Here is a 72,089-nt window from a genome sequence, read left to right on the forward strand (position 1 = left end):
AAAAATTGGGTTTAGATAGGCTATATGCTAATTATGCCGTTTATTTACTAAAAAGCCTCTTAATTACGCTAATGAGCATAACTCCTAATCTAAACCTCAAACTGATGTGAAATTTTGTGGACATGTTTATGAATTAGTAATAAAGGTTTTTGTCCTTTCACATCTTCAAGAGTCTCGTTTTAACATCAAAGGGCATTATGGTCAACATTTCGGCATTATGGAACACGTAATGATCTTTAATTCTAAAGAATCAAGTAGTATAACTTTGGGAGGTTATACTAACATATAACATGGTCACAAGAGACCCTAAGACATAACTAAATTCAAACTAATTCGGGTCAGAACTGAAAGTCAAAGCAAAGGTCAAACTTTGCGACTTTCGGTTGTGAACCGAGCCTATACTTAGAATTGTCGGGTTGAACATGCTTAGACATGTTCAACTAATATTTACCAAGTTTTAAAGTGGCAAAACTGATTTTATAACTTCTTCATTATTAGTTATTAATTTTATTTAAAACAAACCCGTTTGACTTTAATTTGACCCGACAATTAAGCTAAGTAAACGTGGTAATTAGGAGATGCCCTTTTAGAGGGTTTAACACCTATCTAACTACGGGCACGTAGCCATGTTTGCTTCGAACCATGGCTTAATCGTATACAAGTCAAAGCGTTTATCGATAACGCTTGACTTTTCGGTTTAAAACGTTAAGCAAATAAACGAAGCATGAAAGAATCACTTACAATAGTCCAAAGGACTGAGAGAGGTTCTCAAGAAGCTCAAGACCCTCAAGAATTGCAGAGAATTCAGAAAAGGAAGGAATGGTGCAATAAAACCCAAATCAAAGGGGGGTATTTATAGGATTTTGAGAGCCGTTAGGATCATTCCTCGGTAAACGGGATTCGATCTCAGCCGTACAAGTATACCCACTGATTTAGAAAACCATAGGTGTCCCTAATTCAGCCCATAGAATCAAGAATTGTGAGAGGGAAGCAAAACCACAGCTGGTTTTCAAAAATCTGGAACTGGGCAAGCCATACGGACCGTAAGGTCCTTCATACGGTCCGTAAGGACTTTCACAGCATATGCCTAATTTCAGAACTTGTCACATTTGGCCCCTGTACTTGCTAATTGTCATTCCCGACACATTTGAGGCCCGTTAAACCATTTTTAAGGCTCTACAATGATTCCTAAGCATAGGGAACATGAAACATGCTCAAAAATATGCCGGATGTCGGTTCGTTTGGTCGTACGGTCCCGTTGTTCGGCTAATTACGACGAAACACGGACGGACGCTAAAAACGATCCAAATTACGCGACGAATGGGATTTTATCAAGCAAAACCCTAAAATAAAATGTTTTAGTGCTTGCATAAATTTTTGGGTGTCCGGGGATATTCAGAATGCAAGATATGTGCGGAAATGCAAACTTGTGCACTTTTTGACACTTTTAGTCCCTGTATGACCTAAAAGTTTATTTTAGCGCACCAAACACCTCTAAGCCTATATCTAAGCTATACAAAGGTTAAATAGAGTATAATTAACTCATGGTCATATTCCGGAAGGTTCGATACCCTACGAATTGACATACTTTTGCAGTTTGACGCTTTTAACCCCTTGTATACAAATATGGTCATAACTTTCTCATACTTAATCGAAACCTTGTGAAATTTTTATCACATATTCTTGTGAGTATAATTTATTATTACAAAGCTTCGGGCCTTCTAAAAGATCACTCAGAGGTATACTTTAAACATGTTGACACATTTAGCCCCTGTAGTTTGTAATTCCTCACTTTTTTTCACAATTAGCTTCGTATGATCCATGATTTATTCGTTTAAGGATATAAACATCATGTAGGATTATTGAAAGACATATTTATTCATTGTTGACATTTTGAACCCTTACATTCACATACTTTTCTTGTTTGTCAACGTTAGTCCTTCATACGTAATCTTTCACACTTTCAAAACTTATGACACGTGTCAATACATTATTGGACATAAATTTTCGAGGTGTTACAATACCTGTGTCTATTATCTCTGACCGGGATACTAGATACACGTCTCATTTCTGGAAAAGCTTCCAGCAATCTTTGGGCACACGTTTGAATTTTAGTATAGCTTACCATCATCAGACGGACGGTCAGAGTGAGCGTACTATTCAAACGTTGGAAGATATGCTACGTGCATGTGCTATTGATTTGGGTGGTAGTTGGGATAAGAACCTACCACTAATCGAATTCTCCTACAACAATAGCTACCATACCAGCATTAAGGTATGAACAGTTCGCAGATTTGAAGGCCATGACGTTTCAGGAAGCGATCGGTAGACTGAAGACGTTCGAAGACAGGATTAAGGGTATCGAGTCTTTAGCAGAAAATCAAGGTAATCTAATGTTTGCCAATGGTGAGTCATCCTCTGTAACACCTCGAAATTTTGTGTCCAATAATGTGTTAACACGTGTCATGAGTTTACACGTGGCATTAATTTTTAAATAAAGGACTAAAGTTGACAAACCTTGAAAGTATGTAAATTCGAGGGTTATAAATGTCAACAAAGGATAAATATACTGTATAGTAACCCTAAACGATGCTCGTACCTTCAAACGAATAAATCATGGATCGTACGGAGCAAAACGCGGGAGAAAGTGAGGAATTACAAGCTGCAGGGGTTGATTGTGTCAACATGTTTAATTTATACCTCTGAGTGACCCTTTGACGAACCCGAGGCTTTATAACAGTAAAATACGCTCACTAGAATATATTATATAAATTTCGCGAAGTTCCGTTTTAAAACGAGAAAGTTATGATCAAATTCGTATGCGAGGGGTTAAAAGCGTCAACAATAAAAGTTAAGGATTTTCGGATAGTAATTAAACTAACCGGGGGCTTAACAATGCGGGTAAAAGTTACGAGGCCCTTAACCATAAATAATCGAGGGCCAAATCGCAAAGTTACCCCTTCAAAACCGAAAGGTTAGGTTAATGATTACAAAAGATTTGGTTAATGATTACAAAAGATTTAGAAATCTTGAAAATCAAGTCTAATGCGGGCCACGTTAAGGTTATGCATGAGTTGATGCGGGCCGCGAGCCACCTGCAGATACGCGTTCTGACTTAAGGATTCAGGCGGCCCGCGTACAAGTTGCCTGATCTCTCATGCGGGCCGCGTGACAGTCCCAGATGCAGAATTCTTGGACAGACTTGCTGTTTGAAGTTGTGAACGATCATTTGAGCAATAAATGAAGCATGGGCGCCCTCTACATGACCCCTAGCACCCAGGGCCACCTGCTGATCATCCATGATGCCTTGTAGGTTGATGTGTAATGATCTTAAGTCCATTTTTTCACTATAAAAGGCACCACATTGTGCATAAGTGAAACACACCTCAAACCTGCATTCTAAACCATCTCTGGAGCTCTCAAGCACTCTTCTAACATTCTAAGTCGTGCACCAAGTTTCTGTAAGTGTGTCTACCCTTTTATGGCTTAGTTTTTGCTTAGTTTAGCTCAAAAGTCAATCCGTCGTAATTAACGATTGACTTTGCGATAAATCACGAATGGTCCAGTGGTTTGTCGAATCAAAGATAGTTATATGATGGTAATCATGTGGGCATTAAACCCCTAAAAGGGCACCCTCTGATTCCCACTCTAACTAGTTCAAATATCGAGTCAAACGTGCTTAACAGAAATGTCATTTTTGCGATTTCTTGCGTAATCTTTAATGTAGATGATATGTAACCTGTTTGAACACTCATATAACATGGTAATAAGTATATAAACTAGTCTAAGCTTGTTTGATCCGACCATTTATTGTTTTGACCCGGTTCGGAGCCGAATATCGCAAAAGTTTGACTTTTGCTTTGACTTCAGTTCTGACCCGCTAAAGTAAGATTTAGATATGCCTTAGGACTCTCTTAGGACCAGGTTACATGATGGTATAACCCTCTGTTACCGGTTCGTTTGTTGTCCGAGTCTTTTACACATTTCCGTTAAGTGCTTAAAAGTTGACCGTAACGCCCTTTTTAAATTAAAACAAGAATTTCAGACATATGAAAGAATCATAACCTTGGTTACTGATTTCTAAGCATGTCCCTAAAATTTCATGTCAATCCGAGGTCCAGAATAGGAGTTATGCTAAATAGCGCAAATTGCGAAACTTTAGTAATTAAATAGCGCAATTAGCATAACGCCTATCTAAACCCGGATTTCGACACCAAACCTTTTACTCACTGATGTAAAATAATATTTTTGGATTTTTAAAGATTTTTAATTATTTTTAACCTGCTCATAACCTGCGGTTATGGCAACGGTTCGGTAAATACCGAATATACCCTTTTCGGCCATAACTTGAGTTCTACAAGGTCTTTTGACCCGATTCCAGTTGCCACTGATTTTAAATAATAAATAAAGTATTTTAGACTTTATAAACTGTTCGGGAAACTCAGATTTCCTGTAGAACTCAGAAACCTCTTTTATAATCTTTAAAAAGACTGAAATACCCCTACGGGGCATAATATGAACTTAAACTCGTTACGGGCATTATGGAAGGTATCCTACTGATAACACAACCTCTTTAAAGCATATTGACTTAGGAAAACAGTGTAGGACTCCTACGGTTACCCGTTGCGCCTTTTGCGCGCACGGTTCGGCTATGTAGCTAGTTTACATAAATTAGCCGAAACGGGTCAAACCATATTGTTTTGACCCCAAAATCCAGAGTATGATTATTATGCCCATATAAAACAAGTCTTCAAACTTGTTGGGTCAAAATCACATCCCATTCCCGGTTTCCGCCTTTCCCGCGATTAAACAGTAACTATCCATTGAAACTGACCGGTCTAAGCTACGGCTAAATATAAAGACCCGTTAGGATTCTAATAGGTTATTTTTAAACCTTCGTTCCAGAATAGGAGACCAGTAAAAGCTATCTGTGATTTATTCAATTAAGGATTAATACTTGCAAAGGTAAATACTTTTAACTTATTTTCCGTTATACGGGCTTGGGTTACGGTATCTAAAATACCGCTTGGTCGGGCAATTGACCTCAACTCATTAGTAGTTGGGTATTATCAATGTGACCCGTTTAAAAACTTGTTTTGTTGGCTTTACGCCTTTGGGGGCTTAATAACCATGTCCCGGATATCCTTGGCAGCATTTACGAATGGCCACGACCTTGACATCCGGGTGTAGGCGTACACCCGGCATTATGTCCATGACTATAAAAGTGTAGCCGTTGGTTTACCCTCCACGGTTTTATGCTATGTGGCGTGTCTATTAAACTTTAACCCGGCACGACCCGGGCGACCGAACGCATAGTAACATGTAATTCTTTACAAGATTTGATTATAAATTATCCCAAGTTATAAAGTGTTTGTGCCTTGAGCATTTAAACCAATTTTATCAAACATTTTACAAAAGTGTCAGTTGAATGTATTTACCAGTGTAAACTGACGTATTTTCCCCAAAAAGACTAAATGCAGGTACTATGCGAAATTGGCTGGGATTTCTCCTTAGCATCATTAGAAGTCTCGCAAGCTTAAGATGCCTGAAGTCTGTTGAACAATACTTTTATTATTATTATTAGATCCCCTGTGGATTTTTATTTCAACAATGGTGATACATTGATATTACACTTAAAGTTGAAATATATTTATTTTTATGCTTCCGCTGTGCATTCATATACATTGTGTGGTTTGACTATAATGTTGCCAACTACGTCACGATAATCCTCACCGGGCCCACCGGTGAGACACGTGGAAAATCGGGGTGTGACATCCTCGAAATCCAAATCCTATGAAAATACGCGAGGGCGTGGGCGAGGCGGTTCAAGTTACCGAGGTAGACGTCTAGACTGGGATGATGAGGACCAAGATGGAAGTCAAAGCCGAGACGGTCAAGATCATGGGTCAAAGCAAACGGGTCAAAGAAGAACCAATGATCGCCAAAAAGGAAGAAAAGATAGATCACAGGTTCAGTGTTACCGTTGTGATAAATTTGGTCACTTCGCGTCAGGATGTCCCGATCGTATGAAGAAACAAGATGAAGCACTTAGCTAAAAACGACGATTTTGATCCATCATTATTCATGATGAGATTTGATCAAGAGATGGTTTTTCTAAATGAAGAATGGGTGAATCCATAGCGTTTCGAGACTGAGCCAATGGAGAAAGACACTTGGTATCTCGACAACGGAGCATCGAATCACATGACGGGTAATCGAGCTTATTTCTTTGAACTTAATGAACGAGTCACAGGAAAGGTGAAGTTTGGAGATGGATCTTGTATTGATATACGGGGAAAGGGATCGGTATTACTTGAAGGGAAAACGGGGGAGAAGCACCTGTTAACCGATGTTTACTACATACCAAGTTTGCAAAGCAATATCATAAGTCTTGGTCAAGCAACAGAAGGTGGATGCGACATTCACATGAAACGTGATTTTCTAACCATTCATGATGATATAGGAAAACTTATGATGAAGGTGACAAGGACCAAGAACCGTTTGCACAAGATGAACCTCAAGATAGCAAGTTCCGGTACACAAGATAACATGACTGGAATAAAGAATTTTGCAGGTAGGGATCTACAAAGAGGTGAACTGAAAGATGATACGACAAGTACGAGTCAGAATCTTCTCAAAGATCCAAGTTTAATGAAGAAACCCAAAATTCAAAGTCCAAAGAAAAATGTTCAAGAATTCAAAGAAAAGGTTAAGTAAGAGATTCAAACCCAAGGAGGTACATTTAATGATCCAATAAAGCGGGTGTTTGCTCAAGATCGCAGCCGAGTCAATGGTGGTGCGAGTTCTTATGATCAAAGGATGAGTCGTGGAGAAAGGACTAGTCGAGTACAAGGTCGCAAGAATGTTCGAGCTAGGAAGGAGCCGAAAAACACAGCTAGAGATCAAGATGTGTTCTATAAGAATCAAGACAAAGAAGACATGTTAGAGCCTACCTATTTCGAGTCGGAAATTAAGGGGGTGATTGTTGGCGGTAATTCCCGACTCATCACAAGTCGGTGATGTGAAAGGGTGGCAAAGGATTTCAAGTCACAAGTCGGTGAACTTGAGGGATCAATGTTGACAAGTTGGTTATAATTGCTTAAGTTTCCTAATTACATTATAATTATATTTGGTATTGTCTTGGTCACCAAGTTAGGGTTATATGGTAATGTCTTGGTCACCAAGTTAGGGTTAGCCTATATAAACCATGTGAGGGTTAGACATTATTAAGAGAGAAGAGACTAGAGAAACCGAGTTATGGTTTGAGAGTCTGTAATCAGTTTTGAGTTATTTTCTGATTAATAAGATTGAGAGTTATTCGATCTAAATTCTTTTCTTCATCTTTTCTATTCGGTTTGATTGTCGATTGGAACTTGACTATTATATAGTGATGGTAATATTTCATTCGTAAATGAGTTGATATGGGTGACGCGTCTACTCGAAAATCATATTCCATGTTTATTCGACATAAAATTTGACATATGAAGTTATGAACTAGTTTAGATATGTTATACTATTTAGTAGAAGTGTCATGAGTCATGTTTACATTAAACGAGAGACAAGAATGTCGGTCCTGCAATACAAAAGTATGATATCCTAGACAATTTTTCTTTAAGAAGCATTCCAACAAGCAATCTTTTTTATCAAAGCAATAATCTTATATAATTTCATGAATATTAAGTTGACCTGTCAACGCCAATTCGTAAATGGAGTTGATATGGGTGTCCGCAAATGAATATGATGATAACGAAGACTATGAAACTACAATCCAATATAGGAGCGACAAACTATTCTTGCAATATTGGGGAATCAAGATAATATGACATGCCTAAGAAGAGATGATCATATGAATGTATGGAATGAAATCGGTGTAGATATCCATTTTAAATCCAAAGATTAAGCGATGTATGTCGTTTGAAGATGGAATCATAACCCACATGCTTCAATCCACACATCTTATCTTCAATCGACATTGAACCCTTCCCTACTTCATCGATTCATCTTAAACCGTTGTTTCCCTACATCATAAAATCATATGAATCGCCACTTCTCTACATCAACGATTTATCTTCAAACGGTTAGGGCTTCAATCGTGTATCCTACTTCAAACGGTTACGGCTTCAAACGATTCATCGAATCATGTAAACTTTTGTTTATCATGTGTTCCCGTACTATTTGCGAACAACTGAATTTCCTTGACGAATGGGTTCGTTTACAAACTAATGAAACTGAAAAAAATAACAAACTTTTAAGTATTCACATTAACGATAACTTTCTACTTTTATAACTAGTTAGCGGGTCTGTTTTTTATTTTACTTTATTTAAATAACTAAAACTTACTATTATATCAACATATGTTGTCAAAAGCGCAAAAAGCGCGCGCCTAGGCGCACCTGGTGGTAGCCTAGGCGCAAAAATGGGTTTTTTTTGGAAAAAAACGCTACTGAGGTGCAAGCCTAGGCGCAGTGGATAATAAAAAAATGAAACCTCATGCGTGAGGCCCGGGTTTTCGGAGCTACATTCGGGTCCGCAGGACGTGCGGGCACGCACGAGTTCAACCAAATTCCAGCTCAGAAACTCATTTTTGCACCCCCCCTGCGCGGGTAGGACTTGTGGTAAAACATATCATAAAGCTATAATGGAGTAGTAAAGGCTTTACCTTATAAACAACCACTCACTTTGTTCCCACACCAATGTGGGACAAAGTATTTACCACCTTTTGAGACTTTTATTCACACACCCAAAACTTACAACATATAAGTCCTAAACTTTTGCTACTAACTATTAGCTACATGATCTTAAATGGCATATATAATAGTTTTTTTAATTTTATATGTGGAATCTTATTTATTTTCAAAGCATAACATATCTTTTATATTTTTTTTCTCTATCTGCGCTTTTCTTAAAAAAGCCCACGTTTTTTTGCGCCTTGCGCCTAGGCTCCGAGTGAGGCCGATGCGCCTCGCCTGCGCCTTGCGTCTTTGACAACATAGATATCAACAACATTTGTGAAGTTGCATGAATGGTAGTAGTCGTTGGATTTTTTTGTCCTTTCTATTTTATGTAGATATTATAGTTATTATTGTTTTCAACTCTTAAGAAAAAGTCTCGCAGCCCTTTATGGCAAAGAATTTTTTATATTACCTACTACCAAATAAAAGTTTGAATAAATTGTTTCATTTATTTTTTTATCTTTGTCGCTTATTCTTAATAATATTTTTTTTGTGATTTATTCCTTTTTTTTCACTTTTATGTTTTTTCGAACGGCAAATCACTTTATATATATATATATAGGACAAAGATCCATTAGGAACCACCCTTTATTGCGAGAACCGCGAGAACCAGTGTGAACACAAACAGTAATACCTAAAAAAAATCTAAAAAAGACCCAAAAATTTTTTTTTTATTTTTTTACTATTTTTTATATAAAAATCGCTACTTTTAGTATTCAAAAAAAAATTTAAAAAAAAAAATTTTCTTGGCTACTAAAAGTAGCGATTTGAACATAAAAAATAGTAAAAAAATAAAAAAAAAATTTAGATTTTTTTTTGATTTTTTTAGATTTTTTAGGTTTTTTGGGGGGTTTAGTTTTTAGTATTTTAGCTTGGGGGTGGGGGGGGGGGGTTAGGTTTTTGGGGGGTGGGGGAGGGGGGTTTAGGTTTTGGGGGGGGGGGGGGGGGGGTTAGGTTTTTTTAGGTTTTTTGAGGGTTTTAGTTTTTAGCATTTAGCTTGGGGGGGGGGTTAGGTTTTTTTTTTTTTTGGGGGGGGGGGGGGGTTTAGGTTTTTGGGGGGTAGGGGTTAGGTTTTTTTTAGAGTTTTTTTAGGTTTTTTTAGCTATTTTAGCTTGTGTTCACATTGGTTCTCGCGGTTCTCGCAATAAAGGTGGTTCTCGCATGAACCTTACCCTATATATATATATATATAAAGAGCCAGCAAGAAACTGGGAGAAACAAACAAACAAACAAGAAACAAAAATGGAAACAAACGAACTACAAAATGTCTACAACATCAAAAGATACCCATTTCTCCCAAGCAGGATTTTTAAGATGCGCCCTGTTGTAAATCCAAAGGAAGGAATCTTCCTTAATAAGATCTACCGTCTTCATAACAGGAATAAGATCTTTTTTCACTTTTAAGTTGTTTTCTCTGCATTCAAATTTGTAATTTTTTATAACCAAATCTTTTAAAACAAATACCTTTTTAACATACCTTCTTCTTCTTCCAGTAGTATAGCGTAGATTGAACCTTACTAGATGTAATGTATTTTTTTATTTGTGGATATCATTTTTGTCATGGCATGACATTTTTTTTGTTTTATCTTTCGATTATTATACCGAGTATTGGTACCGTATTAATGTTGTCACAAAACAAAACAACAAACTATAACTTAAAAACAAATTTCTCCAAAACGACAAAGCATAAATTATTGACTAGTACTAAAGCAAAAAAAAATCATTATTGTTTATATAAAAAACAGTTTATACTATCATGTATGTTAAAAAATCATTATTTTTATCAAAAGTTTAGTTATTTCGTCGGATTGCGCCTGTTGAAGGCCATTATGAGCAATATATATATTTGGGACGAAAAAGGGACTAGGAAAAGCAAATCTGAATAATTGATTTCAATAATTGAATATATATTTTTAGGATTTCAACTTTCAACTTTTAATAACCATTTTATTTGGTCTCGTAAGCTTTTCTTACAAGTACAAGTAGAATTGTTTACAAATATAAATTCAAGTAAAACCGATATATTGATGGTTTTGTTCTTTTTATGATATATAATAGTAGAAAATCTTAGATTGATACACACACATTAAGGCATAAACTAATGTTGTAAGTGCCAAGTTTAACTCACATATTAGAGTATCCGTAGGCGTCAAATTTTGGGCGTTTTTGTTGAATTCCACGCCCCAAAACTCCCTCAAGCCCGCCCCCTGGGCTTTTTTCAAAAAAAATCGTTTTGACGTTTTTTCCACGCCGTTTTCAAAAGATTTGGGCAATCACTACTGTTCTACTTTTTCTTTGTCCAATAAAGGTTTTTGATTTTTTTTATTTAATTTTATTTACACCCCTTTTTTTAACAAAATGCCCACATCCTAGTACACCTATTTTAGAAAAACGACCCATAATGCCCCATTGCTGACTGGACTGCCACATGGCGTAGAACGCCCATGCGTAGGGCATTATTCATGTGTACCACTACACATGGTCTTATATTAGGGTGAAAGAGGTAGTCACCTCATGGGAAGGGGTAAACTTTCCACCCAACCATTTTTTGGAGGTAAACTATTTTTTTTAATTTAAATTATGTATTTAAACAAAATAAATAAAACATAATCAATTAAATAAAGTCATTACATTAAACTAAATTGAAAAAAGACAATACATAAATTAAAACTAGTAAAATAAATTAAAACCATAAAAAATAGAAATTACATGGCCAATTATATTTTTTTTTGCGATCTCGCGTTTTCGGGATAGTGTGATTTCCAACATCTCCGGTGGAACATTGTCGTGTGGCATGTTAAACGTCTCCAAATTCTTATCAAACCTAAGTGATCTCAACGTCTTTCGATGTAGAAACCCGGTTGTGTAGTTTGGGCATAAAAATATGGAGGTTGAGAGTATGGGGAATACCGAGTTGTGATTGAAATGGCACACTTGAACCACTTGATCTGCCTCGTCTACTTTGCGAGCCGCGCCCCCTCGCTTTCAAACCGGAACCCGAAACCTTTTTCTTGCCATCACCCTTGTTTTGTCTATCCATTGTATGAGAATTTTGAGATTAAAAGTGAGAGTATGTGAATTGGGTGAAAAATGAGATGCAAAATGGTATTATTTATAAATGTATTTATTTGTTTTTTTTAATAAAACGACTATATAGCCGTTAATTAACCTTTCCAACGATCCAAAACTTCAATACGTTCAAATGTTTCAAGCGGTGACAAGTCCCCGATTTCAAGCTTGCTGCATGGTGAGGGAATGGCGTTGTTGCCGCGCGGTGAAAGCCCACCCCGTTCACCCTTAAATATAAATAAATAAATAAATGTATATCAAATACACATAATATGACTGTATAATAGACCAAAAACTGCATATCTAAATATTGAATTTAATTTAAATTATGCATGATAATTATTTACAATGTTTATTCGTTTAGCTATTTAATTAAACATAAATTTAGATAAGATATAAACATATAATATATACATATTAAAGATCCTGTACAAAACGCCCAAAGTATGAGAAGTGTGAGAAATATTATGAAAATGACATGTGTACTCAGTCTAAATTAATTCAAAAGAGTAAACAAGTAATTTTCTCATTGATTCAATTAATTGATAACCTTCCATAACCGTCACCCTTTATTATAGGAATACGAATTTGTATTTTTTTTAAGATCCATTAAGATTATGTGAGTTATCGTTCATCAATTATAATTTCTGAAGATTGCAGAGTGAAGGTTTTATAGAGTGTTATATAGTGATGGTTGCAGAATGAAGGTTTTTATAGAGTGTTATAGTGTTATACTATTATATTTTCTGGTAGCAGGTCTATGATGGATGTATAGTGTTATAATGTTATATTTTCTGGTAGTAGGTCTATGATGGATGTATAGTGTTATATAGTATTACATAGTGTTATATGGTGTTATATGGTGTTATATAGTGTTATATTTTCTTGTAGCAGTTACATGTTTCCGGATTCGTAGAATAAGGATGAACAAGGATCGCTGGAATTTAGGAGAAGGATCGTTGGAATTTAGGAGAGGTTACCTTATTTGAAACATATAAAAAGACATTATTACCCCTACAATTTTCGAATCGGCCCAAATAATTAAAACACAATTTACAATTTGGTCCCTATTGATCTCAACCATTAGATCAAAGATCTAGTTGTTTAAACACTTCTTACACTTCTCACACTTTAGACCCTTTTTACACTATCCTATCCCAATATATACATATGTTTGATATAAACGAATTGTATGTAATCGCACTTAAACAATACACTGACGAATAGATTATCCGAAAAAATTAGAAACGTAAATGCAATAAACAAAACATATGTTCATTCTACTTATATTCGTTTATTTAACAACAAAATTAAACAGAGATATTTTAAACTATCTAACAATTCACTCAAACTCACTCAGTTTCATGGTTGTTAATTATTGGAAGATGATGCGATAACTTCTTCCACTAAATTGTTTTCGATTATTTGTAAATGGAAGTGTGAAAAGACACACATAATTAGGTTAATTTTGGAAGTCAATATGGTGATAGAGAAACACAAAAAGAAGCCAACAATGGCTTGGTAGGAATATAAAGCAACAATCACTATACAATAACTTAGCATATACTTCTTGCCCCACATTATCCTTTACTTATATTAATTTTTAACTAGCTCTAATGGGGTTGATGGGAAATTGGTAAAGATAAAGCCTTCGTAAACACTTAAGTTTAGAGGTATTGAGTTCAAGTAGGGGTGTTCAAAACCGGATATCCGAATATTTCGGATAGTAAATTTTGCTATCCGAATTCGGATATTAAAACGGATATCCAAAATTCTAAAAAATAAAATATTTTTTCCATAAACACCTAAATCCGAGAATTTTTTGCATTATTAGGTGATTTGAACATCAAAAGACTACTTCTAGGTGGTGTGCAAAATATTAATTACTTATAGGTAATTCGCTGTTTGAATCAGCGACATTTAACCAAAATTTCGGCCAAACCTGCTAGTCCTGCCACCATTCTGCAAAGATTCTTTTTGTAGCTGAAGTTCGTTGTTTTAAACCCATACATTCAGAAGTTCCTTGTTTTAAATCCATACATCTTTTAAAGTCGCTGAATGGAACAAATACATTAATGAAGTCGCTGTTTGATACTATAAGTTAATGAAAGTCGTTGTTTGATACACATAAGTTCAGAAAGTTGCTGTTTGATATGTATACATTCAGAAAGTTGCTGTTTTGAATTACAACATCACATAAAGTCGTTGTTTTTAATAAGAACTTCAATAAAGTTGCTGCCATGTTGACGTGATTCTTCAGCATAGAACTGTGTTTCCAATCTATATAATATTTAGTAGGTTAGCTGGGAAAGGTAAATGACACATGAAGTAGGCTAGCTTTTTTACTATACTTATCGTTCAGAACCATAATGCAGAAATGATTAGTATAATTTGCAGGATCAATACTCTTCTCCTTCAATGCTTTGTATCAGTTTGATTCAGCGACATTAATGAACATATGGGTTCAGTTCAGTAACATTTATGAACATATAGAAATAAAACAGCGAAGTTTATATACGTATCAGTTTGATTCAGCGACATTTATGACATATGGGTTCAATTCAGCGACATTTATGAACATATTAGTTTGATTCAACGACTTTAAAAGATGTATGGGTTTAAAACAACGAACTTCTGAATGTACGGGTTTAAAACAACGAACTTCAGCTAGAAAAAGAATCTTTGCAGAATGGTGGCAGGACTTACAGGTTTGGCAGAAATTTTGGTTAAATGTCGCTGAATCAAATAGAGAATTACCTATAAGTAATTAATTTTTTGCACACCACCTAGAACTATTCTTTTGATGTTCAAAGCACCTAAAATTCCAAATCTGATGAGATTCAAAATTTTATCAACATCAAGACTTTCTCTAATGCATTCTTTTCTTCTTCAAATTTTACCAACACCTTCTTTTGGGTGCAAATAAAAATATAAACCAGATGGTTGTGTATAGAAATAGAAATAGAAGTCCAAAAGGTGGAGAAACTAAAAGTTGCAAGAACTTGTTCTTGGTCGTCAACATCAACATCATCCATATCTTTCACTTTTCAAGGCCGATGCCACCACCATCACGGCTTCTAGACCTACCACCACCACCGCCGATTACCGGTAACGGATTCTTTGTAGGTAGCTATTCAAATGAGCCAACTCTCACAAGCAGAGAATACAGTTAAGAGGGAGGAATCACTAGCGAAGAACTAGAGTTTGTGGAATGAGGTGCGATGTGTGGTTGAAATTTTGAATGATGAGGCTGCGATGTCAAAAGGATAAGGAAAAGAAAGACATATCTAGGGTTTTCACTTTAATACTTTATATATATTTAAAAATAAAAAATAGAATTTATTTCGGATATCGGATATCCGATTTTTCGGATATCCGAAAATTCAGATAATTCGGATTCGGAATTTCGGATATTTCGGGTTCGATTTCGGATTCGGATTTTTTTGAACACCCCTAGGTTCAAGTCACATACACGATGGGATTAAAAAGAAATCTGTCTTCAAAAATTTCAGGTTTAGCTACGCATTACATTGGTGCTTTCCTGAGCACGGTGCGACAAGAATTATATGTATAACGTACAAATAAAACTATTCACATATCAATAATATTTTCAAAATAATCATGGTGCGACAGAGATTATATGTATAACGTACAAATAAAACTACTCACATATTGATAATATTTTCAAAATATTAAAATGAAAAACAAAAGGCTAACATTATAAATCTTGTTACCATATATACTAAAAATCAAAGTCGGTGATGAAAGCACCTCCAGACGATGGCCCTTCCGCTTTGTAATTCTCCATTTTTGGTCCCTCTAAGCTTGCATTATCGGTTCTTCCTTTTTTTAATTTTGCATGTTAGGTCCATGTAGGTTTTAGCTGCCACTTATGTATGTTTTTTTATTACACGTGTCTGTTTTCTTTATTTATTTCTTTAACTTCTTTTTAAGCGTCTTTCTTCTTTGTTTTCCTCTGTCAGTTTTCTATCTGCAATTTTAACAATATCTGCGGTAATGTCTTCCTCTTCAATCGTTTGCTTTAGTGGAATCGTTGTTTATGTCTTCTTATGCGATCGTTTTCTTAGTGATGATCGTTGTTTTTTATTTATTGTATCACCGTTTCTTTAGTAATGATTCTTCGTTTTTGCTATGTATGTTGCGATCATTTGCTTTAGTGTTGATCACTGTTGTTTTATTTATTGTACCGATGTTTCCTTAGTGATGATTCTCCGTTTTAAAATGGGCATGCAATTGTTGTTTACATATTTTAGTACCAACTTTGAATGTTCATAGTAAGTAATACTTTATTTCTACATAATTTTTTTTTAATTGAAAGTAAACCATAAAATATGGAAACTTGAGGGATATTTGCATGTGATCCTTATGCATAATTGTTTATGTTACAGATGATAAATGTTCACAACAAACATAACTTAATTGAGAGAAAATTAATATCACTTATAACCCATATGTGACTCATGTAGTTGTTGGGAACATGATGCATTTTGCTTTATATTTTTTTAGTCTTTTTAATTACCTAAGTTTATATGTATTTTGTTCCTACTAAGTAACATCTAATGTTAATATATTTTATAGGATATTGAACTTGCAATATTAAATGTTGAAATTTGGTTTATCTAGAGGCCGTTTTAAGAATAGAACTTTCTCCCAACTCTTTTTTCAAATGTTAGGTATGAAACGATTTTTCTGATTACATCAGTATCAATGTACTATTACATATGTTAATCTAATACAAAGCGTTTATTTGGCGTTTTATGTAACAACATGATGTTACATACGTAACAAAACGCTAATATATATGTAACACTATGATGTTACATTACATAGGTTTTGTCAATTAATATTTCCCTTTTTATGTACCACATTCATGCTTATTATATACAATGTATGTTTAAGCATGATGTAACAACATAAACACCTAAATTTCAATGGACCAAAAAATATATACTAAAACCTAAGAATCCAACACTTCTTACATGTAACAACTCTCACTAAAAATAATACTTAGAATAATAATTATCTATTAAGGGAACCCTAATTGAGAGACACAAGTAATTCTGCATTAGCCCTAAAATTTTCAGAACAAACAGAATCAAGATCAGGGCCCCTAAAACTCAAGGGGGGGCAAACCCTAGCTAAACGTTTATCTAAATAAAACGTTGGTCAAAGCTGATTGGTTAATTTTATTGATTCAGCCAAGCTAGTCCCGAGCCTAGGCAGCCTATAATTAGACTGCTTAGCTTACAGACCGCAAGGGTAACGGCTTACGGTCCGTAAGCGAGTCCCAAAAATTGCTATAAATAGCCGACCTTGGGACTTGAAATTAAAACTGAAAACGACGTAAAAAGCTTATGTGTACGTCGAGTTATAAGTAAAACAGTTCACAACACACACTAATTCACGAAGTGCTGCCGCAATCAGGGTAATAACTCGATCGTTATTACGATTCAACGTCCGATCGATTATAACTATCCAACGATTGTCCGAGTGCTGCTCAAATTGAGCTTATACTTTGATTATTCGTCGTGATTTCGACTTGAATATTTGAGTACTGTTCGAATTCGGACTATGCTCTGTTATTCGTTGTGAATCCGATTGAATTGTTAAGTATTGCACTTGTTAATCGTTGTGAGGGTTTAATCTCATGAATTGACGTAACTGCTGTATTAGTTACTAACCCGTTTGTGTGTGCATTATGTTAAATTAGGTTTAATCAAGGCTAATCAGTAGGCTTATATCTTGCTCGTTAAATCTGCAATGTGAGTCATTCTCTTTTTATCAACTATTTTACAAAACTCCAAGTATTTCCAAAGTTATAATTACAGGGATTAAGTCTTTGTAATCACCATATTACAGCCGGTATGTGGGGTTTTGTATACATTACTTGATAACCGTCACTATTGGACAACGAGTTAGCCAATGAGTGATATGACCATAGTCACAGACACCATCGGGCAAAGAGGCTACCGATGGATGCTCGAGTGACAAGTACTGTGGGTAGTTGGTTTGATATCAGAAACATTGTAATCGCTCTTAAGGGGTGTTTGGGGTTGAGTTTTGAAAATAGATTATGCGTTTTGAATAATCAGAATCAGATAATTAGCTGTAACAAAACGTGCTGTAGAAAGATAGTGTTTGGATTTGATTATGTTGTTTGATATCACAATAATCAGATAATCAACATTGTTTGGATTTGATTATGTTGTTTGATATCACAATAATCAGATAATCAACTATTTGAGTGTTTGGCAAGTATATATATTTTAAAAAAATAAATAAGTGAAAACGTAAAAAATCAATTTTTGGATTATCACGTTTTCCTGCAGCAAGGGGTGACCTACTTATGGATTATCACGTTTTGAACTCTACAAAACTTAAAAAATCACTTTTTATTAATTTTTTACCAAACACTCAAAATAGATTTTTTTTGCGATTTCAAAACACAATAATCAAATAATCAAGTTGAAAACGCAATCCCAAACACCCCCTTAATACTGTAAATTATAACAAAAGTAATGTTTTCAGTAAAACTGAATGATTCACTCAGTATTTCCCCGCTGACAAAACCTTTTCCAAACATGTTTCAGGTGATCTGATGTGATCCAAGGAAAGTGCCGTGAAGCACTACAAGCTCAGAGAAGTGGCTCAATGTGAATAAATAAAGAAACATGTTTTGAAAAATAAAGATTTCCTTGTGAAATCATCTTATTGTAAATTATGGGATTTTATCCCTAAAACTTTATGTAATATATTAAACGGGCAATTTTTTTGTATTAAAAGATCCTGTGTTAAAAGACTTCCGCTGTCGCCTAAATTAAATACCACGGGATTCCTGTCCCGCGGCTCCTGAAACGGGTCAAACCGGGTCGGGGGCCGTGACATTACACATATTTCTTCTCTTCGTTTAAGTGCTTCATGTAGGAATCTGTTAGCTCCTTAACAGATTTACACATTTCTTCATTAGACGTGAGATTTCCCATAAAACAAGTTTGCCACATAACGACCCCTTAAGGCCGAAGTCGGTAACACCTTTTCCAGCATATAGTTCCATTATGTTCCATTGTGTTCCACTAATTTAACTAATCAATAATGAAAGGTGTAACAGATAAAACAAACCATGTGAATCCATTTTTATCCATTCAGATCGGTTTCTTTTGTTAATTTTAGAGGAATTGGCCTGTAATAATTCCAATTAGATGTCTTTGGCCATTGATAGTCCCATCCTTAAATATTCCACCCACCAGTCCCATCTTGCATCTATTTTTCCTACAACGGTCCCCCGTTAAAAAAACTTAACGGAGTTATGTTTTTTTCCAAATTACAAACAATTTTTTATGGCTTTTGATCAGAACGACAAGACGAGTCCATTCATGTAAAACTTACCGCGAAACGGTACTCCAAACGATGAAAACAACGTTTCAAGTCGGGTGTTTAAATTTCCAATTAACAAAAATCAACTCATTTGGAGCACCATGTCGAGGTAAGTTTTACATCAATGGACTTGTATCGTCGTTCTGATCAAAATTCCTAAAAATCTGTTTGTAATTTGTAAAAAGGCTTAACTCTGTTAAGTTTTTTTTAACGGGAGACTGGTGTAGGAAAAATAGATGAAAAGTGGGACTAGTGGGGGGAATATTCAAATGTGAGACTGTTTCGGACCAATGACCTCTAGTTGGGATTATTACAGGCCAATTCCCTTTAATTTTATGGTATGTAGTTTGGTGTGTAATGTAATGGTATACACTTGGATTTGTAGTGAACATTTCAAAGGGCTAAATATTTTTGCTTGATGATTTAGCTGTCTAATTTCCTCGCCCCCTTGAGAAGCGTGTGTACATTTACCAAAAGCCTGTACCTTTGGTTGTTTTAATGATTTTTAGGGTATAGAGGATGCAAGAAACTTAAATTAAGGACTACGCTTTTGCTTTAAAAGCTACTGATTCAAATTAACAGTTGTTGTGCAAGTTTGATTGTTATTGTCGTTGGTTCTTCTCTAAATTATACTTTTACTTTTTATGGGTGTTTTTCTTTCTCCTTATTTGTCAATAATAGATTGAATGTTGTGACAGGGTTGTTATAACTTATAACACACGGGTTCACATATATAATATGCTATGGACTTAACCGCCTCTTTGAATTACTTAAAAAAGGCACTACATCATCGCAACGCGCGACAGATAAATTACTAATTTATCACAGTTATATGTGTTCTAGGTATCAAAATATCAAATCATCGTCAATTTCGCAAACACTCAAAACTAATTATCATGATGTCCCCTAAACTATACCCTTTGAAAAGATTGTCCCATTTCGATCACCCAAAGACACAAGTCTTCATTCGACAATTCAACATATGCCTTATTTGTGTTAGATTTTTGTATCGGTTGATCGAATGAGTAAATTTTCTATTTTAGTTGAAACTAAAACGCACTTAAAATCATATGATGTGATGTATGATATCTGATCCGTTTTAACTCAAACTTAACTCAAATTAAACGATTACATATTTTAACTTGTTACAAAACTCAGTTTAAATTACTAGCAATCTTTTTGTGTATTTAAATATAAGAATTCTAAAGTAAGACACCATTTGAAAATAATAATAAAATATTAGTATATAATAATACAAAAGGAGAATGACCAAAATCAACATCTTTTCCATGCTTATTAATTATTATTCTAGTATACTCATGTACAAATTATTCATATTCAATTCCCTACACATCTTTTCACAAAACATATATACCAACCACAATAATACCAAAATCCAAATATATCTATAAATATACATGCACAAATATTCAAACAAAGCAAAGGGTGTTCCATATACATCTTGTGCTACTTGTTGTTCTAAGAAGCTTCACCTAAACCATGAGTTCTCCGACGAAATCGCCGGAGAAGAAGCAGTCGATAAGGATAATATTCCGGTATGCCGATTGGTTCGACAAATTGCTCATACTATTGGGCACACTTGGAGCCATTGGTGATGGAGCTTCTACAAACGTTTTACTACTTTTTGTTAGTCGTTTGTTTAATCATTTGGGTTATGGTAGAGGTGTTCAACACAACCCGAAAAACTTCATGAACGAAATCGGAGAGGTTAGCTAGCATGCATTTTTATTCTAGCTATGCGACGATTTATTTCGTTGCAAATGAGCTTTGTAGCACGAAAATAGTCTGGTTTTGGGTTGTGATCATATCTAATCCTTTTAACAAATATGTATTGTTTTTGTGTTCACTTATTTAACTCGTTTAATTAAAGGGTGGTGTTCTGGTTGATCTGTTTAACCCGTTTAACTTTGTTTTTGTTTTTGTTTTTGTTTTGTACAGTGTAGTTTAGCTTTTGTGTACATTGGATTAGGAGTTATGTTGATGGCTTTTATGGGTAAATTTTTCTTTTCTTTTTGTTTGATCTTGTTCTATAAACATACAAAACCGAAAAACCCATAACTAGATTCGGTTTTTCTTCTTTGTGGGGGTTTACAGAAGGGTATTGCTGGAGTAAAATAAGCGAACGACAGGTTTTGAAGATTCGATACAAGTATCTGGAGGCTATTTTGAGACAAGAAGTTGGTTTTTTTGATTCACAAGAAGCAACAACTTCAGAAATCATCAATAGCATTTCTAAAGACACCTCACTCCTACAAGAAGTCCTTAGTGAAAAGGTAATAACATTAAACACTCGGTTATCATCGTATAAATTACTTGATTTATACGTTATGTTCGTCACAAATCCGTCGAATCATATAAAGGTAAGTGCCAAATGAGTCAAACATGATAAAGTCACCAAAAATCTATTTACAATATGTTTCTTAATCTTAATTATTGCATAAATTATGTATTAGTTTTGATATAAAAAAGTGTTTTCCAACCAACCCGTTTACACTCGGGCCTATTTTGATCCATTACCAGTGTCGGAATCATAATCTCTTGATCTAAGGGCGAATGCATAAATTTTTTTCATATTCCAAAAACTATTTGCGTTTTTCTCACCGAAAAAAAGGTATCAAAAAAGAATTTTACTATATAGTGGAAAATTTCATGTTTTTGTCAAAAAGCATAAACTTTCCTCCGTAAAAACGTTTTTCTTAAGGAATCATGACAACGACAATTAAAAGGTCAAACTCACAATTTCGTTACAGAAGAACCCGCTTTTTTATATAGCGAGTACCTGTAAACTGACGCACCAGTGGACCCTCTTTACCCCCCCCCCCCATACGCATCATACTAATGTTTTGTTTGGCTATGTCGTAGGTGCCAAAATTCTTGATGCACACATCAGTGTTCTTATCAGGACTAGCATTTTGCACATACTTCTCATGGAGACTGTCACTAGTCGCTTTTCCGACGCTAATATTCTTAATAATCCCGGGCCTTATTTATGGAAAATACCTCTTATTTTTGTCTAAAAAATCGTTCCAAGAGTACGCTAAGGCGAACAGTATCGTGGAACAAGCTCTTGCTTCTATAAAAACCGTCTATTCATTCACTGCTGAAAAGACGATTGTCAATAAGTACTCAACGATCTTGGACCGCACAACGGAAATGGGATTGAAGCAAGGCATTGCTAAAGGTCTCGCGGTTGGGAGTACCGGGCTTTCTTTCGCGATATGGGCTTTGGTCGCTTGGTATGGAAGCCGTTTGGTTATGTATAAAGGCGAAAGTGGCGGGCGGGTTTATGCATCCGGGCTTTCTTTCATTTTGGGTGGATTGTAAGCAATTTGACCCATTAACCTAACTGACCGGCCCGTTTTATCTATTTGACCCATTAACGCAACTGACTGGCCCGTTTTGCAGATCACTTGGGATGGCATTACCAGAACTGAACCACTTCACAGAAGCATCAGTAGCAGCATCAAGAATATTCCATAGGATCGACCGAATCCCAGAAATCGACGGTCACGACAACAATGGGCTTGTACCCGACACGATTAACGGTCAGATCGAATTCGAAAACATCGAATTCACATACCCTTCAAGGCCAAACTGCATTATTCTCAAAGAGTTTAACTTGAAAATCGAAGCGGGAAGCACCGTTGCTCTTGTGGGTGCAAGCGGGAGTGGTAAATCGACCGCCATTGCTTTAGTTCAACGGTTTTATGATGCAGATCGCGGTGTTGTTCGGGTTGATGGGTTGGATATAAAGAAACTGCAGTTGAAATGGTTGAGAGCACAAATGGGGTTGGTTAGTCAAGAACACGCGCTGTTTGGAACGTCGATTAAGGAAAATATAATGTTCGGAAAGATTGATGCAACCATGGAGGAGGTTATCGCGGCTGCAACGGCTGCTAACGCTCATAATTTCATCCGCCAGCTTCCCGAAGGATACGAAACAAAGGTAAGCTTCAAAATTCGAACACAAACATCCCACGAAAAAAAATCTGGTTTTGGGTTGTTATATCTAACATTCTAACCTGGGTCATGTTGGGGTTGACATGTTCAACCCATTTAATTAAACAAGTCAACCCAGCAACCCATTTACAACGGGTTTAACCCCATTTATTACAACCCACCAACCTGTTTAACACATTTATCACAACCCAACCTTTTTAGAAAAAAGTATTAACGAGTTTGTTGATTTTAAAGGTTGGCGAAAGAGGGGCGCTTTTATCCGGTGGACAAAAGCAAAGGATCGCTATAGCTCGAGCGATCATCAAGAACCCGGTGATTCTTCTTCTAGATGAAGCTACAAGTGCACTTGATTCAGAATCAGAAAAGCTTGTTCAAACAGCTCTTGATCAAGCTGCCATGGGAAGAACAACAATGGTAAAAATAAATATAACTTTTAGACTTCAAAATCTTCATAAATAAACGTTCGTAGAAGCACACGCTAAATCTTGATTGTTGATATTAACAGGTTGTCGCACATAAGCTCGCGACGATACGAAATGCAGATGTGATTGCCGTTATGAGCGAAGGCAGTGTAATCGAACAAGGTTCACATAACGATTTGATCAATAGCAACACGGGTCATTACGCTCGATTAGTCAAACTTCAAAGGCAATTCAGTTCATTTAACGAACACGAGAATAGCACCCCGGTGGCGGTAAGAAGCAGTGCTTCAAGGTTAAGCACTTCTAAATCGAGCCCGGCCCTGTTCGATTCACCAATGCCTTGTAATGATCCGCAGTCGTTATCATCATCGAACTACCCTCCACCGTCGTTTTCTCGGCTCCTTTTGTTAAACTCGCCAGAATGGAAACAAGGGTTGATCGGTAGCCTTGCTGCCGCCGTGTTTGGGGCGGTGCAACCGGTTTACGCGTTGACAATCGGAGGAATGATTTCGGCGTTTTTTGTACAGAATCACGAAGAGATGAACGCGCGAATCAGAACTTATTCGGTTATTTTCTGTTCGCTTGCGGTCATTTCGATTCTAGTTAATCTTTTACAACATTATAACTTCGCTTACATGGGTGAACAATTAACAAAAAGAATCAGATCAAAAATGCTAGAGAAAATTCTAACGTTTGAACCGGCTTGGTTCGACGATGAATATAATGCTAGCGGTGCGTTATGTTCTAGACTAAGTAACGAAGCGTCAATGGTTAAATCGCTTGTGGCTGACCGGATGTCATTACTAATCCAAACGGGCTCGGGTGTCTTAATCGCGATGATTATGGGTCTAGTCGTGGCGTGGAAGCTCGCACTTGTGATGATCGCGGTTCAACCACTCACGATTCTTTGTTTCTACGCAAGAAAAGTATTGTTGTCTACAATGTCGGCTAACTTTATCAAGTACCAAAATCAAAGTACTCAGATCGCTGTTGAGGCTGTTTACAATCACAGAATCGTGACTTCGTTCGGGAGTTTAGGGATCGTTCTTCAGATATTCGATAAGGCTCAAGATGGGCCGAGAAAGGAAGCGAGAAAAAAGGCATGGTTAGCTGGAATAGGGATCGGTCTGGCGCAAGGGTTAACGTTTATTTGTTGGGCTTTGGATTTTTGGTATGGTGGGAAGCTGGTTGATGCTGGGGAGATATCGGCTGGGGATGTTTTCAAGACGTTCTTTATATTGATCAGCACCGGAAAGGTTATAGCTGATGCTGGAAGTATGACTTCTGATATCGCTAAAGGCTCCACAGCTGTTGCTTCCGTTTTCTCCATTTTCGATCGCCAGTCACTCATCTCCAGCAATGCTAATGTAAGTAATTAAGTAAATCTTTCTTTCCTTTCATGTTCACATCTTCATTGAGACATTTTAATCTAACAAATCGCCTGCTAAACTATATATCAAACACCTTGCACGCATCCATTTTATCGAAAACCTTGCATGCAGCGCATTTTATCGAACACCTTGCGTGCAGCATATTTTATCGAACACCTTGCGTGCAGCGCATTTTATCAAACACCTTGCGTGCAACATTTTTATCAAACACCTAGCGTGCAACGCATTTTATCAAACACCTTGTGAGCAGTATTTTTATCAGACACATAGTGTGCAGCCGACAACCTTTTGTGCACCCCTTTATTTTTTTGAAACATTTTATCAAACACCTTGTGCGCACACATTTTATCGAACACCTTGTGTGCACACACATTTTATCAAACACGCAGTATTTTTATCGAACACCTTGCGTGCAGCATTTTTATCGAACACCTTGCGTGCAGCATTTTTATCGAACACCTTGCGTGCAGCACATTTTAACGAACACCTTGCGTGAAGCACATTTTATCGAACACCTTGCGTGCAGCACATTTTATCGAACACCTTTGCAGTATTTTATCAAACACATAGTGTGCAGCCGAAAACCTTGTGTGCACCCCTTTTATCAAATACCTTGTGTCACACACCTTTTATCAATCACCCTGTGTGCACCCCTTTATTTTTTTGAAACATTTTATCAAACACCTTGTGCGCACACATTTTATCGAACACCCTGTGTGCGCACACATTTTATCGAACACCTTGTGTGCGCACACATTTTATCAAACACAGCAGTATTTTTATCGAACACCTTGTGTGCACCCATTTATTTCTATCAAACATTCCATCAAACACCTTATGTGCAGCATTCACAGGACGAAACCGAATCCACCGGGGTAAAACTAGAAAAACTCATCGGCGGAATCGAGATAAAGAAGGTAGATTTCTCCTACCCAGGAAGACCCGAGACCCCAATCTTGCGAGACTTTTGTTTAGAAGTAAAACCCGGAACAAGCATCGGATTGGTGGGTAAAAGCGGGTGCGGAAAGTCCACTGTAATCGCATTGATCCAACGATTCTACGATGCAGATAGAGGTACAGTGAAAGTTGATCGAGTTGACATACGAATGCTGAATATTGAGTGGTACAGAAAGCATATGGCACTCGTTAGTCAAGAGCCTGTGCTGTATTCTGGTACGATTCGGGATAATATTATGTTTGGGAAGATGGATGCATCGGAACAGGAGTTGATTGAGGCTGCTAAAGCTGCAAATGCTCATACTTTCATCTCGTAAGTTCGTTAATAAATGTTTTGAAAACCGGACCGGACTACCTGGTTTGATTGAAACTGACCGATAATTGGTTGAGTTGTTAATAAATGTTTTGAAAACCGGACCGGACTACCTAGTCTGATTGAAACCGACCGATAATTTGTTGAGTTGTTAATAAACGTTTTGAAAACCGGACGCCGGGACGGGCTAGCTGGTCTGACCGAAACCGACCGATGTACCGGTTTGATTACTAGCAAATGTACCTGGACCGAGCGTTTTTTATTGAATTAGACAAACACTTTGGATCTTACCTCTTTACGTCAGTGGACCGTTTTGTGAGACATGGCGGTTGGTCTGGTTTTTAAAATGTTATACACGATTAACGCTTATTTAAAAGTTTGAGTAAATTGCCAAAATCGTCCCTAAGGTTTGGGCATGTTTGTCATTTTATACAAAACATTTTTTTATACCATACAGTCCTTCACTTTTGGGATTTTTTGCCATTTTCATCCAAACATCTGACTTTTTTGCCAAAATCGTCCATGAGATTTAGGATTTTTTGCCATTTTCATTCAAATGTTTGATAGAAAAAATAAAGCAAATTAGACGTTTAGATGAAAATGACAAAAAATTTCAAAAGTGGAGACTATAAGGTACAAAAAAAATTGTTTTGGATGAAAATGACAAAATGTCCAAACCTCAGGGATGATTTTGACAATTTACTCTAAAAATTTATTATACGAAAATCAAAAATTAATTTTAAAAACCGGACCGAATTGAGCAGTCGGATCGAAACGGACCATTATGCCGGTTTGATTACTATCTAATGTACTTGGCACAAACAAACCAATTTTATTTTATCGAATCTGATAAAATCGATGAAAAATTTGTGAAATACTTCGGGTCTTGTTTCTTTATGTTGGTCGACCTTTTTATTGGACTGGACTGTTGAATTTTGGTTGGTCTAGTTTTTAAAACATTTTATGTGAAAATAAAATTTATTTACATTATTTTCATCTCTATACAAGAAAATATAAATATTTTATCCATTGTGTGCAAAATTTAGTTTTAATTTAATTTATTTTTTTTATCATTTAATAGAAGTAACTTTATGCAAACTGATAAAATACATGGTGTTTGGTCACTATTTTATGTGTCACACATGATATAACGATTAAAAAACATTTTAAACCATTTTACTTACAAAATGAAAGCTATATTTTGATGTCATTATTTAACCTCTATCTATTATAGATCACTTAAAGATGGATACGACACCGAGTGTGGTGAAAGAGGTGTTCAACTATCAGGAGGACAAAAACAAAGGATCTCGATTGCTAGAGCGATTATTCGAAACCCAACAATATTACTATTGGACGAGGCTACAAGCGCCCTGGATGTCCAATCGGAGCATGTTGTTCAAGAGGCATTGGATCAGATTATGGTGGGAAGGACAACGGTCGTGGTGGCGCATAGGTTAAACACAATTCGAAACCTTGATTCCATTGCTTTCGTTTCTGAAGGAAAGGTTGTCGAGCAAGGAACTTTTAATCAACTCAAGAATAAGAAAGGGGCGTTCTTCGAACTAGCTAATATTCAAAAAGCTTGAGTATTATCTTGATTATATATGTAAATTTTTAGTAACGAGTGTCGTGATAACTAGAGGCACGCACTTGTAATTGTGTAACCGTTAGGTAGTGTGGTTTTACGCTGATAATTAAGATGCAAGATCTAGAAGATAGGGGCTTGAATCTGAACTATTTTTAAGTAAAATTTTAGTATTTGTGCTATGGATGTTGGAATCTTTTCTTTTTAGACATTTTATCAAGCACGTTGCGTTTTAAAATGTTTAAAACACTCGCGTGTAAAGGCAAAAGGCAACCACAAGTTATGCTTTGTGCTGATTGTTATTATATTATATATAATGGTTATATTCCACAACTCTTCAATGGTGATAACTTTTAGGATCAAAGGAAAGTGAATCTACACACAAACATAATAAACACGCAGACATGATACAACGACGATAAACAATAGACTACACAAGTATTTTAAATGGTTCGGCATCAGTCAGAAACCTACATCCACGGGCTGTAACTAGGTGAACAACTTAGAAACAAGAAAACCGAAACAAGCCTTCCAACTCAAAGCCAAAATAGGCCCAAAAGGCCTTCACCCCTTAACAATAACTTCCATGCAAAGATATGTTTCTAAGTTTAAGTTTGCAAGCCAACGTGGACCAACAAATAAAAGCACAAATAAGGTGACACTGATGAGAAATATGATAGATAACTCGATACCACCAAGACTAAGTGATTATCATAATATCTTGCATTGGGACAATACCGTAAGCAGGTATGGTTTGACCTAATTTTCATTTGAAGTTTTTTGTTGGTTTATTTAGTTTAGTCCCTCTTAGCTCAAATGAGGTGTCGGGTGCTACTTAATTTACTGTGTCGTTGAATACGGGCCGTATGGGATGTGGTGGCACAGAATTAAATGTAATGGAATGTTTTGTTTTGACTTGTTGTATATGGGCCGTATAACATTATAATACGGCCCGTATAATGTTATACGGCCAAAGTTGACTAATTTGAAGGGTTTTTGAAGTTTTAGGGTTTTAACACACGTATACGGCTGTATATTCGGCAAGATATTACAAACTCTTCATATAATAAAGTCGAAAATTATATACGGTCCGTATATAATTTTTTTTTTTAAACCAAAAGAACATATAATAAGTTTTTGGATATACGAGTATATTAGCAATAAACGTATACGTACGGGTGTTGAATAATTTTCGACTTTATTATATTAAGAGTTTGTAATATCTTGCCGATTATGTTATGCTAGTATTTTTAGGTTAATAATCAATATATACAAACAACAAAACATGTGCATACGACAAACAATTCGATAACAATCATCAACAAACAAAATACAATATAAACAAAAGATAAATATTTACAATGTTTCAAATCTAAAACAACAAACAATAAGCAGCTACAGTTGCGCCGGTGGTGCAGCGCCAGCTCGTGGAGGTAGGGGCGCGCTCGCATGCGTAGTAGTGATGGCCTCCACCATCCATTATATGTCGCTTCGTACGACAGCTACATCCGACCGTACAGCAGCTACATCCGACTCGACCAGAGTCAGTCTCTCCTCCAACCCCGGTGGAGGCATCACACGTTGCCTCACGCTCTGTCGCTCGTACGGGCGCTCAACCGATACATCCTCCGCCCCTATCAGCGAGATCGACCACAGGCTCGCCGCCCCTTACCCTCACCACCTTTACCCCCTCTCCCCCCCCTCGGCCTCACCCTCGCCGCCCTCGCCCGGGAGTGGCTGCCCCGGGTTCCACTTCGTCTGACCTTCGTCTAGCAACCATATAACCTTGATCTTGTCCGTCAACACCAGGTGAGCAATCTTCATCGAGACTGTTGTATCCCTGCCTGCTGGGACAAGAGGCGCCAGTGCTTCGCCAGGTGGGTGACGAAGCCGCCACAGGAGATGTGGCTAGAAACGTGTTTAAACACGTACTCGGTAAAGTATGTGGCCAACTTGTATGCCAAGTTGCCCCCCACCACCGGTAAGTAAGCCATGTAAACACAATAGGTCATTCTAGGTGACCCACTCCCTGCTATCATGCCAACCCGTAATCATCACGGTAATACATCGATAGAGGTATCAGTGCAACGGGTCGTAAATGCGCGACATCCGCACCATCGGGGATCACGAACGCATGTCGCGAACTCCCCAACCCCTATAGTGCGCCACCATGTCCACAACACGTCAGATGTCGTGGCGACCGGTGCATCTAAAAAAACGTGTGACTGGGACTCCTCATGTGTGTATTGTCCCGTCGCCACCGCAAACTGGAGGAGCGTCAACCGGTGAGGCTCCCCACAAAGAGTAAAGGTAATAGTGGTTGTCCTCAAAAAATGCTCCAACTCTCGACCCCTTGTATCCACAAAAGTAAACGTACACAAAAACTCTAAAGTAATCTCCCTGTGGGCCCGCTGTCGGGCAGACTCAAATAAACGAGCCCACGGGGAGGTGGCTGGTATGATCGCCCGGACCCGATCCATCAATCCAATGTCGGTAAAAAAGGTAGTATCAATGGTCCGGGGAGCATCCAAAACCATCTCACGAAGTCTACACTTTATTCTATACGGGCCATATAACCTTATACGACCGTATACAGCATGTGAAAATAAGATTTTGGGGTGTGGGATAATTAGGTCCCTTAATTTATTTTAGAATAAAACAACATTGCAATTGATAAACAAAGAAAAACAACAATACATTATTCAAACACAAATAGTAAACCCACCGAGTAAAAACCAAGATACATTCAAGGATACACTTCAATAACAGATTGTGGTGCTTGAATATGTTTTATAGTGTAGCGAGTGAATCCAGCCTCATGAAACACATACGACCATTCTGCTAACGTCCGCTCTTTTCCTTTGTTAGTATAAGTCATCATAGTCAAATCAGACACCAATCGCACCCCTTTGAACCTGTGATCTTCTTCGCGTTCTAATACAATATCAACAATAATCACCTTCCCGTTATCTTGTGGAATAGCCTCTCGACATTTTCTTAGTATCGCAATGCATTCCTCGTCCGCCCAATCATGCAGATTTTCTACAACATCCAAAAACTTAGTCATTACTTAAAATATGATTACTAAGACTTTACATTCAATCTCATAGAGTACTATTAAGTCCTTATCAATTTATAGCGTTCGTTTCATGGATTGTAATGGAAATGGAATGAGAATTCACGCAGAAATTGAAATTTGATTTGTAATTTAGGTGTGTTTGTTTTGTAAAATGGAATGAAATTTGGTTGGAATTAGAATATAGATTCCCTTCCTTATAATGTTCTTCGGTTCCAATTAATTTTCTTGTTGAAACCAACAAAATAAGGAGTGAAATTAACATTCCAATTCTCTTAAGATTCCATTACATTATGTGAAACGAACACTACCTAAAAATAACTAATAATTATGACAAGTCAACCTAAGATATATGTATTTTGAGAAAAAAAAATATATCACACAACAAAACAAAAAGAAAGGAGAAGGCATGTAGATATAAAACTTATAGCACAAGTATAGAAAATTAACTAGACTAGACATATCTCTATGTTACTACTTTATTAAGCATCTATATTATCATCCTTTTAGTTATTCAATATCATTTTGTTAATTCTATGTATCAATCAATTTTATGGACTAACCATCATATAAACTGCATCAGCTTTGGGAATATGATCAAACATATTGCCTCCAAGATGTTCAACACCTCTACAAGCCGGAGCCGAAGACACCACATGAGGGAGGTCGAAATTAACCCCGTTGATCCACGGACATGCCTCGACAATCAACCCTATAGCCGTCCCAATGTTGCCACCAACATCCACCAATGTCCCCAGCCCCTCAAACACCTGTGGACAACCCTCCAACACCGCTGCCATAGTAAGTCGAGCATCACACGCCAATCCATCGTTGAACAACTTACTTTGATCAGGATTCGCAGCAATAAATTCCCATAAATCTTTTCCGTAAGCGGCCTTAAATGGTAATTCTTTGTTATCCAACACCCAACCACTTAACTTGCCCCATGGAGCCAACATTTCTGGATTGCTTACCAAAAGCACCAAGTCAGCCATGCTATGCTTTCCATGTCTAGTTAGGAGTCTAGATACCGGGCTTTGAATGTATCCGACAAATGTTTCGGATATTGGCTTTTCTTGAAACACTTTATAGTGGATCAAGAACCTCATGACCCGATGCAATGAAGAGCGTGAACACCCTATCTCCGACGCTAGGTCAGCAAGTGTTATCGGGGATTCATGCTTTTCGAGAATATCGGGTATGCCTAGCTCAATGGCACATCTGAGAAGAGCAAGGGGAGGGAAACCACAAATATGGTTCCATATTACTTCTTGTGGTGTCACTTCTGTTTCTTCTGATGTAAGTGTCTCTCTTGTTTTTGTAGCCATTATTTTTTTTCTCAAATTGGTACAAAGGATGTGAGATTCTGCATACTATAAATAGCAAGAAAGCTTGCATGGTTAGATTTTGTTTAATATTTATTTCATCCAATTGTAGAAATTGAAATTGTTTTATTATTTTCATTAATAATTGACACCGGCCCACCTTCACTATATCATCTTGTATTTAATCACTTGAATAATCCATATGGCTTTTTAAATAACATTATAATTACAAGGTGATAACACTGGAAGAAAGAGCACATCGATGTAGAAATTTTACAATTTTTTGAAATCTTTGTTTGATATATGTCTTTAAAATTTTTTTTTTTCAATTTGTATAAGTTTTATGCTTGATTTGCAAATTAATTTTTGTTTGATATCTATTTTTATATATTTCTAAAACCTTTTCTAGTAAAGTAATTTTTGTTTGATATCTATTTTTATAAATTTCTAAAACGTTTTCTAGTAAAGTTGTGTGTAAATTTGGTAGTAAAGAGTCCGGTCGCAATTTTTATGGTCACAAAAGGTGGAGTGGAAAAACTTTTTTCTGATAGCTTATAAACCTTGTTCCATTCTCCAACTTTAGTGAATCCCTTACGAGGGAATAGGATGGACGAGGTAATGTAGTGGACAAACGTAGTAGTGGCGGTGGTCGGCGGCAATGGCGGTGGCGGTGGCGACATGGGACTTTCATAGTTGTATGAAGACAAACCGCTCTTCCAATTGGTAATTTTATTTTATATAATTGACTGATTGAAGATGGGACTTTCATAATCAACTTGTTGCTTTTATCGTACATCCACAAGTGACGTGCTGCATGAGGATTTTGCACACGACTAAATTGCTTAACCCCAAGCTCAAGATGTTGCAACAAAGGCTAGAAATATAAAAGACGTTTGTGAGTAACCTTTGTTCATCGTTCTTGAAGTATAGCTTAAACGACCCCTTTCCTTTAGTTTCAACATGTGACCCATCTCAAAACCATATCTAGTGCAAATATGTGAATGGGGTATGACTTTCGACCTTTGCTAAGGCATGGTAGGGGCGGTTGGAGTATTTGTTCTTGTTTGCCATAGTGTTTCAAACGGATTTGCTTGACGGCAAGCAAAAGTCAAGTGTAGGGATGTGATGAGTTGGTAATAGAATGTGTGTTATTAAGCTTAAACGTTAAACTTTATGAGTTTATATGTATTTATTTATGTGGAATTGTGTGATTACGAGATATTAGTGTCCTTATAGAATTAACACGTATTCGGAAGCGTATAAAAAGGAGGAACGATTGAGTGAACACGAGAAGAAGGAAACAAGGGATAAAAGTGAGGTTTATAAGCTGCTAGTCGTAAGCTACTAAGGAGTCGTATCTTACGGTCATAAGGAAGGAATCATGTCAAAGTATGCTTTTCAAGTGTAGGCTACGCCAACGAACAAAACAAGTTTTCACAGCACACGCTAGGCGTAGGCCACGACTCAGCCATAGCCTACGACCCTAGACTTTCGGAAAACGTGATTAAAGTCTTAAAATTAGGGTTTGGACTTAACTTTTGATTCTATTCGACTTGGGAAGCAAAGAGGCGACTTTGGGGAGCATTGTTAAGAGATTTTTGAAGATTCCAAGCACGTTCATCATCATTCTATCATCAAACATGTAATTAGCAATCAATTTTGAAGATCCAATCCACATTATGAGCGACTAATTTCCTGGTGGTTTCCACCGGTTGGAGGGTTCTTGTAAGTAGATAATTAAACTTAGTTTTTCTTTGTATTTGGGATATGCAATCTAAGCATTCGATGCTAGTTGCTTAATGGTTTGTTTTGATAGATTGTAAACGATTATCTTTTATTTGCAATCGTATTCTTCAACAACTCTCAAACAATCAATATTCCTTTCCGTATAATTTCATAATTACTAAAGAAACAAATAAACAATAACGCTTTCCACGGTACTCCTTGTGGTTTGACATCCGACTTGCCCTATCTAATAAGGTACTAGATGTAAAGCACGTGTAAAAACACGGGTGGTTTTTAGAAAATTTACATACCACATTTTATTAAACGATGAATGACTATACATTTTTTAATGTTTAATTAAAAATAGACTATAAAAGGTAACATCTTTTAAATAACAAACATGTTTAATCGTTTAAAACAATAAACCGAAACCTAAATACAATCGAGCACACATTGTTCTATATTCCATGATCGTAAATCTTGACACATCTCTTGATGCAAGATCCTTCATTGTTGGGGTATAGCGTTCTATAAATCTTTCATCTTCATTTCTTAAAATATAACCTTCACCACATGATCCTACACACGGAATAAGATGAAACTGGTTATGATATGCTTCAACTTATCTTTAATTGACACTAGCCACCCAAACCACACCAACCTTCAATACTAAGGCACCAAACACCATATATACCAGTTGAAAGAAATTGTAGTACAAACTCAAGATCCTAAGTCACAACCAAGAACAATATCTATAACAAATTATCAACAACAATATATGAGAATGAAAGAAAAAAGAAACTTTAATATACCGCAAGAGGAAGGACTGCGCGTGCAACCAAATCATTCCCATCTCTTATGCAAGTATAAGTAGAGGTTGCTTAGAAATAGGCTCAGCAATATCCCTAAGAACAAAATAAAGTTGGTTAAAAGATTGTAACATATAACCAATATTTGGTTATTTTCTTAGTTGATTCTTAATATCAACAAAATCAAACGTTGATGAGTCTTTTTTTACATAGCACATTTTATTAAACACGGGTAGCATTAGCTCTAGGTGTTGTACTTGATCTACCACCATCTGGATTATAGTAAAGCTACCAAATTAGCACATTGTATATTAGCAACATTAAGCTCAATTAGATCAAGTTCAACTCATCTAAATCTCTACTTACACAGCTTAATTTAACAAAGCTAATTAGCAGTCTAAGGAACAATGTTTAGGCACACAGCTTGCAAAAAAATTGTCCTAAAAAGGCAATATAGTTCAATAAGTTTGGTAAGGAAACCAAGATCTGTTTAAACTATAATCAGGTTAACAAACCTCGTAGATTGTTGCCCCAAATACAGCAGTATACAAACTACAACATACCAAGAAATGAACTTTCACTTCAAAACGCAAAACAGGTAGTAGGAAATGAACAAATCTAAGCTAGATTTAGAAGTATAGAAATGGAATGGTAAATCGAGTAACTTACGAGATATCTACATAGCTCCTCATACTTGTGATAATGATTTGTTCATTTCCATGAAAGAATTGACTGCTGCAGGATTATTCCTTCCACTTTACATACTGCAAGTTTAATCAAGGTACTACATCATTATTTATGACCCATGTATTATTTATAAGGCAGCAAACCTGAATATACGGAAAGTAAACATCTTTTAATTTGCATTTAAGCCGCCTTATGTTAATGCTTCTCATTTCCGGCTGAAAAATCTCAACCTGTTCAGATTGAGATTTTTGAGCTGCAGATGAGAAGCACTAACATAAGGCGGCTTAAATGCATATTAAAGGATGTTTACCTCTCATATATTTAGGTGTGATGGCTTATATATAATGCAGAAGTGTTAATAATGATGTAGTACCTTGAATCAACCTACGATATTAAACTGCCACCGGGGGATAACTCAAGCTCGTTATTAGTGGGGTCTCGAAGACCAACACAAGTCTACAATGCAAGAAAGAATAATGGGTAAAATTTAAATCAGGTTAATGTAATATATATTTTTTTCTACCAAATTTCATCTAACTATATATAAGAAAGGAGATCAAAACGATAAGAAAGGAGATCAAAACGATAAGAAAGGAGATTAAAACGATCTTTAAACTAACCATATACATCAAAGTGGAGAGAGAAGATCAATATATATATATACACACACACCCCTGAACTTCAACTGAATTTGAATATGTCAACATGTTCGGTATCATCTGCAAATCGTTTGTCATTTTTTTCCAAAGTAGAATCTTTCCTCCAGCATAGAGTATGTTAGGTCTTATCCAATAAAGATCAAGAAACGGATGAAAGAAGAACTTACCATCACCCACAGGTCCTCCATATGAACATAACATCGAAAGCTACCAAAATCGAGTACGGTTAACTATTTACTGAACACTACAAAATCCGAGCAAAGTCAAAAATGTAATTTCAACATTTTGGATCTTGCGAGTTATTTTAGATTTTGGTCTGTCATGGATACGTATGTATTACTGCTTGAAATCGATGTACATAGCATAAAACGAATAATAATTTGAAAAAATAAATATTTAAACTCATAAAAATAAGTAAAACTAAAATGTGACAAGAAAGATTAAGATGTTTAAAATTTAAAATATTAAAATAGTAACCATTACATATGAAAATGAAAACTAATCAAACATTTAAAATCTAATAGCAAGAATTAAGAAATTTTAACTTTAACTCCATTGAGTACTGAACTTCTCGGTGTATATCGTTGAGCTTTGTCATGAACTACAAGTCTCAATCACCATATTCTATATTACTCGCAACACACAAGTCACGAACGGAAATCGTTGACATCGCCCTCAAGTTTCTAGAAACCTGGTCTCTTGTGAGTAGACCAAGTTACAATTCATCAAAACACCTCTTCAACTCTTGAAGAGTAGCCTTATCTGCATAGACTTGTTCTTCAATTAGTTTAATAAATCGTTGCTTCGAATCATCAGATTATACAGAAGTTGATGTCAATGTTATTATTGAACTGATAAAGTAAATGAATTAGTGTATGATGCAAAACCTTTGCATTGACAATGATATTATATAGAGAAATAAAAATTAAATATCTAATAGCCCAATGGTCCGAAATAAATGCAAGTATTAAATAAAAATGTATATTTAAAATCCATGTACATTAAATGATTTAGGAGGGAAATACATGTACATTTAATATGAATGTGTACATTTATATTTAAAATCCGTGTGCCTTTGAAGCAAAACCTTTCAAAAATGAGTTTTCATAGGAAGCAAATAAAATTAAATATCTAAAAACCCAAATGCCGAAATTTAAAGCTTCAAAAACAGGTTATCATAAGTAGGAAACGTCTCTTCATTTACCATATCACCCATTGTAAACACTATAAAAGGGGAATGATTAGTTTAATTGAAAACATCAACAATTTACTTTTAAAAAACTGTTCATCCAAAAACAAACCATCCAAAAAACACCACCAATATTCTAAATGGCAAACAAAAGTTTTTACCACTACGCAGATACTAACGTTGTTAAAACGCAATTTTCAAGATGGTCACTTGAAGAACAGAGAACAGATGAAGAACTCAACAGAAAAGTTGGTATCGTGAGTGAAAATTATTATAAGCAAACCTGGAGTAGTATTGCACTGCTTGATGAAGTTGTCCATTCTAGTCCATCAGAGTTCAAGGATAAGGCATAAGAATTCAACACACAACTGTTGAAAGAGGATCAGAAGATTTGTGACATGTTAGTTGATCTGCAAAATAAAGAAAAGATGAAGTTGCATGGAAGAAGGGGAGAGTCTTAGAAATCCTAGGAAGTGTTCAATGCAGCGTGTAATGTTTTGATATTTTTCAAAATCTAAGTTTTGTAATACTATTTAATATCAAATGAACAAAATTCGAACTTTCTTTTTTGTTGTTTATTATCTTTATCAGTGATCAAAAGGCAAAAAAACAGTAAGTACATCACCATACTCCAGTAAATCATTGTATGCACATTCATAAGACATTGGATGTTCACCTGCCACTTGTATAGATTCATAGGCTCAGAGGGTGTAAATGAAGGGGATAATCATGGTTGCGTGTGAGGTTGCAGGTGAATATTTATTGTCTCTCAAACACGCCATGCCACGATTACATCCTCAACTTGGTTTTCACTTTACACCCACAAAACCATCATCGCCTGACTTAGTAACCCAAACACCAAACAATGGTTGCATAGCTTCGATTTCATTAAACAGTTCAACTAAGACAAAAAGAGTAAGTACATCAACTTACTCCACTAAATCATTGTATGCACATTTATAAGAAATAGGAGTTTCACCTGGCACTTACATAGATTCACAGGCTCAGGGGATGTAAATGGAGGGGATAACCATGGCTGCGTTGGAGGTTGGAGGTGAACATCCACCGTCTCTCAAACTCGCCACGCCACGATTACATCCTCGACTTAGTTTACACTTTACACCCATAAAATCATCATTGCCTGACTTAGTAACCCAAACACCAAACAATGGTTGCATAGCTCCGGTTTCATTAAACTATTCAACCAACAACAAAAAAATAGTAAGTACATTACCATACTCCACTAAATCATTGTATGCACATTTATAAGAAATAGGATTTTCACCTGCCACTTGCATAGATTCATAGGCTCAGAGGGTGTAAATGAAGAGGATAAACATGGCTGCGTTGGAGGTTGCAGGTGAACATCCACCGTGAACATCATCACAGTACAGAACATTAATTGAGCCCCCTTCTAATAACCTACATTTGAATTTTAAAATTCAAATCAAAAGGTTAATTTAATTTATGTATTTGTATTTTATATAAATGGGATGGTTTTTTAAACAAATAAAAGTGATATTTATGAAGTAATAATAAAGTAATGAAAGCTGAGTTGACATAGCTCATTGCTCGCCTCGTAAGCTTTTGCGAAGTCGGCGCCAAGTCTCCTTTAATAGTAGGTAAAGATAGGGGTCAAATTTTGTCCCATGCTATTCTATTTGTATACGTTATTGTAATTTGATATTAACTGTTTGGCATCTACACATCATGTGCATCATAATTGACATGTCCTTTTTTTGTTTATACGATTTCTCAAACACTCCACGCCACGATTAAATCCTCAATTTGGTTTACACTTTAACCCCACAAAATCATCATCATCGCCTAACTTAGTAACCCAAACACCAAACAATGGTTGCATAGCTTCGATTTCATTAAACAGTTCAACTAAGACCAAAACAAACAGTAAGTACATCACCATACTCTACTAAATCATTGTATGCACATTTATAAGAAATAAGATTTTCACCTGCAACTTGCATAGATTCATAAGCTCAGAAGGGTGTAAATGAAGGGGATAACCATGGCTGCGTTGGAGGTTGCAGGTGAACATCTACCGTCTCTCAAACACGCCATTCCACGATTACATCCTCAACTTGGTTTACACTTTACACCCACAAAATCATCATCGCCTGACTTAGTAACCCAAACACCAAACAATGGTTGCATAGCTTCGATTTCATTAAACAGTTCAACTAAGATAAAAAAAAAACAGTATGTACATCACCATACTCCACTAAATCATTGTATGCACATTTATAAGAAATAGGATTTTCACCTGGTCTTACTTTTTGAAAAGTGCTTCAGCGGTTCTTGTAGGGCTGCCAAAGACATACATGGTGTTACTTCTTATAGGGTTGCCAAAGACATACATTGTACATGTTCTTGTAGGGTTGCCAAAGACTTAGTTAGACATAAGAGTTAGATATGCTAGCATTCACCTAAAAACTCAGGTTAGATATAAGAGTTAGTTCTGAGAAATGGATTAACAAATGCAATGGACATTATAGTCGGTTTCTACAGACACATTGACTTTGATACTTCTGATGATTATGTGTTATTTTTAAAAACAGCCAGAGTTCAAATTTGTACATCATAGGATGTGACATAGGCCCATTCAGATAGTTTAATATTCTTTTACACTATATGTGGAGAGCGAGATTTACACAGAATTATCTTAAATCCACCAATTTTGTAGCCAAATGCAAACTCTAATCAGAATTGATTGAGATAAGAAGTGCAAAATCGATCAAATAACAAAGTAAATGGCAGTACAAATAACAAAATAAAAAGTATTACCAGGTCAATGAGGTAAAATTTCAAGACTCAGCTTCCGCATTTAGCGTTCTTGACAAAAAGAACAAGCGTATGATAAAATATCCCAATCAACCATGACCCTAATTCCTCTAAGTTTGATGCATTACTAATACAAAGAAGAAAAGAGAAAATAACCCGAAGACCACAAAAAAATGAACGCAACATGTACATAAAGAGTAAACGTAAATGTTATGCCAAACATAAATGAAACTCAACATGTGCCTTACTGAGCCGACGGGTACGTTCTCCTACCCAAACCATGTGATCAGGGATCCGGGTTGATTCCAACTGCTAATAGCCGCCATCGTCACTGAGCATGAAGCCCATCAGAAATCCAGTGTAGCATTCCTCTTTAATGCACTGTTTCCAAAACTTTGAAGTATGAATCCATAATGTAGCCAACTTTATACGACTAAACGCAATCATTATATAATAAAACGTAGAAAGCCATGACTTTTAAGAGAATAAGATGCATAAAGATGTTATTTTTTGAACAATAAGAAGGATATAGAGAACATGGTAAAGGTAAAAAAGACTACGAAATGGCAATATTTACATGAGAACCATTCCATTGAGCCACTTGTGTAATCAAAGAAGAACCGAATTGATCTCCTTAAGCCGACATCGATAAAGCAAGGGGCTAAGAAACATAATTCCTTTAGCCTCCAAAGAGCATCTGGTAGTTCAGAGATTTCAGATGCATGACCCCGGTCAAGCCAAACAGCATCCGCATGTGTAATCTCAGCAATCTAAAATTACTAACATAAACTCATAATTATAATGATTATTTATGATGGTTTCGATCTCTCGAACGCTAAAGACAACCATGTCAAAAACATCCCCACTGTGGCTTAAGGACCATATAATCATGCATTAAATTAAAACTGATGAAACATACCTTTGAAGGTGGGGTAGATGAAAAAGAAAAAATCCCAACGCACGCAGTAGTAAATCTGGAATCCTAAACGATAAAATTATAATATCATGCAGTAGTAAATCAGATTTGAATTCAAGAGTTCTACTTCCTATGTGTCCCTTGATTTTCCTTAACTTACTAACCTCTAAATCGCACCAATATATTTAATTTAACGCCTATATATACCTACATAAACTAGTTTTTAGCAAAACTAGTTTTAAAATATAACTTCTTTTTGTAGTTGCGCATATTTGTGATCGATCGATCGATAATGAAGGCTGATCATCAAGAATTTCCACTTAGTTTCATAGAATCAGAGATACTACCAAGGCTCCCGGCTAAATCCGTAGACAGTTGCATGGGCGTCTGCAAATAATTGAAACTGTTTCTTTCAACGCCTACATTTGCCAGAATGCACCTCCACCGCGTAACCATCAGCGACTTTAAACTTCTCCTAGACCGCCCTGATCATCCTAGTGATGCAAATTTTTTAGCAAGTTTGGATGGCTTGGTATGTTTAGCCTCATGGGAGCGGCCTACTCAGCTAATGTTTTGGAATCCACTTACCGGTGCCTCCAAGAATTTTTCATCGCACCCTAGTTTTCGCTTTTCCACGGGTATCTATAACGATGTAATCGGTTTCTATAAAGACTCGTCGAATGATTACAAGCTTTTGTATTTAATTAATGGGGGCGATTTTGGGGCTTATATCTATTCCAACAGATTGGATTCTTGGAAAGAGATTGAGTTTTCAGTTAAATCTAATGACCCATGCACTTGGTCTGTGCCTACCTGGTCCCCGGCTACTTTCTGGGGCCAATGCCTTTATTTCGTCGTGACATCTAGGACTTTTGAATGGATTGTATGTTTTGATGTGAAGACGGAAACTACAATTTCCTCATATTCCACGTGATGTAGGAGAATACTGTGGAAGCTTAGTGGTTCTAAACGGATGCCTTCACTTGCATGTATGTACCGCGAGTGGTGGCGATTGGCTTGTGGTTTTAGATCAGGAAAAGAGTTCGGTTAGAAAACTGAAGGCGGAGGACTTTAGAAGATATCGAAATTTGTGTTCTTAGAGTTGGGAGTATGGATATGTTGAGACTCTCATATCACCAAATCCGTGATTGGTGAATTTTTTTGCTTTTTTGGGGCGTTCGATTCGATCTAAAATATGATAAACTTGAATAGTTTCAGTGTTTCACTAAACACTAACGGTTGATAATACTTGTAGCCAAACAGTTTGGTGCATTTATTTTTACTTTTTTTTTTTTGGAAAAGCTTGTTAACTATTCAGTGATTATGATTATTAAGAAAAAATTGTTAACAAATAACAAAAGTTTCTTAGTTATAAACCTGTTTATATATTAAAATTAACTAGTTTTTTTTACCCCCGGCGTGTTGTGCCTTGGACTTCCGTTTGCCTTGCAATGAATTTATCTCAGGCATTATGTCTTTGTAGCTGTTGATATAGTTTTCAACTTACTACAGTAGTTTTTTTCCCAATATGTTTCCCATCGTGCATTGATTGTTATAAGGTTTTTACTTGTTCCTACTTAACAATGTCATATTTAAAAAATGCGATATGCACAGTTGAAAGCCATTTGGTGATTTGTGTATGTGTTTTTGCTTAAGTGGTTGTTTCCATGCCCTTTTAGTGACAAAATTTGTAAATGGGCTTTCATAGTTCCACCTATTGGAGATTACAAAAGGCTGACCATTAGGTTTACAAAAGCTTGACTTTTTGAATATCTTTTGAATTCTGGGGTCATATTTAAAATTTTAGGATAAATAATGAAAATGATATAAATCTTAAAGCTGTATACCATTTTAATACATAAACATATAAAAAACACAACGAATTTGTGATGTATATATATGAAAACGATATAATAGTATAATAAAAATACTTAATGTTATATAATCGTGTATACATGGGGTTGTATAATAAAGCAATGGTTTAAGAAACAGACATAAATGGGTTTTGAGTTAAGAGTTGGAACGAGTGAAGTTCATTTACCGAATCCTCTTTATTACTCTTTATAAAATTCATATAAAAACTTTAATGAGTTATTCAAAACAACATTCTTAAAACATGATATTCAATTAGCTTGACACATCTAACTCTTTTTTTTTTCATTATGAGATAAAATATATACCCAAATCGACCCATATCATGAGTTAATGCACTTAAACCTTTTGATCAAAATGACCAAGTAGAAGTTGCAGAGATTAACTTGTTCTGATTTGATAATTGAAATCACAATAATCACTTTAAAAGGCTTAAATTTATAAGGTCAAACATGACACAATTGAGTTATTACTTATTGATAAATTATAAAAAACTGAAATGGTAGAACTTAACACAATCATGTTCACATGTAGTTATAATTTTGTTGTGTGGCTGTTCCAACGTTTTTGTAGATCCTAAGCGGACTACGAAATGGAGGCCCTTTTGCAAAACATATAGAGATTAATAGAAAAATTAGCTGCTAAAGTTAATCTACGTTTAGTAATTAGCCATAATTTTGCCCATAAACTCTCATCCAATCCCGATAGATGCCATGAGTGATTACCGTTAATGATAACCGATAACCTAGAAAATCGAACGAGCAGGTTGCGATAGGAGGTAGGAACGATGACTGCGGCTCAAATTTAGGGATTTTTGGCGCTGATTCACGGAATTCGGATGGGGTCGAGATGTAGATGGTTGCTACAGACTACAGTTATGTCTGTGGTTTAATTTAAAAACTGGGTTTTGAATGTGGGCCTTTTTTTTCCTAAACAATTTTTATCTGTGTAACTTTATTAAAAACTTTTGCTTTTTATTTGAGCCTGATACATATATAATATATGGAACTTTACTAAAAATTAGAGGCCCTTGATTTTTGGTGGCCCTAGGCCTGTGCCTAGATTGGTAAGCCTAACGGGCCGGCCCTTTGTGTCTACCTCCAAAAGTTTCAAAAATGATACTAATTTTAATGTTCCATAAGCTAAAGCTAAAGAAACTTATGGTTATCAACTTTTTGTGATTCTTCCGTAAGCTAAAACTAAAGAAACTTATGGTTATTCAACTTTGTAGGACTTTTTATTTTGCAGTCCCAATTTACTGTTTGTTAATTGCACTGATAATTTTTTTTTTCAATTTGAAAACTTTAGGAACAATTAAACGAGTTTGCGAAACTGAGTTGGGTATCGTTTCTCAGTGCTGTAGGCCTGAGAATGTTGTGAAGCCAATAAAGCGGTACTTTGGAAATCTCACAATGAAGATAAATGTGAAGGTATTTAATTTGCTTTTAGCATCCTTTTTTTGCAGTTATGTCAACAAAAAGCAAAAAAAAATATTATTCTTTTTTTGTTTGTCAACAAAAACTAAAAAAACATTATTCCTTTTGTGTTTGTGTAAAATGTATATTAAATTTTTGAACCTTAATAGCTAGGGGGACTAACTCGAGAAACCCGAACCTTAATAGGGTCGGGTTGCGGGTGAGATTTTTTTATAAAAAAACCCGACTAACCCGAAACCCGATCGGGTTGACCCGATTAACACCCCTAATTCTAGTGATGGTGATGATGATAAACGAGCTGTGATTAGTGGAGAAGTATATTCAGAAGTTGTTATATGGATTGGTTGCAAAAGATCATCAAAGGTAATGACTATTGTTTTCTTAATGATCAGAAGTCCAGAAGCACAAGAACAAGAAGGAAACTAAAAGACAAGGTCAAACTAATGAAAATGAGCTACAAATGATGAACAGATGGAACCATTGTCTAAAGCCAACCAATCACACAAACCATTGTCTAAAGCCAACCAATCACTTCTTTTTTGCTTTTGCATTTGCTTTTGCTTTCTTTCTTTCTGGACCTGAAGGACTATAAAGAACTCTCTGTTTGATCACCCGTCCCGCTCTAGTCTTGCGATTTGCTTCATCCTCAACCGAAGCCGATGTTTCATCCTCAACTGATATTAACCTGGCAGACAAAACATTTGAACAAACAAGATCATCTAATGCAATGGGTCCTTCGTTTAAAAATCTTATTAAACAAATGACATCATTGATTGAGCAATGTGTTTTGAGCAAGGTTTAAAAAGACAGAAATTGGCCTCAAGGCGTTTTCTGTTAGACTTTCGAGGCGGCGTAAGCCTCGAGGCGGACGAGGTTAAGCCACTCATAATGTGGAATGATTGAAGATCCAATCCACATTATGAGCGACTAATTATTGTTAAGAGATTTTTGAAGATTCCAAGCCTCGAGGCGGACCGAGCAAATCGCAAGACTAGAGCGGGACGGGTGATCAAATAGAGAGTTCTTTATAGTCCTTCAGGTCCAGAAAGAAAGAAAGCAAAAGCAAAAAAAAGTGATTTGTTGGCTTTAGACAATGGTTTGTGTGATTGGTTGGCTTTAGACAATGGTTCCATCTGTTCATCATTAGTTTGACTAACTAGAGTCAAACATGCTATTTCTTAGCAAATTGTGAAATAAAACTCATTAAGGCTTATACCTTACGGTAGGTATGGCCTTGTCTTTGAGTTTCCTTCTTGTTCTTGTGCTTCTGGACTTCTGATCATTAAGAAAACAATAGTCATTACCTTTGATGATCTCTTGCAACCAATCCATATAACAACTTCTGAATATTAAAAAAATCTCACCCGCAACCGACCCTATTAAGGTTCGGGTTTCTCAGGTTAGTCCCCCTACCTATTGAAAACTATATCAACAGCTACAAAGACATAATGCCTGAGATAAATTCATTGCAAGGCAAACGGAAGCCCAAGGCGCAACACACCGGGGGTAAAAAAAACTAGTTAATTTTAATATATAAACAGGTTTATAACTAAAAAACTTTTGTTATTTGTTAACAAATTTTTCTTCATAATAATCACTAATCACTGAATAGTTAACAAGCTTTTCCAAAAAAAAGTAAAAATAAATGCACCAAACTGTTTGGCTACAAGTATTATCAACCGTTAATGTTTAGTGAAACACTGAAACTATTCAAGTTTATCATATTTAAAATCGAATCGAACGCCCCAAAAAACCAAAAAAAATCACCAATCACGGATTTGGTGATACAAGAGTCTCAACATATCCATACTCCCAACTCTGAGAACACAAATTTCGATATCTTCTAAAGTCCTCCGCATTCAGTTTTCTAACCAAACTCTTTTCCTGATCCAAAAACCGCAAGCCAATCGCCACCACTCGCGGTACATACATGCAAGCGAAGGCATCCGTTTAGAACCACTAAGCTTCCACAATATTCTCCTACTTCACGTGGAAGATGAGGAAATTGTATTTTCCTAAAAGTTTCCGTCTTCACCTCAAAACATACAATCCATTCAAAAGTCCTAGATGTCACGACGAAATAAAGGCATTGGCCCCAGACAGTAACCGGGGACCAGATAGGCACACACCAAGTGCATGGGTCATTAGACTTAATTCAAAACTCAATCTCTTTCCAAGAATCCAATCTGTTGGAATAGATATAAGCCCCAAAATCGCCCCAGTTAATTAAATACAAAAGCTTGTAATCATTCGACGAGTCTTTATAGAAATTGACCACATCGTTATAGATACCCGTGGAAAAGCAAAAACTAGGGTGCGATGACAACTTCTTGTAGGCAACGGTAACTGGATTCCAAAACATTAGCTGAGTAGGCGCTCCCACGAGGCTAACATACCAAGCCATCCAAACTTGCTAAAAAAATGCATCACGAGGATGACAGGGCGGTCTAGGAGAAGTTTAAAGTCGTTGATGGTTACGTTGTGGAGGTGCATTCTGGCAAATGTAGGCGTCGAAAGAAACGGTTTCAATTGTTTACAGACACGCATGCAACTGCCTATGGATTTAGCCGGGAGCCTTGGTAGTATCTCTGATTCTATGAAACTAAGTGGAAGTTCTTGATGATCAGCCTTCATCATCGATCGATCGATCACGAATATGTGCAAATACAAAAAGAAGTTATATTTTAAAACTAGTTTTGCTAAAAACTAGTTTATGTAGTATATATAGGCGTTAAATTAAATATATTGGTGAGATTTAGAGGCTAGTAACTTAAGGAAAATCAAGGGACACATAGGAAATAGAACTCTTGAATTTAAATCTGATTTACCACTGCATGATATTATAATTTTATCGTTTAGGATTCCAGATTTACTACTGCGTGCGTTGAGAATTTTTTCTTTTTCATCTACTCCACCTTCATGCATTCACCCCACCTTAATAACTAAACTGACTATAGACAAAACAATAACAATCAAAGTAATATTCAAGATAACCAATAACAAAACCCCCAAAAAACCCTATAACATAAAGCAACATCTAACATCCAGGCTTATTCAACATGAATAACAAAACGAAATACTAACACCCAAAACAACATTTAACATACTCGTGAGGCTCAGAGAATGAAAAAGGACCAAGCCACTAAGGCTACAACAGGGTTGCAGGCAATAACCTGCCATCCTCCATAGCTGCCACGCCATGGCGACAGGCTGACTTGATTTTGATACTCACCATAGCCACGTGTGTACCAATGACAAATTTATGGTTTATTATTGTGAACCCTAAATTAAAAGAGACGACAAACGCATGCCCCAAAACGAGATTTAGGGCCTAGTATCAAAAAACCTAAAAGCTCTTCTGAAATTAACAATTGTAACTTTGTGATCGCAAAAGCAAGAAGTGGAAACCCTAATCATTTGGTTCACTTCAAATCAAGCAGAAGCAAGAGGAAAGAACAAAGCGGTGTGAAAGAGAAGGAAAGGGAAAATTGAAGATGAAAGATGATTCTGGAGGAATAGAGGGAAGAAGTATACGATTGAAAGATACATCATCACAGTACAGAACATTAATTGAGCCCCCTTCTAATAACCCACATTTAATTTTAATATTCAAATGAAAAGGTTAATTTAATTTATGTATTTGTATTTTGTATAAATGAGATGATTTTTTAAAATAAATGAAAGTGATATTTATGATGTAATAATGAAGTAATGAACGCTAAGTTGGCACACCTCATTGTTCGCCACGTAAGCTTTTGCGATGTCAGCGCTAAGTCTCCTTTAATAGTAAGTAAAGATTAGGGATTGAGTATTTGTCACACCCCCAAAATCCACACGCGGAGTATCACCGCTTGGGAGCGTGACTGACCAGGATCAAGCCATCAATCATATTGAACATAGCATAACATAAATAAAGTAGTTCGTAAAACCTCATTCAATACAATTGATGTTTCAAAACAATCATAGTATCAGTAGCGGAAGCATAAGTAAATAACCCAAGTAAACCATAAGTTCAATTATTCGAAATGTTTAAACATAGCGTTCACAATCCACTGCCCACAACGTCCCGCTCCTCCAGTGCAAGCTCCATTATGTACCTAAGGTCCTGCAAGGCATGCAGCAGATAATCAACAAACTAGTTGAGCGAGTTCACAGTTTAAAGTTCAATATCGTATAGTGTGAGTAATGGTTTAATCATTACGTTCCATATGATTAGTTCCATCGCGGCCTCCCAGGCAGGTGTGCGAAGATTAGGTTCGAATAGTTCGCGACCATAGTCTTTACCGACCAGGGTGTGTGCGAAGGCGGTTAATCAATTCGCGACCATAGTCTTTACCGACCAGGGTGTGTGCGAAGGCAGTTGAGTAGTTTGTTCGCGACCATAGTCTTTACCGACCAGGGTGTGTGCGAAGGCAGTTCGTAAGCATCAACAGTTTAATCGTTCGTTATAATATCAAAGTATGCACAAGTAATCATCCAACCCATTCCCACCCTGGGAACCCATGCCTTGGCTCGTGTGAACTCACCTTGGTTTGCTCGGTATGCTAGGTTATGCACTCACAAGTAATTAATCACGTCCTATTGTATGCACGTATAACAAATCAGTTCATGTTCGCAATGATACGCATGCAATTTAATGTTCACATAACAGTCAGTTTGCATATCGGCACAACACGTATTATTTCACATTAAATCATCAGCTAGTGCGCACGAATACAAATGTTAACATTCATCACTAAGCATGGCATGCCAAATAAATCAAACATACATTCCAACATTCAAAATATGTTCATGATTATATATCTTTCGAATCCAACTATTATCTTTCGAATCCAACTATTATCTTTCGACAACAGTTATCACAATTATCCTTCGGACCGAATGTTATGTTTCGGACCAATGTCATCTTTCGGTCAAAGCTATCTTTCGGTCCAAACTATCTTTCGGTCAAAGTTACTATGGTTCGACTAACAAGCATCTTTCGACAACAACTATGTTTCGAGTAGCAAGTATCTTTCGATACATATCAGTTACGTTTGATCACAATCAGTTACGGATATCACGCAATCAATTACAGAAACAGAAACCCTAATCATCTACAGCCGTCATCATCATTAACAATCATCATCGATCATGCATGTCCAAACAAATCACAACAGGTACCAAAACTTAACAGTACATCTACATAACGAGTATCATACGAGCACGATTTCTCACTACAATCGATCTATAATATTGATTAATAATCCAAACAGAATACCAAAATCCCTAATCGATAGCAGGTTTTGATCTTTGTGTTTAAACTAACCAAACCGTGTTCACTTGTTTCGTTTTCGTTTACCATAATCAACATCATCAATAAGCAAGGATTCAAACATGAGATCAGGCATTATATATATATATTAATGAATCATGTATTCGGTTAACAGTTAACAAGGATAACAATTAAATAATCATGCAAAGCTTGGATACTAACCGAGGTGAATCGAAAACTAAAGCAAGCTTCGAGAATTCCAAATTGCCGTCACTCACAGAAAGGCTCTAGGGTTGAAAGTGACTGCCGACTACATGCACTCACGTATTTAAACGTATCACAGAAATGGGCCAAGCCCATTAGAAAGGCTGGGCCGAAAGATGTCGAAGGATAAGGTCCTTGGTCGAAGGATATGTTTCGAGATCCTTCGGACCGAAAGTTGATCCTTCGAATCGAAGGATATGTTTCGTGGTCCTTCGAATCCTTCGAACTGTGTGCCATGTTTCGTGATCTAGACTAAGTGTATTAAATAATAATTCTAATATTATCTTTTACAACCACAAGTAGTTACATGTATGCACAATGACAACACGTTTCATTAAAACACAACGCGTACAATTACAAGTCCAACAAGTCAACTACTAAACAGTCAAAGTCAACGCGCATTTAATGCGAAAGCAAAAGTCAGAAACTCGAGTTGTCACAGTATTAATCTTATTTTGGTTGGCCCTTCTACATTATTGGTTAGATTACTAAAACACCCTTATGTCCCGAAATTTGATTAACTATGAAATATTGGATTACTAAAACAGCCTTCTACATTGCCTATTTGCGTCTAAACTCGATATCTGCTCATGCATATCAAGAACCCCTACCCATGTCTCTTGTTTTTCGTCATGACTATCACTTTCACACTGAAATATTGGATTTAGCCAATAAGTTGCTACATGAAGACTCTTGTGTAACATCTTATCCCAACGAGCAACAATAATATCAACATACTACTTATAGGTACTTTCTTTTCTTTAAGACAACTCTTTGATTTCATTCCTTACCATAAGCATATTTTCATCATTACCAAACAAATTTGTAAAACCTATCATCTAAGATAGTTTGTCTAATATCCTTAGCTTTTGGCATTTTCAAAGTCTTCTTGAAATCATTAGAGGTTAATAAATCTTGCAAATTAGATTTGTGATCATATAAACTCTTCAAGGCAATGAAAGATGTATCAAACCAGGTGGCCCTTATTCGAATGAGTTCTGTCCAAATAGGTCTTTTTCTCAACCAATTTCAAGGTCACTTACTATTGTAGATGAAAACTATAATCCATGATGCAAGTTGGACCAAATTAGCTTAAACATCCTTTAAGATCAAATTAATGAAGTGAGCTCCAAATGAAGACTAAGAAATCAATGGATCTTTATCATATAATAACCTTCCTGCAGCCTTGGAATTTGCAGCATAATTAGTTACTAAGTGAACAATACTCTTATAATAAACAATCTCGACAATTTCCCTGAACAAATTGCATAGGTTTTCAGCATTACTCTCAATATCAGACGTGTCAATAGATTTCATGAATGTAACCCCTTTTGGAAAATAAGCCAAGAATTTGATAAGAGGTCTTTGTTTAATATCCATCCATCCATCACTCATTATAGTGCAGCATGTTTCTCACCAATGTTCTCTATGAGAATCAATTAAAAGTTTCACATATTGTTTGGCATCTTTCAACAAGATCACACGAATTGCATGGTACAAAGAAATTGTATATCCATGCCCCATGGAACCTACTTTGCTTGTTGCAATTGGAAAAAAGGAAGAGAATTAATGACATATAATGGTATACAAGTATGATATAACCACATAGCTACTGCTAAATCCGTATCATGCAGTCTTTCTTTACTTTGCTAAACTGATTTAATCGAAGACTGAGAGCATCATGTATACCTCTTGAGAAATATGATTGTGCATTCTTGGATGTTGAAGCCTGTTACCAAGACTTTTTCTCTTTGTGTGCTACATGTGTCCTCTTCTTGATTTGTATTTAAGCCACCACCACAAATCTCCTTTGATTTTATGAACTCACTTCATAAGTAGTTTTCATGAGAAACCTAACATCCACCGGAACCTTTAAACATGAAAATGATTTCATGTTGAATATGATTGTTAAATAGGATCATAACGCCTTGCGAATTTCATCTTCAATTTAATCTCGTTTCTTGTTAAACGGGATGGTAAGGGGTAACTTGGCGGCTTTAGAAATTCAACACTGATTTATATGTAATTAAGAAAGATATGAACAGCGATTTATATGTATAAAGGAAATGTTATCTCATGTTTAAAAGTTCTAGCAGATGTGAGGTTTCTCATGAAAACAATTTAGAAAGAGAGTTCACGAAAATCAATATAGATGTACGGTGGCGGATTAAATACAGTTCAAGATGAGAGACATATAGCACAAAAAGAGAAAGAAGTCTTTGTAAAATGAAAGCTTCTTCAACATCCGACAACACACAATCATATTTCTCAAAAGGTATACATGATGCTTCTTACCCTGCCTTCGATTAAACTAGTTTGGCAAAGTAAAGAAAGACTGCATGATACAAATATACCGATTAATGTGGTTAATTCTCCTCTCTTTTTTACAATTGCAATGAGCAAAGTAGCTTCCATGGGACATGGATATACAGGACCTTCCTACAATGCAGTTCATGAGAATATGTTGAAAGATGCTAAGTAATCTGTGAAACTAGTATGATTCTTATAGAGAACATTAGTCAGAAACAGATATACAGGACCTTCCTACAATGCAGTTCATGTGAATATGTTGAAAGATGCTAGGTAATCTGTGACGGATTATAGGGATATTGGACAAATATCTCTGATCAAATTCTTAGTGTATTATCCAAAGGGGGTTGCATTCATCAGATTTGTTTGTAGGTGCTTTTGATATTGTAAGTATATGAAAGCTTATACAATTTGTTTGGGGAAATTGTCGAGATTGTTGGTTATAAGAGTAATGTTCACTGGGTCACTAATAATGCTGCAAATTACAAGGATGCGGGAAGATTATTATGTGATAAATATCTATTGATTTCTTGGTCTCCGTGTGGAGCTCGTTGTATTAATGTGATTTTAAATGATGTTTCAAAGATACATTGTACCTGATGTGGCTAATTTGATCCAACTTGCATCACGAATTACTATTTCCATCCACAACAATAAGTTGTCTTTTAATTGGTTGAGAAAAAGACCTGATTGGACAGAAATCATTCGACCTGTGACCACCCAATTTGGTACATCATTCATTGCCTTTAAGAGTTTATATGATCACAAATCTAATTTTCAAGCTTTAGTAACCTCTCACGATTTCAAGAAGATTTTGAAAATACCAAAAGCTAAGGATGTGAGATAAACTATCTTAGATGATAGATTTTGGCAAAATTGTTTGATAATGGTGAAGGTGATGAGTGCTATTTTGAGACTTTTGTGTATTAGTGACTCTAATGAAAAACCTCCATTAGGTTAGGTTATGTGTATTAAGGTATGCTTAAGGTAAGGAACAAAATTAAAGGGTTGTTCCAATGGAAAAGGTGTCTTTATACGCTGTATGTTGATAAACTTGCATCATGAATTACTATTTCCATCCACAACAATAAGTTGTCTTTTAATTGGTTGAGAAAAAGACCTGATTGGACAGAAATCATTCGACCTGTGACCACCCAATTTGGTACATCATTCATTGCCTTTAAGAGTTTATATGATCACAAATCTAATTTTCAAGCTTTAGTAACCTCTCACGATTTCAAGAAGATTTTGAAAATACCAAAAGCTAAGGATGTGAGATAAACTATCTTAGATGATAGATTTTGGCAAAATTGTTTGATAATGGTGAAGGTGATGAGTGCTATTTTGAGACTTTTGTGTATTTGTGACTCTAATGAAAAACCTCCATTAGGTTAGGTTATGTGTATTAAGGTATGCTTAAGGTAAGGAACAAAATTAAAGGGTTGTTCCAATGGAAAAGGTGTCTTTATACGCTGTATGTTGATATTATTGATGCTCGTTCGGATAAGAAGTTACGGAAGAGTCTTCATAAAGCAACTTACTGGTTCAATCCAATATTGCAGTATGAAAGTGATAACCGTGACGAATAGTAAGAGGCATGGGTAGGGTTCTTGATATGCTTGAGAATATATCGAGTTTAGATGCAAATGGATAGTTATCTTCTCTAAAGAATACTCATCCTGGTAAGACTAGTTTAGTCATTATTGTTGATATTAGTTTTATATATTATTGATATTAGTTTTATATATTATAACACTATTATAATTTGTGTTAATTGTAATATTACATGAGTGGTGGAAAGCGTTTGGTGGAGACGTACAGACGCTGCAATCATTTGCCATAAGAATTTTAAGTCAAATTGCATCTTCTTATGATGTGCATGTAATTAGAGTGTTTTTTAGAGAATCTGTACCAAAAGAAGGATCCACTTAGAGCATTAGCATCAAAGGCTTAGTGACGTCGTCGTATATGTTCATTACAACTTACGTTTACAATATAGGTACGATATAAGTGATATCTTTCTTGTTATTTATTTATTTTTTTTTTGAATAAAAGACTTTCACATTTGAACGCATTAGGCTCAGTGAGAATAAAAGGTCATATGACCCTATTGATTATCAAAGCATTAATAAAACCAAATTTTGGGTGGTGGAAGATGAGGCAGAAGGAGAGCTTAATTATGATGAGTTAGAAAATATTCTAGACGGAGAGCCGCCAATTAACCTTGATCTGTCTGCTTCACAACACAAGCATCTGAAGGTTCGTATTTTTTATATAAAATGATTATTTGATGATATTGAGACCATGGGGTGTGGTTCCCCTTCCCCCATGGCCACATCACCTCACCTCACCTCCACATCATCACCTTCTTTTTCTCCTTCCTCTTCCCCCAACCCTAGGAAATGGTTTCCCCATCCATCACCATCCAATCAAAGCTAGAGAGAGAGAGATATATATAGAGAGAATGAAGAGAGAGAAAGAGAGAGAGAGAGCAAGCTTTGGGACGAACGGGGATTATTTCCCGATTGCACCGATCAAAGGAAGGGGGGGGGGTGTTCCCGTTGGGGGAGGACCTTCACATCAGCCTCCCGATGTGTTTCCTTGATACACATCCCACCGTCTGATGATCTGTAATTTTTTTATTCAAAACTATATACTTAGTGAACTTATCAATTATTAAAATTTAAGCCTAGATTTCGATGAAGAATATGATGTGCTTCAACTTGATGATGATGTTAGTAGCGGTTATGATGATAATCTGGATTCTCTATAAAAAGATGGATTTTGTTGATGACAAATGTTCATCAAGATGTGCTGATGTTTTTAGTTGGAGTTTGTTCTTTTGTTAGGTTACATGTGATTTTGGATAGGTTGGTTTTATTTGTTAGTGGGTTTAGAATGATTAATGGTTATTTCTAAAGTTCCTTAATTATTTGGATTTTTGTAGTTTTCTATATTTTATATTTTTTATAATATTTATGACGTCGTTCAGTTTTTCAATCCGGTTAGACCGGCCTGACCAGTTGACCATTAAGAAGTCTAGTTCGACATCTTATCCAATCGTGAAAACATTCTAAGAAACAAGATTAAAACATATCATAAATAAACAAGAAATACAAAAAACTAGACTTAATAATACAACAAATTGAAAATGAAATTGCAAACAGAACAGATCATGAAGAAGAAAGCAATATACATAAACAAGATACAAGAGTAAAGAAAAACCTGCGATGGATGGGAGCTGTGTTTCGGATAGGAGGCGGCAGTGGATAGGAGGCAGCGGCGGTGAGGCGGCGTTTCATTTTGAGATTTTTAGGGTTTTAGGTGGGAGCTACGAAGGCATAAAAAATATAAAAGAAAAAAATTCCAGATTAATCAAAACCGGCCCGACCGTGCATTTCAATGATTTTCCGGGATGGCCGGCCTGCTGCAGAACGGGTTTGACCATGAGAACGGGACCGTTCGACCTTCCGATTACCAGCCCGACCAGCTGGTCCAGTCCACCCTTCGAAACGTTGGTCATTAGATCGTACCAAACTTGTGCGCAAGGTTGCAGTTAAGTAAAATCAATTTATTCGTGTATTACTCATGTGTAAAATGTTAGTATTAGACATGTGTAACGCAATTGTTTTTATTTTTTAATACAACAAGACTATACTTAAATCAAATAGAAAAAAAATGTTTGATTTTATGGTGCAAGTATTTCTACGACAATGATAACATACAAAAAAACAAAAATTATAACATACATAAAACAAAACAACGTTAGGAAGGTTTAAAAGAATATCATGGCTACGGTTTTTTTCCCAACCGATCAGCCCTCTTTATACCCATGGGCCATGGCTACGGTTTTCTTTTTTTTTTTTTTCTCCTTGTAATTATCTTCTTGTGATGGTCCAACCCAAGAAGAATCAATTCAGCCCAAATGTAATTCAAGTGCAGCCCTTTTAGTTTATGTTAATTATGTTAATTGGAATTTCGTCCCGAAATTCAGTAGTAGCTTCAGCCTCAGAAGTGGATGCATTGGTTTCGAATAGCTGGGGGTACTTTTCCTTCATCTGGTCTTCGCGTTCCCAGGTATACTCTGGGCCACGCTGGGAGTTCCAACGAACTCGAACAAGAGGGATTCTCTTGTGTTTGAGGACCTTAACATCCCGGTCCGTGATTTCAACTGGTTCCTCGACGAACTGCAACCGCTCGTCGATAGTGAGTTCCTTAAAAGGAACTATAAGGGTCTCATCTGATAGGCATTTCTTCAGATTCGACACGTGAAATACATTGTGAACTGCACCGAGTTCAGGAGGTAGGTTTAATCTGTAGGCTACCTTGCCAATCTTTTCTAAGATTTCGAATGGTCCGACGTACCGCGGATTCAGTTTGCCTCGTTTACCAAATCGAACCACACCCTTCCAGGGTGAAACTTTCAATAAAACCCGGTCCCCGACCTCAAATTCCAATGGCTTTCTACGCTTGTCCGCGTAGGCTTTCTGACGGTCGCGTGCTGCCGCCATGCGTTGTCGTATCTGTGCAATCTTTTCTGTGGCGTCCACTACAATATCTGGACCCGTAATCTGACTATCCCCCACCTCTGCCCAACAGAGAGGTGACCGGCATTTACGTCCGTACAATGCCTCGAATGGAGCGGCTTGAATGCTGGTATGGTAACTGTTATTGTACGAGAACTCCACCAAAGGGAGGTGCTTTTCCCAGCCGTTGCCGAAATCGATAACACACGCTCGAAGCATGTCTTCTAGAGTTTGAATAGTTCGCTCAGACTGCCCATCCGTCTGAGGATGATATGCTGTGCTCATGTCTAACCGTGAGCCGAAGGATTTGTGCATCGCTTGCCAAAGCTCTGACGTGAATCGTGCATCGCGATCCGAAATAATGGAAGTGGGCACTCCGTGCCTCGAAACAACTTCTTTCAAGTAGATGTCTGCTAAGGTAGAAAACTTATCCGTTTCTTTGATAGCCAAGAAGTGAGCAGACTTTGTGAGTCGATCAACGATCACCCAAATAGTGTCATTCCCACGCTGGGATCTAGGTAAGCCCGTAACGAAATCCATGGAAATTTCTTCCCATTTCCACTGCGGTATCTTGGGCTGCTGAAGTAGACCTGCTGGTTTCTGATATTCAACCTTGACTCTCGCACAGGTTAAGCATTTACCAACGTACGTAGCGATGTGAGCCTTCATACTAGGCCACCAATAAGTAGTGCTGATGTCGTGGTACATTTTATCCGACCCTGGATGTACCGAATAGCGAGACTTGTGAGCTTCATCCATTACAAGTTCGCGTAAACCGCCATAAAGTGGAACCCAAATACGCCCCGTTACATAGTAGGCGCCGTCTTCCTTTTGTTCCATGCGTTGCCTTGAGCCGCGTAAGGCTTCAGCTTTAACGTTTTCGGGTTTCAGTGCTTCTAACTGAGCAGCTCGTATCTGTGCAGGAAGACTGGACTGAATAGTAAGCTGTAGCGCTCGCACGCGCTTAGGTAGAGAGTCTTTCCGACTGAGGGCATCAGCCACAACATTGGCCTTGCCTGGATGATACTTGATGGCGCATTCGTAGTCGTTCAGGAGTTCAACCCATCTCCGTTGACGCATATTCAAATCCTTTTGCTTAAGAATATGCTCGAGACTCCTGTGATCGGTGTAAATCGTGCACCTGGTACCGTACAGGTAGTGTCGCCATATCTTAAGCGCGAAAACAACAGCTCCCAGCTCTAAATCGTGCGTCGTATAATTCCGTTCATGAACCTTGAGTTGCCGAGAGGCGTATGCAATAACTTTATCCCGCTGCATCAATACGCAACCAAGCCCCTGTATCGATGCGTCACAATAAACCACGAAGTCATCCGTGCCCTCTGGCAATGAGAGAATAGGTGCGCTGCAAAGCCTATCCTTTAAGTACTGAAAAGCGGTCTCTTGCGTATTACCCCATCTGTAGACGACACCTTTCTGTGTTAGCATAGTAAGTGGTTGCGCGATCTTGGAGAAGTCTTTAATAAATCGCCTGTAGTAACCCGCCAAACCCAAGAATTGGCGTATTTCTGTCGGTGTACGTGGTGCTGGCCAGTTTCTGATCGAATCAACCTTGGATGGATCGACATGAATCCCATCCTTGTTCACCACATGGCCTAAGAAGTGGACTTCACGAAGCCAGAAGTCGCATTTTGAAAACTTTGCGTACAGTTGCTCTTTTCGAAGAAGTTCCAAGATCAGACGTAAGTGCTGCTCGTGCTCCTCCTGACTCTTGGAGTAAATCAAAATGTCGTCGATGAAGACGATAACAAACTTATCAAGATACGGTTTGCACACCCTGTTCATAAGATCCATGAAGACTGCTGGCGCGTTTGTAAGCCCGAATGGCATGACAAGAAACTCATAGTGTCCGTAACGAGTTCTGAAAGCGGTTTTGGAGACGTCCTCATCCCGGACTCTCAGCTGATGATACCCTGACCTTAAATCAATCTTGGAATAGTAACACGACCCTTGCAACTGGTCGAATAGGTCATCTATGCGCGGAAGAGGATAACGGTTCTTCACCGTCACCTTATTGAGTTCACGGTAGTCGATGCACATCCTGAACGTACCGTCTTTCTTCTTTACAAATAACACTGGAGCTCCCCAAGGCGAAGAGCTTGGACGAATAAAGCCCTTTTCCAAGAGCTCTTGTAGCTGCTTCGACAGTTCTTCCAGTTCGGTTGGAGCTAAACGATACGGTGCGCGGGCTATTGGTGCTGCTCCAGGAGCTAACTCAACCTGAAACTCGACTTGACGATGAGGAGGTAAACCAGGTAAATCTTCAGGAAACACTTGAGGAAAATCACGCACAACTGGTATATCCTCCAGCTTCTTTTCCTTTGCTGATGCGTCAGAGACAAGTGCCAGAATGGCAGTATGTCCCTTTCGTAAACATTTCTGCGCCTTTAAGAATGAGATGATGCCAACTACAGCACCACTCTTGTCACCTTGTACTTCGAGAGGTTCCTGACTGGAGCGAGGAATACGAATAACTTTTTCCTTGCATAAGATCTCCGCATGATGTTGGGATAACCAATCCATACCGATGACGACGTCGAAACTACCCAAAACTATGGGTATGAGATCAATCGAGAAAGTCTGACCCGCTAGAACAATACTACAACCCTTGACTACCTGTGTGGCTTCTACACTTTTACCATTGGCTAGTTCTACGACGTGTTTGGTGTCTAGAGGTGTTGGTGTACGTTTTAATAATTTACTCATTTTCAATGACATATAGCTTGTATCAGCACCCGAATCAAATAGGACAGTAACATAAATATCGTCGAGAAGAAACTTACCCATAACCACATTAGGATCATTCACTGCGTCGCCTCGACCTAGTACGAATGCACGACCACGAGCTTCATTGCCGTTGTTGTTGTTTCCCCCGTTGTTCTGATTATTGTTGTAATTCCCGTTGCCCTGGTTGTTGTTGTTATTGCGATTCTGGTTCAACTGAGGGCAATCGCGTTTGTAGTGACCTTCAGCCCCACACTGGAAACACCCCCGGTTTCCACGCTGTGGCTGCTGCTGTTGATTCTGTGGAGCTGGCGGTGGAAGTTGCTGGTGCTGGTTTGCTGGACGCGAGCTTCTACAATCTTTAGCCTCATGACCCGGCTTGTGACATCTTTGACATTGACTCCTGCGACATCTTCCACTGTGGTGTTTGTTGCACCTGTTACACCACGGGTGATTTCCCTTATAACCACTGATGTGTGTAAAATGCAACATATAAAACACATCAATTAAGGCATAAAACTAACCCTTTTTAAGTACTAATGTTGGAAAAAGAGTGTTTTTGTCTTCCTTTTGTATTTTCAGGATGAAATGAGCTCAAAATCACAAAAGAAGCAAAAAGACCCCTAATTCTATCATAATTACAAGAAAAGGAACAAAAGCAAACTGCCCGGACCCTCAACGGCACCTCCCAAGACAAAGAGAAGAGAACAGATGTCTGAACACGCCCCGTGTCCAGTGAACACGGGGGCGTGCCCAGGAAGCAGCAGAAAAGACAAACCAGTAGAAGCTTCCATTGCTCACCACGGGGCCGTGCCCAGCGGACACGGGGGCGTGTTGAAAGTACAGCAGGCGCATTAATTGTAATTCGCAATTACAATTAATGAAGAGAGAGAATGTCAGACGGGCACGGGGCCGTGTTCAGCGAACACGGGGCCGTGTCCAGCGTTCTGTTCAGCCTATAAATAGAGGAGCTTGGCTTCATTCTCTCTCATCCCTTGGCACACCACCTCTCTCACACTTCATCCACCACCCACCACCACCATAATACCATCATCCACCACCATCATCCATTGTCCATCATAGAGTGTGTGAGTCGTCTCGGGATCCAAGATTGATCGTAAGAGTTCTTGACAATCAAGGCCATGTTTGCCTAAGTCTCTTACATCACTTGGTGAAGACAAGTGTTTAGTATAATACTTTTTATTTTTAATCTTTTGCACTTTTTATTTGGTTTTGTATTAATGACTTTAATAACTAGTTACTTATGTTGAAGGTGATCTTTCCTTATCGTTTGTCCGTGGTGTCTTGGCATTATTTTACTGTCTATATAAAATAAAAGATTTTCACCATTCATATCTCCACGGTCTATATGGAGGTATGTTGGCTACCTGGTCGGGGGTTAAGGGAACGGTTTGGTAAAGGTCTTGCCCTTGTTCAGCGTTTAGAGGTCCTGCTTGGGACCTGGGTCAAATTTAGTAGGATCTCCTTCAATGCCCATAGGTATTGGATGGCGGGGATCCAAACTCTTTGACCCCCTCATAAGCTAACTACTATTAATACTATAACCCGGCTATTTAGGACTGTATCCCTGCTGACTCAGACTACTTAGCCAAGGGTAACGTCACCGCCAAAAGCGGGGCCTACCATAATTTGCATTAATAACTTAATTCATTATCTTTCAATAATCCAACCCTTTAGGATTGTATCCTTGCTGACTCAAACTACTGGGTTGAGGGTAACGTCACCTCCGAAAAAGGGGCCTACTACAATAACTAAGATAATCTCTTAAACAAGTGCAAAAGTGCGAAAATAATCAAAGGTTATACTAATACACGTGTCGGATCCAAGTGATTCATCTTGTCTATCTGTTTTTATTTTATTTTATTTTTCAGCATTTAGTTAGTTTTTATTTTTCTTAGTTTAAAACATTTTTCTAACTTTTTGATTTGATTAGACGTTGAGGATAAACCGGTATTAAAAGCTCTTGTGTCCTTGGACGACCTCGGTATCTTACCAACACTATACTACGTCCACGATGGGTGCACTTGCCCATATGTGTGTTTGGTGTTAGTAAATATCGTGTTTTATAAATTTAAAACTTGGATAAAAGTGTAAAAAGGGCTTAAAAATATATCTAAAATTATATTACACTACACGCACATCAACCACTATGTCCCTGACTGCCCGATGATTGCTGACTCGGACTCTGGTAATCGTTGGTGCGACGTTGCTGAGTTTGGGACTGAACAGACGCTGATCCCCTGCTGGAATCCCCGTCCCACTTTCTTTTATTCTCGCTGGGTGTGGCAGAAGTAGCAGCAGTTGGAGTGACTGAAGTAGCAGCTGTAGCAGTAGCGCCGACACGCTTTGGCAGTTTATTCTGATCCACTGCCTGATCGGTGATGCGATGAGCGAGACGCTGTATTTCCTGGATGTTGTTGAGGTTAGCCGAGGTAACGTGGCTCTGTATTTCTGGTGCCAAACCTTTGAGATACAACTCAATACGCTTGTATGGAGGGTCCACCATAGTTGGACACAACACAGCCAACTCATTCGATCTCTTGGTGTAAGCTTCGATTTCCGAACCTACCATTTTCAAGTTATACAACTCGTCCTCCAACTTGTGAATGTCTTCTCTAGTGCAGTATTCCCTCTTGATCAATTCTTTGAATTCATTCCAGGGTGTGGCGTTAGCAGCTGCCAACCCTAAGATCTGCACTTGTGCGTTCCACCAAGTGAGCGCAATCCCTTCAAGTGTGCCAGTGGCGAACTTCACCCTGCGAGCCTCAGGGCATTCACACATTTCGAAAACCGACTCGAGCTTTTCAAACCAGTGGAGAAGTCCAACTGCCCCCTCCGTGCCACTGAACGAGCTAGGACGACAGTCCATGAAATTCTTGAAGGTGCACCCAGGTTGTTGCTGAGCGGGTTGACCTATTGTGTACGAATAGGGCAAAGTTAAGTACAAGAATTAATGTAGGATCTAAAGATCCTAGTGTCTATACTGCAGGGTATACTACCTGCTTGGGCGGCTGCAACTGCCGCAGCAACGAGAGCCTCTAGCTGGGCTTGAGTCATGGTAATTCGTGCGGCCATTGATCTTCACATCAAAGGCAACATAAGTGAGAAAGGTTCGCGAATAGTGCGATGACAGAAGAGTGTAAGCACATAAGTATTCTCATGCAATGACAAGTTGTGAGCAAGGTAATGTAAGCATACTACGAGCAAAGTTCTATGCAAATTCTAGCAATGTAGGCAATAAACATAAACCTTATTACCTAGGAAGTTGAGTCTTGCACGTGGAGCGAAGCGTCGTTGTGGATCGTTGAGAGCACTGTTCTGGTTATAGTCTGGTTTTAATAAAAACGTTTTTTTTTTTCCATATTAAAACCAAGTTCTCTATAACCAATGGCTCTGATACCAATCTGTCACACCCCCAAAATCCACACGCGGAGTATCACCGCTTGGGAGCGTGACTGACCAGGATCAAGCCATCAATCATATTGAACATAGCATAACATAAATAAAGTAGTTCGTAAAACCTCATTCAATACAATTGATGTTTCAAAACAATCATAGTATCAGTAGCGGAAGCATAAGTAAATAACCCAAGTAAACCATAAGTTCAATTATTCGAAATGTTTAAACATAGCGTTCACAATCCACTGCCCACAACGTCCCGCTCCTCCAGTGCAAGCTCCATTATGTACCTAAGGTCCTGCAAGGCATGCAGCAGATAATCAACAAACTAGTTGAGCGAGTTCACAGTTTAAAGTTCAATATCGTATAGTGTGAGTAATGGTTTAATCATTACGTTCCATATGATTAGTTCCATCGCGGCCTCCCAGGCAGGTGTGCGAAGATTAGGTTCGAATAGTTCGCGACCATAGTCTTTACCGACCAGGGTGTGTGCGAAGGCGGTTAATCAATTCGCGACCATAGTCTTTACCGACCAGGGTGTGTGCGAAGGCAGTTGAGTAGTTTGTTCGCGACCATAGTCTTTACCGACCAGGGTGTGTGCGAAGGCAGTTCGTAAGCATCAACAGTTTAATCGTTCGTTATAATATCAAAGTATGCACAAGTAATCATCCAACCCATTCCCACCCTGGGAACCCATGCCTTGGCTCGTGTGAACTCACCTTGGTTTGCTCGGTATGCTAGGTTATGCACTCACAAGTAATTAATCACGTCCTATTGTATGCACGTATAACAAATCAGTTCATGTTCGCAATGATACGCATGCAATTTAATGTTCACATAACAGTCAGTTTGCATATCGGCACAACACGTATTATTTCACATTAAATCATCAGCTAGTGCGCACGAATACAAATGTTAACATTCATCACTAAGCATGGCATGCCAAATAAATCAAACATACATTCCAACATTCAAAATATGTTCATGATTATATATCTTTCGAATCCAACTATTATCTTTCGAATCCAACTATTATCTTTCGACAACAGTTATCACAATTATCCTTCGGACCGAATGTTATGTTTCGGACCAATGTCATCTTTCGGTCAAAGCTATCTTTCGGTCCAAACTATCTTTCGGTCAAAGTTACTATGGTTCGACTAACAAGCATCTTTCGACAACAACTATGTTTCGAGTAGCAAGTATCTTTCGATACATATCAGTTACGTTTGATCACAATCAGTTACGGATATCACGCAATCAATTACAGAAACAGAAACCCTAATCATCTACAGCCGTCATCATCATTAACAATCATCATCGATCATGCATGTCCAAACAAATCACAACAGGTACCAAAACTTAACAGTACATCTACATAACGAGTATCATACGAGCACGATTTCTCACTACAATCGATCTATAATATTGATTAATAATCCAAACAGAATACCAAAATCCCTAATCGATAGCAGGTTTTGATCTTTGTGTTTAAACTAACCAAACCGTGTTCACTTGTTTCGTTTTCGTTTACCATAATCAACATCATCAATAAGCAAGGATTCAAACATGAGATCAGGCATTATATATATATATTAATGAATCATGTATTCGGTTAACAGTTAACAAGGATAACAATTAAATAATCATGCAAAGCTTGGATACTAACCGAGGTGAATCGAAAACTAAAGCAAGCTTCGAGAATTCCAAATTGCCGTCACTCACAGAAAGGCTCTAGGGTTGAAAGTGACTGCCGACTACATGCACTCACGTATTTAAACGTATCACAGAAATGGGCCAAGCCCATTAGAAAGGCTGGGCCGAAAGATGTCGAAGGATAAGGTCCTTGGTCGAAGGATATGTTTCGAGATCCTTCGGACCGAAAGTTGATCCTTCGAATCGAAGGATATGTTTCGTGGTCCTTCGAATCCTTCGAACTGTGTGCCATGTTTCGTGATCTAGACTAAGTGTATTAAATAATAATTCTAATATTATCTTTTACAACCACAAGTAGTTACATGTATGCACAATGACAACACGTTTCATTAAAACACAACGCGTACAATTACAAGTCCAACAAGTCAACTACTAAACAGTCAAAGTCAACGCGCATTTAATGCGAAAGCAAAAGTCAGAAACTCGAGTTGTCACAGTATTAATCTTATTTTGGTTGGCCCTTCTACATTATTGGTTAGATTACTAAAACACCCTTATGTCCCGAAATTTGATTAACTATGAAATATTGGATTACTAAAACAGCCTTCTACATTGCCTATTTGCGTCTAAACTCGATATCTGCTCATGCATATCAAGAACCCCTACCCATGTCTCTTGTTTTTCGTCATGACTATCACTTTCACACTGAAATATTGGATTTAGCCAATAAGTTGCTACATGAAGACTCTTGTGTAACATCTTATCCCAACGAGCAACAATAATATCAACATACTACTTATAGGTACTTTCTTTTCTTTAAGACAACTCTTTGATTTCATTCCTTACCATAAGCATATTTTCATCATTACCAAACAAATTTGTAAAACCTATCATCTAAGATAGTTTGTCTAATATCCTTAGCTTTTGGCATTTTCAAAGTCTTCTTGAAATCATTAGAGGTTAATAAATCTTGCAAATTAGATTTGTGATCATATAAACTCTTCAAGGCAATGAAAGATGTATCAAACCAGGTGGCCCTTATTCGAATGAGTTCTGTCCAAATAGGTCTTTTTCTCAACCAATTTCAAGGTCACTTACTATTGTAGATGAAAACTATAATCCATGATGCAAGTTGGACCAAATTAGCTTAAACATCCTTTAAGATCAAATTAATGAAGTGAGCTCCAAATGAAGACTAAGAAATCAATGGATCTTTATCATATAATAACCTTCCTGCAGCCTTGGAATTTGCAGCATAATTAGTTACTAAGTGAACAATACTCTTATAATAAACAATCTCGACAATTTCCCTGAACAAATTGCATAGGTTTTCAGCATTACTCTCAATATCAGACGTGTCAATAGATTTCATGAATGTAACCCCTTTTGGAAAATAAGCCAAGAATTTGATAAGAGGTCTTTGTTTAATATCCATCCATCCATCACTCATTATAGTGCAGCATGTTTCTCACCAATGTTCTCTATGAGAATCAATTAAAAGTTTCACATATTGTTTGGCATCTTTCAACAAGATCACACGAATTGCATGGTACAAAGAAATTGTATATCCATGCCCCATGGAACCTACTTTGCTTGTTGCAATTGGAAAAAAGGAAGAGAATTAATGACATATAATGGTATACAAGTATGATATAACCACATAGCTACTGCTAAATCCGTATCATGCAGTCTTTCTTTACTTTGCTAAACTGATTTAATCGAAGACTGAGAGCATCATGTATACCTCTTGAGAAATATGATTGTGCATTCTTGGATGTTGAAGCCTGTTACCAAGACTTTTTCTCTTTGTGTGCTACATGTGTCCTCTTCTTGATTTGTATTTAAGCCACCACCACAAATCTCCTTTGATTTTATGAACTCACTTCATAAGTAGTTTTCATGAGAAACCTAACATCCACCGGAACCTTTAAACATGAAAATGATTTCATGTTGAATATGATTGTTAAATAGGATCATAACGCCTTGCGAGTTGAATGAGATTTCATCTTCAATTTAATCTCGTTTCTTGTTAAACGGGATGGTAAGGGGTAACTTGGCGGCTTTAGAAATTCAACACTGATTTATATGTAATTAAGAAAGATATGAACAGCGATTTATATGTATAAAGGAAATGTTATCTCATGTTTAAAAGTTCTAGCAGATGTGAGGTTTCTCATGAAAACAATTTAGAAAGAGAGTTCACGAAAATCAATATAGATGTACGGTGGCGGATTAAATACAGTTCAAGATGAGAGACATATAGCACAAAAAGAGAAAGAAGTCTTTGTAAAATGAAAGCTTCTTCAACATCCGACAACACACAATCATATTTCTCAAAAGGTATACATGATGCTTCTTACCCTGCCTTCGATTAAACTAGTTTGGCAAAGTAAAGAAAGACTGCATGATACAAATATACCGATTAATGTGGTTAATTCTCCTCTCTTTTTTACAATTGCAATGAGCAAAGTAGCTTCCATGGGACATGGATATACAGGACCTTCCTACAATGCAGTTCATGAGAATATGTTGAAAGATGCTAAGTAATCTGTGAAACTAGTATGATTCTTATAGAGAACATTAGTCAGAAACAGATATACAGGACCTTCCTACAATGCAGTTCATGTGAATATGTTGAAAGATGCTAGGTAATCTGTGACGGATTATAGGGATATTGGACAAATATCTCTGATCAAATTCTTAGTGTATTATCCAAAGGGGGTTGCATTCATCAGATTTGTTTGTAGGTGCTTTTGATATTGTAAGTATATGAAAGCTTATACAATTTGTTTGGGGAAATTGTCGAGATTGTTGGTTATAAGAGTAATGTTCACTGGGTCACTAATAATGCTGCAAATTACAAGGATGCGGGAAGATTATTATGTGATAAATATCTATTGATTTCTTGGTCTCCGTGTGGAGCTCGTTGTATTAATGTGATTTTAAATGATGTTTCAAAGATACATTGTACCTGATGTGGCTAATTTGATCCAACTTGCATCACGAATTACTATTTCCATCCACAACAATAAGTTGTCTTTTAATTGGTTGAGAAAAAGACCTGATTGGACAGAAATCATTCGACCTGTGACCACCCAATTTGGTACATCATTCATTGCCTTTAAGAGTTTATATGATCACAAATCTAATTTTCAAGCTTTAGTAACCTCTCACGATTTCAAGAAGATTTTGAAAATACCAAAAGCTAAGGATGTGAGATAAACTATCTTAGATGATAGATTTTGGCAAAATTGTTTGATAATGGTGAAGGTGATGAGTGCTATTTTGAGACTTTTGTGTATTAGTGACTCTAATGAAAAACCTCCATTAGGTTAGGTTATGTGTATTAAGGTATGCTTAAGGTAAGGAACAAAATTAAAGGGTTGTTCCAATGGAAAAGGTGTCTTTATACGCTGTATGTTGATAAACTTGCATCATGAATTACTATTTCCATCCACAACAATAAGTTGTCTTTTAATTGGTTGAGAAAAAGACCTGATTGGACAGAAATCATTCGACCTGTGACCACCCAATTTGGTACATCATTCATTGCCTTTAAGAGTTTATATGATCACAAATCTAATTTTCAAGCTTTAGTAACCTCTCACGATTTCAAGAAGATTTTGAAAATACCAAAAGCTAAGGATGTGAGATAAACTATCTTAGATGATAGATTTTGGCAAAATTGTTTGATAATGGTGAAGGTGATGAGTGCTATTTTGAGACTTTTGTGTATTTGTGACTCTAATGAAAAACCTCCATTAGGTTAGGTTATGTGTATTAAGGTATGCTTAAGGTAAGGAACAAAATTAAAGGGTTGTTCCAATGGAAAAGGTGTCTTTATACGCTGTATGTTGATATTATTGATGCTCGTTCGGATAAGAAGTTACGGAAGAGTCTTCATAAAGCAACTTACTGGTTCAATCCAATATTGCAGTATGAAAGTGATAACCGTGACGAATAGTAAGAGGCATGGGTAGGGTTCTTGATATGCTTGAGAATATATCGAGTTTAGATGCAAATGGATAGTTATCTTCTCTAAAGAATACTCATCCTGGTAAGACTAGTTTAGTCATTATTGTTGATATTAGTTTTATATATTATTGATATTAGTTTTATATATTATAACACTATTATAATTTGTGTTAATTGTAATATTACATGAGTGGTGGAAAGCGTTTGGTGGAGACGTACAGACGCTGCAATCATTTGCCATAAGAATTTTAAGTCAAATTGCATCTTCTTATGATGTGCATGTAATTAGAGTGTTTTTTAGAGAATCTGTACCAAAAGAAGGATCCACTTAGAGCATTAGCATCAAAGGCTTAGTGACGTCGTCGTATATGTTCATTACAACTTACGTTTACAATATAGGTACGATATAAGTGATATCTTTCTTGTTATTTATTTATTTTTTTTTTTGAATAAAAGACTTTCACATTTGAACGCATTAGGCTCAGTGAGAATAAAAGGTCATATGACCCTATTGATTATCAAAGCATTAATAAAACCAAATTTTGGGTGGTGGAAGATGAGGCAGAAGGAGAGCTTAATTATGATGAGTTAGAAAATATTCTAGACGGAGAGCCGCCAATTAACCTTGATCTGTCTGCTTCACAACACAAGCATCTGAAGGTTCGTATTTTTTATATAAAATGATTATTTGATGATATTGAGACCATGGGGTGTGGTTCCCCTTCCCCCATGGCCACATCACCTCACCTCACCTCCACATCATCACCTTCTTTTTCTCCTTCCTCTTCCCCCAACCCTAGGAAATGGTTTCCCCATCCATCACCATCCAATCAAAGCTAGAGAGAGAGAGATATATATAGAGAGAATGAAGAGAGAGAAAGAGAGAGAGAGAGCAAGCTTTGGGACGAACGGGGATTATTTCCCGATTGCACCGATCAAAGGAAGGGGGGGGGGTGTTCCCGTTGGGGGAGGACCTTCACATCAGCCTCCCGATGTGTTTCCTTGATACACATCCCACCGTCTGATGATCTGTAATTTTTTTATTCAAAACTATATACTTAGTGAACTTATCAATTATTAAAATTTAAGCCTAGATTTCGATGAAGAATATGATGTGCTTCAACTTGATGATGATGTTAGTAGCGGTTATGATGATAATCTGGATTCTCTATAAAAAGATGGATTTTGTTGATGACAAATGTTCATCAAGATGTGCTGATGTTTTTAGTTGGAGTTTGTTCTTTTGTTAGGTTACATGTGATTTTGGATAGGTTGGTTTTATTTGTTAGTGGGTTTAGAATGATTAATGGTTATTTCTAAAGTTCCTTAATTATTTGGATTTTTGTAGTTTTCTATATTTTATATTTTTTATAATATTTATGACGTCGTTCAGTTTTTCAATCCGGTTAGACCGGCCTGACCAGTTGACCATTAAGAAGTCTAGTTCGACATCTTATCCAATCGTGAAAACATTCTAAGAAACAAGATTAAAACATATCATAAATAAACAAGAAATACAAAAAACTAGACTTAATAATACAACAAATTGAAAATGAAATTGCAAACAGAACAGATCATGAAGAAGAAAGCAATATACATAAACAAGATACAAGAGTAAAGAAAAACCTGCGATGGATGGGAGCTGTGTTTCGGATAGGAGGCGGCAGTGGATAGGAGGCAGCGGCGGTGAGGCGGCGTTTCATTTTGAGATTTTTAGGGTTTTAGGTGGGAGCTACGAAGGCATAAAAAATATAAAAGAAAAAAATTCCAGATTAATCAAAACCGGCCCGACCGTGCATTTCAATGATTTTCCGGGATGGCCGGCCTGCTGCAGAACGGGTTTGACCATGAGAACGGGACCGTTCGACCTTCCGATTACCAGCCCGACCAGCTGGTCCAGTCCACCCTTCGAAACGTTGGTCATTAGATCGTACCAAACTTGTGCGCAAGGTTGCAGTTAAGTAAAATCAATTTATTCGTGTATTACTCATGTGTAAAATGTTAGTATTAGACATGTGTAACGCAATTGTTTTTATTTTTTAATACAACAAGACTATACTTAAATCAAATAGAAAAAAAATGTTTGATTTTATGGTGCAAGTATTTCTACGACAATGATAACATACAAAAAAACAAAAATTATAACATACATAAAACAAAACAACGTTAGGAAGGTTTAAAAGAATATCATGGCTACGGTTTTTTTCCCAACCGATCAGCCCTCTTTATACCCATGGGCCATGGCTACGGTTTTCTTTTTTTTTTTTTCTCCTTGTAATTATCTTCTTGTGATGGTCCAACCCAAGAAGAATCAATTCAGCCCAAATGTAATTCAAGTGCAGCCCTTTTAGTTTATGTTAATTAGAAGTGCATAAAATAACAGGTTAAATAACCGAAATCGGTTATTAATCAAAACCGTGACCGCTTAAAAATCAATTGACGAGTAACCAATTAGTGGTTTTTTTTAACCGTAGTATGGTAACCGGTTAGGGATTTTGTAAAAGGAACTGATTTTTAACAGATATACTGGTTAAACGAAAAAAAATAAAAAAATATGAAAAAACCGGTTATTAACCGAACCCTTTAAAGTGAATAGCTAATAAAAACGAGAAAAAGCGGTTATTAACCGAATTGGTTAAAGCAAAAAACAAGAGAAAAAAACTGATGGTTTAGTTAAGTAAACTAGTTAGGAAAAAAACTGTTTTGTGCTAGTCTAATGTTAATTAATTATATACAGATGAAACACAAGAAATTCAATAGTTGGACTAACCATCATATAAACAGCATCAGCTTTTGAAACATATTCAACATGAGGGAGATCGAAATTACTCCCTTTGATCCACGGACAAGCCTCCACAATCAACCAACACCTTTTTGTATCGGTAACATAAGATTTATTTGATGTAATTTAGGAGTACGTAAGCGTTGCCACTAAAAAAATAAAAAATACCGTATTGGTTTTTTTCTATAAAACCAACTTTGAGACATTCTCTATTTAACAAAAAAAAAAAAAAAAAAGAGTATGTGATGTTCAATGTATCATTTGTTCTCGTGTTCCCAACAATGTAAACAGAGTCAACAAAAGTAACTGTTAAGAGATATTATGTTCATTTAAGTTTGGGTGTTGTAACCACCATATCGACTAAATAAATGACTATATACGTTTAAAGTATTCAATGTGTTATTTTTTTTTTATTTATTTACTAGTGTTAATATCTGTGAACTTTGCGAATTTGACAAAATAATATGTTTTTGAGGTATTAACAAAGAATATGATATGTTTATGATGATAATACGAAATTCTAAGAAGGAAATTATTATGGAACTCTCAGGTTCATAAAGTAAATTAGACAACCAACGTACTAAATAAAAAGAAAAGATAAATAAATGATGAAATTACATTTCTGTAGTTCGAAATATTAATAGAAAGCCTTTTAATCTAATACTTCTGTTTTTTTGGAGCTTCGTAACCAATAACCTCACATTCGTTGTTGACCAATTAAAAATCAATCATCACCTAGCGAAATATCTTTGACTTGAATCATATCATACCATTCAATAACACTAAACCTGGTATAAACAATGTATACGAAAGTGGGGA

The 72,089-nt window shown here is 36.8% G+C and overlaps 2 protein-coding genes across 4 annotated transcripts; one reads left to right on the forward strand and one right to left on the reverse strand.

The window, feature by feature from the left end:
* Positions 1–20,485: 20,485 nt before the first annotated feature.
* On the forward strand, positions 20,486–28,078 carry LOC110928539 (putative ABC transporter B family member 8). 2 transcript variants are annotated; one of them, XM_022171551.2, is made up of 9 exons: positions 20,486–20,924; positions 21,156–21,210; positions 21,312–21,490; positions 22,080–22,537; positions 22,623–23,163; positions 23,412–23,591; positions 23,683–24,966; positions 25,836–26,260; positions 27,495–28,078. In XM_022171551.2, exons 1-9 carry the CDS (start codon positions 20,697–20,699, stop codon positions 27,847–27,849), a joined length of 3,705 nt encoding a protein of 1,234 aa, XP_022027243.1. In that variant the 5' UTR covers positions 20,486–20,696; the 3' UTR covers positions 27,850–28,078. The 2 variants fall into 2 exon arrangements, with proteins under 2 accessions (XP_022027243.1, XP_022027244.1); XM_022171552.2 differs by having other exon boundaries at positions 25,845–26,260; positions 27,495–28,032.
* A 2,370-nt stretch (positions 28,079–30,448) lies between these two features.
* LOC110928540 (acetylserotonin O-methyltransferase) lies at positions 30,449–32,260 on the reverse strand. 2 transcript variants are annotated; one of them, XM_035987332.1, is made up of 2 exons: positions 31,488–32,259; positions 30,449–30,906 (listed from the first exon to the last, which is right to left on the reverse strand). In XM_035987332.1, the coding sequence occupies exons 1-2, from the start codon at positions 32,250–32,252 to the stop codon at positions 30,595–30,597; spliced, it is 1,077 nt and encodes a 358-aa protein (XP_035843225.1). In that variant the 5' UTR covers positions 32,253–32,259; the 3' UTR covers positions 30,449–30,594. The 2 variants fall into 2 exon arrangements, with proteins under 2 accessions (XP_035843225.1, XP_022027245.1); XM_022171553.2 differs by having other exon boundaries at positions 30,519–30,890; positions 31,488–32,260.
* Between the last annotated feature and the right edge of the window lie 39,829 nt (positions 32,261–72,089).

This window comes from Helianthus annuus, chromosome 3 (assembly GCF_002127325.2).
Source record: "Helianthus annuus cultivar XRQ/B chromosome 3, HanXRQr2.0-SUNRISE, whole genome shotgun sequence".
Taxonomy (NCBI): Eukaryota; Viridiplantae; Streptophyta; class Magnoliopsida; order Asterales; family Asteraceae; genus Helianthus; species Helianthus annuus.

Coding starts and splice junctions, on each gene's coding strand:
- LOC110928540 (XM_035987332.1), bottom strand. CDS start 32,252: ATGGCTACAAAAACAAGAGAGACACTTACATCAGAAGAAACAGAAGTG. Junction 30,907..31,487: donor CTGATGCAGTTTATATGATG/GTTAGTCCATAA, acceptor GTAATGACTAAG/TTTTTGGATGTTGTAGAAAA.
- LOC110928539 (XM_022171551.2), top strand. CDS start 20,697: ATGAGTTCTCCGACGAAATCGCCGGAGAAGAAGCAGTCGATAAGGATA. Junction 23,592..23,682: donor CCATGGGAAGAACAACAATG/GTAAAAATAAAT, acceptor TGATATTAACAG/GTTGTCGCACATAAGCTCGC. Junction 26,261..27,494: donor AATGCTCATACTTTCATCTC/GTAAGTTCGTTA, acceptor TATCTATTATAG/ATCACTTAAAGATGGATACG.